Source organism: Rissa tridactyla, chromosome 8 (assembly GCF_028500815.1).
Source record: "Rissa tridactyla isolate bRisTri1 chromosome 8, bRisTri1.patW.cur.20221130, whole genome shotgun sequence".
NCBI classification, from domain to species: Eukaryota; Metazoa; Chordata; class Aves; order Charadriiformes; family Laridae; genus Rissa; species Rissa tridactyla.
Genome location: NC_071473.1, coordinates 19177453 through 19245679, shown reverse-complemented (window position 1 = coordinate 19245679; position 68227 = coordinate 19177453). Strand labels below are relative to the sequence as shown.

At 58.0% G+C, this 68227-nt stretch overlaps 2 protein-coding genes across 2 annotated transcripts; both read left to right on the top strand.

Moving 5' to 3' along the window:
• The first annotated feature begins 3903 nt into the window (after nt 1-3903).
• On the top strand, nt 3904-7146 carry LOC128913899 (noggin-2-like). The gene is given in 3 exon segments (XM_054212253.1): nt 3904-4482; nt 4484-4600; nt 4602-7146. Coding segments are annotated over 3 exon segments (642 nt in total). The 5' UTR covers nt 3904-4194; the 3' UTR covers nt 4839-7146.
• A 28833-nt stretch (nt 7147-35979) lies between these two features.
• On the top strand, nt 35980-62110 carry NTN3 (netrin 3). Its single transcript, XM_054212449.1, has 6 exons — nt 35980-36961; nt 44101-44289; nt 51861-52010; nt 52942-52995; nt 60468-60542; nt 60820-62110. The coding sequence occupies exons 1-6, from the start codon at nt 35995-35997 to the stop codon at nt 61146-61148; spliced, it is 1764 nt and encodes a 587-aa protein (XP_054068424.1). The 5' UTR covers nt 35980-35994; the 3' UTR covers nt 61149-62110.
• Nucleotides 62111-68227: the final 6117 nt, after the last annotated feature.

Sequence of the window (68227 nt, the reverse complement as noted above, 5' to 3'; positions counted from 1 at the left end):
GGTACAGCTGAAGGAGTAGGAATGACTTTGTAACAAAGATAATTTTGTTCTGTATCTTCATCTCTGGCTTTGAGTTAAGTTAGTGCTGCCCGAAATAAGCTAAAAGATAAAAAAAACGTGTCAGTTGAATAGCGGTGTTGCTAAGACAGTACCACTGATGTTTTTCTGCTACTAGGAATTTACTTGCTTGTGGAACCTTCCAGTGTAAACAGAGTAGACACCGCCTAAGTTTCAAATGTGAAATAGAAATGCCCTTTTTCTTTTGTCTCAATTTTTTTCAGATCTTCTTTAGATGGCAAAAGGTTTGCCAGATAAGGGAAAGAAGCAAAAGTAAGCAGTTTGCAAATGCTTCAGTGTTCAGAAGGTGCCTTTAACATCACGTCTTTCTTCTTACACAGAATTATTTTGATAAGGCTTTTCTGTATGTGATATGTACCCTTTCCAACTTTAAATCCTTTAATTAGGGCTAGATAGTGAGTTGGGCTGCGTGCCCACAGAGAGCAGTGAGAGGGAAGGTATATGAACACATAGTACTGTTCAGCCCCCTGTCCACGCATGCAGCCTTTAACAGGATTTTGCCCCAGTGCCTCTGGTCCCTAAAAGAAGAGAATGGGAAGGGGCTGGAGAAGGAGCCTTTGGCTGGTGGACCCAGTGGGCAGAATTAAGCCTTAAATTTCCTATACAGGGGCTTCTCTTTATTTCCGCCCTCCCACCACACACCTTGAAAAGTTCAGAAGAACGCCAAATTAAATGCTTCACGCTGGCTAGCACAAGAGCACGGCAGCTAGCCACTGCGGGCTGCCCACTAGGAAGGCTGTGAGAGTCTTCCAAGCCCCCTGCAGACCTTGGTGCCTTCCCCCTGCTCCCACCCTCTGGCCTCCGGGACATGCCAAGCACCGCTTTCCAGGGATCTGCCTCTGAAAGGGGAACCCTTCTGCAGCCCACCCTGGAGAACCTCTCCTCTCCCACGGAGGACCTGTCCAAGTGACGTGAGCATGCCCAGAGCAAAGCCATCTTCGCCTGGTGCGGGATGATTAAGAAGCATGTTTATAAAGTCCAGGAGACAGCTGAAGGAATTAAGTTACTTGAGTGCTTTGGGATCCTTCAGGATGAAAAATGCTGTATACATGTCGGATTTTATTATTACAATTACAGTCAGATGTTAATCCCCTCACCGGGATTTACTAAGGCAGCAGTGCCAACAGCAGTACATCTCGCTGAGTAATTGCCCCGTTCCTGACTCTTGGGTGTCTCTGCCCTGAGCTGCTTCTTGTTACTGTGTTTGCTTTAATTCTGACACCGCTGGGACACTCGCGTTTTTCCACCCAGCAGCGAGCAAAGGCAGAGAGCGCATCTGCCTCTGCATCCAGGCTGACTTCGGCTCAAGCATCACATGCATATTGGGGTCAGAAAATCGGTAATGAGAATATTGGGGGATAACGAGACGCATCTCTTGCAAATTGTTTGAGAGATAATGAGAAAAGAGCTGGGGAGCAGCATTGTTGCATGACTCTGATTGCAGAGGGTGTGTGAGCCAAAGGAGTGGAGGAAGGCTCAGAGTTCAGCAAACCAAGCGGGGATCATGACAGCAGAAATCCACAGCAAGGGAAGAAAGGCTGGATACGTTTAAACCGTGCACTTTAATCCTGCGCACTGTAAATAACCAGGACGCTCCGTGACCGGCTCCTGAGCCGGCACGCGGCAGCTTTGTTTCCCTGAAGAAGATGCTCTGACTTAATGCAGACTCAGTGCAGGATCTCTGACCTCTCTATTTTTGGGGGTGCGTGTTTTCTTTTCCTGTCTGAACCCAACATTTGGAATTTCTGGGATAATGAGGAGACAAAAAATGGGGGGAAATGTTCTACTAGTTAGTTTGCTGAGCGAACCCGGCTCTGCACACGCCCAGCATTCACCAGTGGGGTGCCTCTGGCTGCCCTGCCACTGCAGCCCCTTGCGTGGCTTGGTGGGTCAAAAGCACATCGCGGTGAGAAACTGGCCCCACGATCTGCCTCATTTCCTCCGCGCCCTGCCTTGGTCCCAGTGGGTAGCTGGTTATCTCATGCCTTTGGGAGGGAGTGACTGGCATGGGCAGGAATGTTCTTACACACTGTCAGCCTGGAGGAACCAGCTGTGTGTCCAATTTCTGGACATGGTTCAAGTGTGAGCTCAGCGCAGAGCAATGTGGAGGTAAAAGAGGTGAGAAGCGTCTGGGTTTTCGCTGTATTGACACACACCAGGCTCCCACCCTCTGTTCCTCAAAGGTTGTGGGTCCAGCTCTCACCAAAATACTGAGCCCCACACTCCTGAGAAAGGGGTGAAGAAACAGCACTGATTTATCCCGGCTTTCTATCATGCCATGTCACGCTGAGGGATGCAGGGACACTTTGAGCGAGAGTGATGCTCCTGGAAGGCTGTAGCCTCCTTTTGCTGAAGGTGCCGAGATGGTGATCCTGGAGTGCCACACTCCGGTGTGCTGCCTCAGGGTCCTGCCCGAAGAGGGGCTGTTGGGACATGGTGTCCTTCTCATCCTTTAGCTCTGTGGGAAGCTGGACGAGTGCTCCGAAGGTGGCGTGGGCTGCGATGGGGCAGCAGGGTGGCCGTGGAACGCAGAGGCAGAGCCAGGGATCGGCCGCCCGGGAGCTCTGCGCCGGTGCCCGGACCGCCCCGCCGCAGACAGAGGATGCCGAGGGCAGGCGAGGGCTCCTTCTGCCTCGTGGGCCAACACCACGAGCCCAGCGCTGGGCTGGTGGCCCCGGCGCCTCCCCGTGCGCGGCCCCCCCCGCCCCCGCGCCCCAGCCCGGGCCAGGGCCCCGCGGCTTCGTCCCGGCGCTGCGCGGCGCCGGCCGCTCCCGGCGGCGGCGGCAGGACCCGGCGGCGGCCGCGGTGGGGGTGGGGGGGGGAAACGGGACGGGGGGGACGGGGGGGACGGGGCTGTCACTCAGCGCGCGGCGAAAGTGACAGCGGGGGCGGGGCGGCCGCGCGCCGGGCGCGTATTTAACTTGGGCGGCGGGCGGCGGCGCGGCAGTGCGCGGCGGGCGGGCGGTGGGGGCGGCGGGCAGGGGTGTGCGGCCGCACCGCACCGCACCGCACCGGGCTGAACCGCGCCGAAGCGGGCCGGAGCGAGACCCGCCGGGTTGGGCTGCACCGCGCCGGGCCGGCGGCAGCAGCAGCAGCAGCAGCAGCAGCAGCAGCAGCAGCGGCAGGGCGCGGAGCGGGCGAGGCGCAGAGCCGCGGGCTGGATGCGCTGAGCGCGGCGGGGCCGAGCGGGCCCCCGGAGCAGCGGCAGCAGCGGCAGCAGCAGCGGCAGCAGCGGCAGCATGGGTCGCCGGGGTTGCTGAGAGGCGGCCAAGCCCGCCCCTGCCCGCCGCCGCCGCCGAGGAGCCGCACGGAGCGGCGGGCGACGCCAGGGACCGCGCCGGGAGCCGGTGCCGGGGACACCCCCCACACACCCCCACCACCTCCACGCCGAGGATGCCCCGGGGCGCCGCGGGCCGCCCCAGCCGCTCGCCATGAGGAGGAGCCCGGCCGGGCCGCGGGCGCTGCCGCCGCCGCCCGCCGCCGCCTGAGCCCCGCGCCCCCGGCGGTGGCCGCGCAGGGGCCGCCCGAGCGGGCCGCGCCGTGACCCTCCTCCCCGCCCCCCTCGCCCGGCTCGCCCGGCTATAAAGGAGGGTTTTATTCTCGGGCTCCGGTCTCACGCCAAACCCTGTCACACCGTCTAGACAAGCTGTCGTGGGGCTCGGCCCAGCTGTCACCATGGCGATGGAGACGAGTCCGCTGTGAATTTTGGGGGGGAGCAAGCGAGAGCGGCGGCAGAGGAGGAGGAGGAGGAGGAGGAGGAGGAGGAGGAGGAGGAGGAGGAGGAGGAGGAGGAGGAGGAGGAGGAAGGCTCGGCCGCCGCCGTGCCCTGCCCTGCCCCGCCGCCGCCCGCGGGGGAGGCACGGACCCCCCGGCGCTCTCGGCCGCGGCTGGAGCCGGCCCGGCGGGGAGTCCCGGGGAGCCAGCGGCCGCGGGCGCGGAGCGAGCCTCAGATGCGTCTGTCACACAACCCCGGCCGAGCTATTTAAAGTAACGGGCCTCGCCGGACTTTTGTCTCTGCCTATTTATGAGTCCCCGGGAGCTGGCAGGCGCCGCCGGGCAGCGCTAGGAGCCGAGCCCGCAGCGCCGAGCCGGGGCCGGCGGGGGCCCGCCCGGAGCATGACGGCGATCCGGGCGCTCCTGCTCTGCTCCTGCCTGGGGCTGCTGCTGCGCCCGGGGGGCGGGCAGCCCTTCCTGCGGCTGAGACCCTCGCCCAGCGACAACCTGCCCGTCAAAGACATCGTGGAGCACCCGGATCCCGAGTACGACCCCAAGGAGCAGGACCTGGACGAGAGGACTCTGAGGAAGAAGCTGGGCAGCCATTTCGACCCCGGTTTCATGGCCGTGGCCGTGCCGGTGCCGGCCAACGCCTCGGGCGCCGAGGCGGCGGCGGGGCGGGGGGCGGGCGGCGCTGCCCGCCGAGCTGCGGCGGCTGGAGCTGGGCCCCCCCCAGGGACCGCGCCTGAGGGTGGGCAAGAAGGCGCGGAGGAAGGTGCTGCAGTGGCTCTGGGCGTACACCTACTGCCCCCGTCCTCTACACCTGGAAGGACCTGGGCGTCCGCTTCTGGCCCCGCTACATCAAGGAGGGCAACTGCCTGGCCGAGAAGTCCTGCTCCCTGCCCGAGGGCATGTTCTGCAAGCCCGTCAAGTCGGTCACCAAGACCTTCCTGCGCTGGCACTGCCAGGGCTGGTCCAGCCAGAAGTACTGCACCTGGATCCCCGTGCAGTACCCGCTCATCTCCGAGTGCAAGTGCTCCTGCTAACGCCCCGGCCTTGCGCTGCGCCGCCGCCTCGCCCTTTGGAGCATTTTGGGGGGTTGGGGGTTATTTTTCCACGTCCCCACCCCCCCCCACCCCCCAGCGCGGGGTTTGGGGGGGGGGGGGGGAGGAACCGGGATTTATTTTTATCTTTTGTTTTGTTTTTTGTTTTTTGGTTTTTTTTTTTTTTGGACTTATTTTAATGTTATTTTATTTGAGAGGAGAAAAGCGAACCCAGGAACTGCAGGGCAGGCCAAAGGCACAGTAAAGCACTACAATCAGATGTCTATTTTTATACGTATATAGCCTTCTAACAAAAGGAAAATAAAAAACTAAAAAAGAAAAAAAAAAAGAAAAAAAAAAGAAAAAAATTACCAGCAGTGTAAATAGAGAGATTTTAAAGGAAAGGGGGGAAATTGCAGCTGTTTTTTATTATTATTATAATTATTATTGTTATTATTATTATTTTAAAGACATAGGACCACATTTTAAAACCATCCCCACAGAACCTGAGCACTTCCCTGCTGAAGTGAAGGGCAGAAATTTCCCGTAAAGATGATTTTATCAAAAGGAGAAGGGGAGGGGGGCGGGTAAAAAAAAAAAAAAAAAAAAAAGAAAGGAGAAGAAAGAACGGCAGCATCCCCGAAGATGGTTGTTTCTCTGTGCTGTATTTTTTTTTTGTCTTCTTCAGACCTTGTCACTGATGTTTGAACTAATTTGCCAAGCTCTCTAGGGGTTTGTTTTTTTTTTAAAGTGTATAACAATTAATTAAGGAGGAAATTTTAATGAAAAGTACAAATCTATGAAAGAGTGGAATCGTTTTGTTGTGTGGGAATACATATAGTCATGTAGAGATGTTAAAGGAAATTTTCTGTGTACAGTTTATTTATTTTTAACGTTTGTGTATAGGAAAAAAAGCTAGAGATTATGCCAGAAACTATTGGAAATGTTTACTTGAATATTCCTTTAAAAACATATCAATGTAAATATGAGCTATCACTGATCAAAACATTTTTAGCAATAAACTCTATCTTTGAAGAAAAACCCCGCGCTGCACCCCAGCTCCCTGGGAGACCAGCGGAGACTCGAATTCTTGCTCGGAGCAGGGTGATGAGTAAAGGGCTTTGGCTGGGCAACGCTGGTGTAAGTCGCGAGACGCCCCGAAGGTTGGTAGAGCTCCACCAGTTTACGCCTCTCCTGGATCCCGCTCTGGGTTTTCTTTGCGTATATAACTTGTTGGGGAGAAGAAAAAAAAAAATAAGACACGAGAGAATTGGCTCGTAATGCATGAAAGAGCTGCGATGTCCCGGACAAGGAGGTGTCATCTGAAGTCCTTGGGAGATTCCTGCTTCGTGTCGCCCGTCCCGGGCTCCCGCATGCTCTGTGGCTCTTGGATTCGGCTCTCCGCTGGCAGAGGAAGCGGTCGAGGTTACCGCCCCGGCCATCAAATCGCCTGACACAGCTTGGCAGCCTCGTGCGTGTCAGAACAAATGTTTTTCTTCTCGGCTGCCGCCACTAGCACAGGAGGGAAGGATGGAGACGAGCCCTGTGCCCAGCCCCATTGCCGTGATGGAGCCCCGGGGCTGGCACCTCTGCTGGGTGCGTGCTGGGGTCAGGAGGACACGCCAGTCCTGCAACAGTGCTGCGTGCCCTCAGCTTGCCGCCCGCCTGTGCCGGGGCCAGCAGCACCCACGGCTCTCCCCGCTGGAGTTCATGGAGCCAGGGCGAGGGAGAGACAGGATGGCTCTGCACGGGCAGGCTGCTGGCAGCCTGGCCCGCTGGGGAGGAGCCCGGCACTGGCGAGCGGGGGCACTGGCAGTGCAAGCCCGCTCCCGACGGAGATCTGTTTGTCTGTCTGTCTGTCTTGTCATAGGGCTTGGAGCGGGGCCCTGACAGGCTGCCAGGCCGTCCCCCTGCGTGCTCCGCGTGGGCTGACGGTGCTGGAGGGGAAGGTTTGGCCGTTCCCTCCGGTGTCTGAAACGCGCCCGGCATCCCCGAGGAACAAACTGCTGCCGAAGGCCCTTGCCAGCGAGGAGCCGAGCTCTGCCAAAACGTCTGCGGAGAGGCAGGGAGACCCCGTCCCCCTCCAGCTCGGCAGGCAGTGGAGGAGAGCAGCATGACACCGAGCCCGTGGGAAGGCGCTGGGACCCTCTGAGGGGTCTGGCTCGCATCCCTCCATCTTCCTCTGGGGGGACCGCGCTGCAGCAAGCCCCCATAGAGCAGGCTGGCAGAGCCCGGAGGTCATACACAGATTGAGGCCGAAACAGAGAGAGGGCTTTCCTAACGGGCGTGGTGGGGACAAGGCGAGAGGGACAGTGACATCCAGCAGAGCCCTGTGGCCATCCACTCAGCCCCGCACGAGGAAGCAGGTTGGCCTTTCCACGCATTCGTCAGCGAAGGACCGGGGAAGGGGGGGACGCGAAGGGCAGGGTGAAAAAGAGACCTCGGTGAAGGCAATGTGCAAAACATCAGGGGCATTTGGGAGAGGAAGGGGAAAGCTCATTTTGCAAGAGGAACAACATCTGTGGTGTGGGGGCCGAACATCTGTAGGAGGGAGCATGGGGGGAGGGCATTCTGGGAAAATATTTCTGACATAATCCCAACAGTATCTGGTGTGTTGGGATTTGGTTACAAATGGCCCTCTAACGTCTTTGTGCGTTTTGTTCTGCTGGTTCCAGGGGCACACAGAGACCCCTGCTTTGTGCTAACCTGGGAAATAAACCATTCGCTGGACTCAATGGCTGAGTTCAGTTGCGCGGGGAAGGAGGGGGGTGGGAATGGGGAAGGCGAGATTTGTGTGAACTCCAGCAAAAACCAGCCTAAAAGCCTCCGTGCCATGTGCTGGAGGGAGGAGGGGGGCTGCCTCCGTCTCTGGGGAGAACTCAGTGGTCCCGCTTGAGATGACGGCTTGTCTGGAGGCGAAAGCAAAAGGCCCGAGTGCCGAGGCATTCAGTGCTGGCAGAGGGCGGCCCCGCGGGGTGGGGGCCTCCACAACCTGCCGCAGCGCTGGCCCGCGGTCACCTCGTGCCAACGCGCGGTCGCCTCGTGCCGAGGCAGCCCCTGCTCGGCTGCCCCGGGAGGCGATGAGTCGGATGTGTGACGGCCAGGCCGTGGGCGTGATGGCTCGCCTCGTCTGCTGAGCCTCAAAGGAGCCAAAGACAAAGGGGAACAAGCCTGGTTCTTTGGTGCGGTTATTTCATTGTCTCCCCAAGCTGCTTGTGATTAAGGGACAAGCTTGGGGGGTGGGGGAGAAGGGGGCAGAACAGGCAGAACCGTCAGAACCCCGAGATGTGGTGGGTGCCAACTTCTGAAGATGTGGGTCTTTCCCCTTGTGCTCTGGGGTGATGGCCTCGGAGGTGGGCCTGGAGCACCGAGGAAGGGTGGCATCCTCTAGGTTGGGTCCCACTTGTCATCACATTGGCAAGAGACACGCACGGCCATGGCCAGACACTGACAGGCACGTGCACACCCGCTCCTGGGCACCCAGACAGTCCCTCCGTTCGCCCAGTATTTGCAAGGGGACCGTGTCCATGCCCTGCGAAGCTGCAGTGAGCCACACGCTATGCGGTCTCCCTTCTCTGCGCTGAAGCTCAGGGCTTAAGCAGAAGGTGGTCAGCAGGAGGATCAGTGCTTTAACCCCTTCTTCCTTCAGGCAGGGCGGAGCGCAGGTGGCAGAGGAGGCTCCATGGGACCTGTTGGCTGCCCCACATCCTGGGAGCATGCATCCACTGGCACAACGGGGGAAGCAAAGGCAGCTTTCCCCTCCACAGCCAGCGCTGGCCAGAGCTCGCCTGTTCCGACACCACATGCTGTGCTGGGGCAGCTCCCTTGGCTGGATCACATCCATGTCTCTTCCTTGTAGTCCCTACAAAGCCCGACTCGGAGCAGAAAGCCCCTCTCTTTGGTCCGCAGAAGTCTCCATCTCTTCCTTCTGCATGTCAAGGCCCTTCTATCACCTGGGGAATTGCTCTCCCATGGACGAACCCAGATTTAGACGATCTTGTTTGTTTTGGGAGAGCGCGAGCTCAGGACGGCTTCTGACATTTAACTGAGTGGTACTGAGGCCCTTTTCCATTCTTCTGTCACATCCGGGTTTGGCCTTGACACCAGCAGCAGGTTAACTCTTTTGTCTCCAATGCCAAAGGGTATTTCATCCCCGTTTTCCCGTGCTGCCTTGCCCCATTTAGCTCAGGTCCCCTCAGCTAAGGCTGGTCTCCAGGAATGCAGTTTCTGTCGGCGTGCCGGCTCTGCCAGGGTGACCCAGATTCACAGGGCCAGAGCTCGCAGATGTCTAATGCCAGCTCTTGAGATATCTGACTCAGGCCCGGGTGATGATCTAAGCCCATCACTCATCATTCCTAGAAAGGCAGACGAATGGTCTGAAGGCAGTGATTGGCCTCCTCAAACTTTCGAGCCCAGGTTAAACCGGGCCTTTTTCCAATGTGCAAAATTGTGCTTGTCTCCTCCCCTGGTGTGAACATTTGCTGTCACTCGCCTTCGCAGCCCAGCATGGCCACCGGGAGCTGTTGGGGAAAGCCAGTCCCCCTGCACGCCCTGCTTGGTCCACCAGCAGGTCCCTGGTGAGCCCGTCCTGCTGACCGCTGCTGGCCAAGAGCTCCAGCTCAGCTGGACCTGCTCCCTCCAGACACCCCCAGCTCCTCATTTGTTACCACGATTAAAAACGTGCAACAACGCTCAGGGTTAACAGCGTACAGGCCAGGGTGGACCATGCTGACAGCCAGCGTGCCCCATGGGGTAGGCAGAGGTGAGCTCTTTTCTCGCCATCTCCCCAGGGCTGCTGGGTGCGAGGGTGGGGGATCTGCTTCCTCTGTGCAAGCCCCACCTCAGGCTGCCTTTCTCTCCCTCCCCTCCTGTGCAGTTCTCCTTAGCTGCCTGTGTCTCCGTGTACAGTAAACCCAACCACATGCCCAGTCGCTGCTCGGCGGAGCTGGGCCCTGACCCCTCGGCAGCATGCATGTGAGGGGATGCAGGGAGTATCTAGGGCTTTACTCACTGTCACTCCAAAGATGTCAGACGGACTGCTGGTTCATCTGCAAAAAATGTGCATGAGCCTCCCTTCCCCCTCAGTGATTAAAAACAAACATTAACAGCAGCACCATCCAGGAGACATGATTGCTCTTCGATGTTAGCTGTTTGGTATTCTGCTCAAAAATGTCAGACACCCCGTCAAGGAGAAGGACCACATCATGTGGCGCCTAGGAGCCCAATCAGAGAGGCAGAGCCACGAAGAACAAATCACGACTAGCTGGGAGGCAGCACTTGCAAGCCGACCATTGGCTAAAATGGCTCTTTCAGGCGGACGGTGAATGAATCCATTCACAAAAAAAGCAGGGCTAGTTTGCAAACAGCCAAACAGTCTACATATTTTTTTTTTTTTTTTGCACTGGATGCATCTGCCAGGGAGACACCCAAGCCCTGAAGCAGATGTGTAGGACGTGGCTGGTGCAGTTGTGCCCAAGCCCAGCATAGGTGCAGTGAATTCAGGGGGACCAATTCTGCCTCTCTCTGTTTGCAGACCCTGCCATCCCTCCCGAGGATGTTCAATGCCCTGCTCAGAGAACCTCAGTCTCCTGCCAAACTCCCTGGAGCGGGGCACAGAGCACCAAGGGCCCACAGACCACCGTTGGGGTGTGGTAGGAGACCCTGCTCTCCAGCATCACACAGATGTCCTGGAAAGGGAGAGGAGCCCTCACAGCAGCCCACACTCCCAGAGCGACGACAGAGCGGACAATGGGAAAGGCTCCTTCCTTGGATCTGGAAGCTGGGGGTCAAGGGCATTACTTCGTGTAACTGCCAGATCTGGGGCATGGTTGCTCATCGAGAGCCTGACTAGGTCAGCCATGTCATGTGCCTTGTTACCTGGTCTTTAGAAACCAGTTATCTCCCCATACTGGAAAGCAGAGAGCAAGGTGACCAGCCAAGATCACTGGATGCCCCCATGAGTTAGGATCTGGACTTTTCCCCCTAGGCAAGTCTTACAAGCCACTACAAAAAGGCAGGGCTTTGGAGCCAATGCTGCAAGAGCTGTCTGGGGGTCCATGGTGACCACTGGAGCTCCCAGGATGGCAATTCCACCAGCTGAGCAGCAGCATGCCCAGTGCACACCATGTTGCAGCTCCTCTGTCTCAGTGGTGGCTGCTGTGGAGGCAGCCTTTGGGGAGGTAGCAGGAGGCAGAGCTGAGCAGCAGGAACGCTGAGAAGGGAAGTAAATGCTGCATCCCTGGGTGCCAGGGCAGGACAGCCTTTTGGAAGCAGGCTCAAGTCTGGGGTGGGAAAAGAGAACAACCGCGAGCTTGTCATGGACGCTAGCTCACTCCGGGGAATCACGTACAGGTGTTCAGGTCTATAGGCTTCTCGGAGGGTTGTGCAAGAGCCATCAGACCCCCTCTGAGGCTGGCTGTGTCCTCAAGCGTTGTCTGGTCTGCTTGCATCCCATTTACTGCCAAAAGACACTTTCTCTCCAGGAGATGGTACTAACAAAGGACTGGGCCTCCAGCCTTGGCTCAGTTTATCTACTTTATTGGGACAGGGACCATATTTCATGCTGGAGCTGAGATTAAGCACTGAGCTGGAGTTGGTGTTCCGCTCTTTGACCGTATTTTAGGAAAGAACCTACTTCTGCCTCCTCCCTTCCCACCAGGAACCACGGCCAACAATCCTCTTGGACACCTCTTTGAGCCGGAGAAGGCAGCGTGCGGGTCAACGCGTAGCCGTGAAGTTGGGACTTTGCCGCTAATAACGGAGGACGCCGGTGGAGACGGGTGTCGCGCTGTGGTACCAGCAGGAGGGAGTCCTCGGCCGAGCTGTACCAGGCCGTGCCCTCAGCCCCGGCTACCCACCGGCTGCCCTGCGGTCCCTCACCGGGAACACGGGGGCTCTCCCTCCTCCCAGGCATTGCCCTGCAGGTGTCCCCAGCGGGGGACAGGCGGCGGTGGACCCCGCCGGCCGTGGCCAGGCCCTCCCTGCCGGGCGCTGCCCCTGAGCCCGAGGCGGGGCGCTATCGCTGCCCCCCTCGCTGGGAGGCCGGGGGGGGACCCTGGGGAGCGGCCGCGGCCGCCCCGCGCTGCGGCAGAAGGGTTTGGGGCGCTGGCCTGCCCCGTCCCCGCGGCCGCCCGTTCCCCTGCCCCATCCCCGGGGCCGGGCCGGGCCGGGCCGACCCGGCGCCGCCGCCGCCGCCGCCGCCGCCGCGGGCGCCGTGACCCGGGAGGAGGGCGCCACCTGGCGGCCGCCGCGGGGCCGTGTCCGCCCCGTCCCGCCCGCGGGGTCGCTGCCGCCCGGACCCGCACAGCGGCCCTGCCCCGCCGCCGCCAAACGGGGCTCCGCAGCCTCCTCCTGGACGGCCGCCGCGCCGCGGGTTCCCCGGGCCTGTGGCTGTGCGCGGTGGCGGGCAGCGCCCTCCCGCCTGGGAGGGAGCGCGGCCGGCGGCCTGCCCTTGGGGCCTCACCGGCCTTCCCCCACCGGCGGCCGCGGGGGGCGACTGGCGGAGCCCCGGCACCCGCGGCAGGGCTCACAGGGAGCAGCCGGCCGTGGGCCCTGCGCTTTGGGCACACCGAAGCCTTTGCCGGGTGGCGCGGTGGCGGAGAGGAGCTGGTCCCGCCAAGGGAGCTGAGCTTCCCCGTGGAGCGGCCAGGGCTCCTGCGGGCCAGACCTTTGAGCCCAGGCTGGAGACGTGTGTTGGAGGCGCAGCAGCTCTCCAGGAAGTGCAGCTTCTCACCAGCCACCACCGACCCCAGGGGTCCCGTTGGGCCACCCCGGCGTTGCTGGAGCTGCCTTTTCCCCTGGCCGCTGCAGCAGTGGTGGCAGCCACTGGCCAGCAAACAGACCCAAGAAATCCAAAGCCCTCCACGACTTTCCTCTGGGCTGAAGTGAATTTGCTCTTTGTGAGGAGCTTTAGCATGCCTTGAATATAAAGGCTTCCTACGGGGACTGACTAAGCAGCCCTCCATCCTCCCGAAGGGAGTGGTGGAAGAGGCACAACCAAAGATACCCTGCGTAGAAGAAAGGAGATATCCTCCGTGAATGCTCTGAGTGAAGTGGGATTCATCTAGGCCCCGCCATCTCTTGTTGACTACACGCCGAGTGTCTGTACACAGTTGTTGTCCTGGTCCAGGTCCAGCCCTGTTGTCCAGCTCAGTTACTTCAATAAGCCTTCAAATTGCTTAACAAATACCACACAAATGTTTCAACCCTGAGAATTTGTACTCTGGGCTCAAAATGTGATTTATCTTCATCTATGCCTGCAAGATTTATCAGCCCCAATTTAGGGAATGGCTGCACTCTTTAAAGTGTGGTTCTAGTCAGAAAAACCAACTGGAGTCTCCTCTCAGTGAGTAGGACACATGGCCAAACCAGAAGGGAAAAATTGAGAAATGTTTTTCTAAAAAAATCCTTGTGTTTTTTGGTCAAAAATTTTGAAGCGTGGCTGAATTTAGAAATATTTGACCAACTCTGTAGCAAGCCAGGCGTCAGGAAAGGAATCGTGAAAATTCAGTCAGGTTTTTTCCTCTGTTCTTCATCAAAATTTCATATTCTGATGCCATTTTTCATCAAAAAGTGCTGGCAAGCACTACACGGCACATCTGCCTAAGAAAGGCCATCTGCAAACCTCCACCCCTTTGTAATGCGGATGGGGGATGTCTCCGTGGATGCGCACACACAAGAGAATAAGAGCACTTGTTCATGTGCTCTGGGCAAGCCTGCTGAAGCATGGGGTGTGAGGACTTAATCCTGGGCGCAGAGGCGTGCACTGGTAAATATGGCAGTAATTTCTACTAACGAACCCTGCAGACTTGCAGTTCCAGTCATCGCTACTGTGCTTCTTCCTTTCTTCTTGCCGTGACACTGAGCTCCCAAGGGAGGAGGCTGGCTCTGCTACTCCCTGAGAGCCATTGGAGAGAGGCCAGGAAATCCCAATGCCATGGACAGCTTTGGAGAACGTGGAGTCTGCTTTCCTCCCTTGAAAGCCCTTCAATTCCATCTCCAACGTGCAGGCCATGCTCAGAAGGACAGGTCCAAAAAAAAACCCCAACCTCCAACAGGGTAAAACCTCAAACCAGGAAGAGCAGATCAAGAAATACAAGAAGACAGGCCATTAAATAGTTGTCACTGAGATCTAGAGAGGCCAGCGTTGGAGCCAGATGACATTAAATGAGATCCATACTGTCAAATGCACCTTGTCTGGAGGTGCGAAGACCCGGAAGATGGGTGCAAAGACCCATGCCAGAAAGGAATAGCAACCAGAACTGGATTTGCTGTTGGCCGGAAACTTTTTCGGACCAAAGTTATCTTGAAACTCTATTATTTGTCTATCTGTGCGATTTCCCATCAAATTAAATTGTAGCAAAAGAAGTCATGATGGGGCATTCTAGAGGTTTCCTTCAGAGAGCATCAGAGCCTTTTGACCCCATTTGAACCCCCAGACTCTGCACATTCGGTTTATCATGCTGGCGTGGTTGCCGTGACACAAGGCAAAGAAGGAACCAAAAGGTCCTTTCAGGCTGGATGGTGGGTGTGATCCTTTCCCCATAAGTGCAAGGAGAATGGTTTATTCCTCATCAACTTGTCTGAGTCTGTAAGTATTTCTCCCCCAAAGAAAATCCTTTGCAATTGAGCCTTTTCTGTGCAGTATTTGATGGTGCATAAGAAAAAGGATTTTCCTGCCTGGAGTAGCGTGCTGTTAGATGTTTCTAGCTGTAGCTCTCAGGTTGGAGGTATGGAACAAAAATCTGACCTTTTATGCCCACCATCTTTGAAGCTGGGAGGATCCCGATTTCAATCTCAGCAACAAAGGGCACACGTAAGTCTTGATTTAAAAGGTCTGAAATGACTCTCATCATCTCCTCTGGCTGCCTGTCTCATCCAGCCAGTCTCACCTCATCCCGCCTCACCTGGAGTCAGGCACAGGCAGCTGGATCCCATCCACACCGCCGTCCCGGCCAGCCCGCAGGTGAGATCATCTGGGCCAGATGTCCTGAGGTGGGGGCTCAAGGGGCATTATCCCCCTGTTCGTACCCATGTCACATAGCACGGCCGTGCAGCTGTGCGGTCCCCCAGGCCTGACCCAGCCTGGTTGTCGTCCATCCCAGCCACGCGGGCAGCAATACAGGGGTGGGATGAAGTCCCGACTGACTTTCCCGAGGCTGAGCCAGACCCATGATGAGAGAGGAACCTCAGGAGATGCCCTCATTTCCCCTACCACCATCAGCGATACATTCTGCAGGTGAAGACCTGAGAGCAACCCCAGCCCACTCTCTGTGGTCCCCATGTCTCACCAGTGACGCCTGGTACCAGCCCTGCTTGTACTCATCCCCTTGGCTACCTCACAGAGGATGCTCAGCAGCTGCCATCCTGCTGTTTCTGTCTCGCGCACCGTTTGGCACCCAGACAGCAAGGGGCTGAGATGATGTGCAGTGACTAGCCTGTGGGGGTTAGCTTGTCATCACCTTTCTGAACAATTCTAACTAAAAAGAGACGATAAGCCACCCACTGGCAGGTGGCTGCCAGTGAGCAGAGTCCCTGCGCAGTACTTCTGTCACTTGGAGTGCAGCAGGCAATATGCTCTCCACCAAGGAGCATTAGCTGGCAGTGCGTGTGTTTTTTCCCCAGATGGGGGGGATGGGGGGGTGGATCACAAGTGCAAAAAGTGCTACGGATGCTGACAGCACCTCTGAGACACCAGGTTAAATAAAAGCAGGGTCATGGTATCTGTTATCTCAAGACCTCTCCTGTGCAGGCGGGCATGTCTGGTCAGATGTGAATGATTTAAATCACACCAACAAATGAGATTTCCCCCTTACAGGATGCATCAGCTTGGCCACTGCTCAATGTGCTCTGAGAATCGCAGTTCAGCATCATAGCCTTGTGCCTTCCGTCAGCAATCTAAGAACTGCAGCCAGGACCGCGCGGGCACCTCCCCGGGACTCCCTGGGCTTGCCATAGGGCTGTCCCTAGGGCGGCTCTTTGCCTTTGGCTTTGTTCAGCATCCCCAGGCCTTTCCTATGAGAGGAGCTGCTGGAAGTGTGAATTTCCATGCCTCCAGACTGCTAGCCGGAGCACACGCTCTTCAGTAACCACTGGAGAAAACCGCAAGGTCTCATCCCTTGCTGTAGCTGCGAAACCTGCCTCCTTCTCGTTGCTGAGTGTCCTGCTGTGGGTATCTGCAGCTCTCCCATGCCTCCTGGTTAGGAGTAGAGCTCTGGGACCGTGAGGACACTTTCACTTTCACCTGCACATGCATGGGCAGGTTTCGCTCCTATCTGTGCTAGTTCTGCTTTTGGACAAGCCAAGGGACCGTCTGATGAGTTGTTTGGGTGTTTGAGTCCAAAGCCTGGTCCCGGGCTACAACTCCTCCAGGTTTGAGCTGCTTTTGACACATCTGCCGCCCAGGGCTGAGAAGAGGTTCCCAGGCCTGCTCAGAAGAAAACCGTCGCTGCCTGCTTGGCACCAGAGCTTGGACGGGAATTCTCTTGTTTTTCATGAACAGGCTGAGCGGTCAGCACATACCACGAGCAACAGTCAGAGGAGCAATAAATAGCCTACCCAGACCAGAAGGAGACAACCTGTTCAGTCTGGACCGCTCATCCCCTGCGCTGGGCAGAATGACTATTGCTCTGCATCAAGGTCCCGTGCGTGCTGGGGAAAGAAAGCCTCCGGCCTGGCCCGGACTGCACCGAGTGCGTCCTCCAAGAAGAGCCATGGTTACTGCTTTGCTCTGCACGTCCCAAGGATGTGGTAGGCAGCCATCGGGGTTGTCTTTGCTCCAGTGGGACATTTCCCTCCTGCTCCCGAAGCTGTGCCAAGACACGGATGCCATCGCTGCAGGCTGACTGTGGACTGCTCCTCCAGGGCTGGTTCCCGTTTGGGATCACACCCAACCATAGTCCTGCATCCCAACGAAAGACCCAGCTTTGCTTGTTCTCCAGGAAAAGGAACACTTTGAAAATGTTAAGTGTCTGTAACTCATCCCAGGAAAACCCTGTTTTCCCAGATTTTGTTTCTTTGCGGTCTTACACCACTGTAAGGGAGCAGGAGAGGTCCCAAGCAGTCAAGCACAAGCCCGTCACTTAGTGTTTCCCTTTTTCCTCTTTAAGGTCCGCAACAGAAGCAGGCGTGAAGGGTGTTCCTACTGCCACGGGCCAACATTTCCTCCTAGTTACCTCATGCCAAGCATCAAATCTGGAATAACCAGGGGTTGTAAAGTGCTCTGAACCTGAAAAGTGCTAACTAAGAAAATAAAGCACAACACGAGTGTTATTAATAAATGCCAGCCGCTGTTATATAACTCCTAATCATGAGCCGCGTCTTTCGGCCCCCATTGTTCCATTGTCAGGCCCCATTATCTGGGAACTCTTACCCACCGACCACAAGAAATAGCCTGGGCTCTGCGGGTTTGCAAACTTTGTTGTTGGAAAGCTTTTCATGCAATTGTTTTTGCTTTGCGCTGTTGCCTTCCTTATTGTACAGATGTGGGTGTGTATCCCAGCCCACACCCTCTGTCTTTTGCCCTAGGATAACTTTGAAAATGAGCTGATCGTCTCAGTGAGTGTTTTTCCTAAGAAATCTCTTTAAAAACAACAACATTCAAACCAAAAAAACCCTTCATTTTCCTGAAGTGAAGCTTGTGCTGGGGAAGGATGCTGGCCTGTAATCCCAGCAGAATAAAGACTGCACTTTATCCTCAGAAGAGACTCCCCGCAGGACTGGCAGTGCCTTAGCCCAGGCCTGGAGGAAGAAGGGAGCGTTGGGGTAACCGGATCTCTGGGACTCGTTTAGAGCAGGGCATCTCTGTGGTTGCAGGGCTGGGCTATCAGTCCTCCCCCACTGGCCTACGAGCTTTCAGCAATGCCACTTCAGCACTTCTTGTCCTGTTTGCCACAGCCCACGTGAGGTTTCTACCTGGGAGTCAACATGAAGCTCACCTGGTACCAGCACAAGCTCATTACTGAGTCTCAGCTCTCCTTTACAAGCTAATCCAGATGCGTGCGAAAGTTTTCATGCCCCGATGAGGAGCATGTGGATCTTCGTGGCACCTTCGTGCTGGTCAGTGTGAGATACGCCAGCGTGGGCAGCTCTGCAGGCTGGATCACGGCTGCTGGGGTTGGTTGGGTCGTGGCCGCTCAGGTTAGAAGCACTGTTGCTTCCCAGGGCTCAGGCTAGAGCTGACCACACCGAAAAATGGCTTTCTGCTCAAAATGAAAAATTTTACTGAACTTTGTCTGGGTTTGGAAGAGAAATTATAAATCAAAACCAGAAAACGTTTGGCAAAAAGCTTTTGGTGTTCAGTTTCCGATGCCTGTATTTTCTCTACCAACAACATGTTTTAAAAATCAGTGCATTTTTTTTCTCCTTTCACTGGAAAACCTGAAATGACACAGGAAGCTAAAAATAGTAACAATACCCAACCAAGTCATTGGTGTTTTTCAATGAACTCCAATGCAAACTTCAGTGTTGGCTCGGGCAGGATTTGTTATTTTTCAGACCAGGGCCTGTATTAGGTTCCTGAATATATCCAACCAAAATGGTCTAGAAAAAGCCACCAACCCGTTCTTGAATGGTTTTCTCTGGAGCTCATCCAGCACCTCACACCTTCAGGCAGCAACAACCAGTAGAGCACAGTGATGTTCTTGGGATGAGGATGGAGGTGAGGAGCACCCATGGCAGCTCTGCAGCGTAACCGCAGCGTGGTCCCCAAGCCTGGGGCTCTGGGCTGGGGTCACCGTCCCTCGCCCTCAGGAGAGATGGGCTCTGGGACACTGTTCTCACAGGACCATCCTTGGTGCCTGCCTCTCCTCCCCAGGTGAGTCCCAGCTCTTCCAGGTGGCTGTCCTCTGGCTCGTCCTGTGTTTTGCAGCAAAGGATGGGTGCAGAACATGCATGGCCACCACCAGACATCTTCTTGCCTCCTTCTGCCTGACCAATGCTTTCTCTTTAAGAGGGAGTGAGACGCAAGGCACAGAGGTTGTGTGTGCTGTGCGGGGAGCTGGGGCAGCCCAGGAGATCACTCTCTCGGGACCTCTGCATGGCACAGAGACATCTACCTAACAATTGAGGGAATATTTTCCACCCAAAGAATCCATCTCGTGGTCCCCTCTTCATTTGTGACACAAGGGAAAATGTGAAGCAGCCAAGACGCGTGAATCACTGTCCCAAACAACATATAATGAACTCATAAAATCAAAGGCAGGGTTTGTTTCAACCCGTGCTGCCAGGGCTCCTTGGACATTGTCTGGAATGAATTTAAGTTGTTACAAAACTCTCTGTGTCTCTGTGTGTCTCTCTTCCCCCCAACCCCCCAACCCGTCTTTCTTCTCTTCCCCTTCATGCTCTGCTTTCCTATGAGCTCCTTCTCCCTCCTTTTCCTCCCACCTTTCCTCTCCCTCTCCTGCTTTCCTTCTCTCCCCATTCACCCTGGTCCCTCCTCCCCAGTCCTTTGCCCCAGCCCTTCCCCTCGGATCCCTGCTCCCTCCAGCCCTCCCTGTGCCTGGGGGCCAGGTACCCTCACCACTTTCCAGCCAGACTCATTTCCTGGACAGCTTCAGACAAAGACCTTTAGCTGATTCAACAGGACCCATAGCTCCTGCTCTATGGACATGGCCACGCCAAGGGATCCCCTGTGCTCTCCCCCAGCAGAAACTCAGCCCCGCCATCAGCAGAGGCTGGGTGGAGGGGTGACCTTCCCAAGCAGTACCTGGGGCTGGAGGAGCACGGCCATGGAGAAGCAGCGTGAACCCCATTGCGAGTGCTCCAGCTGTCTGTAGGCCCAGCAAGCGCCACGCTAGGGGCTGAGGGTGGGGGGCACGCTGGCCCATGCTGGGTGCCGCAATGAGGGGCTTTGGCAATATGGCAGCAGCCATGCTTGGAAAATGCCTGCACACCCCATTTGCACATGCTGGCTTCGGGAGAGCATCGTGCTCCATCCCGCCGCTGCTGGGAGCAGGGACGTGCTCCCCAGTCTCTGCTGGGCATGATGATAATGGCAGTGGCGCAGGCAGCTGGTCCTGGCGGCACATCAATCTGAGCAGGTGCTCACGCTCCTTCTGCTGCCTCCCAGGAACTGCCCTCATCCCTACAGACCTGACCATGTGCCAGCGCTCCGGAAGAGAGCAAGGAAGCAGGCGCTTAAATCCCACCACCTCTTCAAAAGAAACAAGGATTTGTTTACATCACGCAAGACGCTGCTGCTCACAAGTGAGCGCGCTCTGGAGCCTTGCAGAGCCTGCGGGGCACTGCCCGAGGCAGCCTTTGAGCAGAGTCAGTCCCTGCTGCTTTGGGAACCTGGGCTGGCATCTCTATGCTGCGACTCATGGTCCCACCAGCAGGCTGGGAGAAGAAGGGACCCTGCGCCGTGCCCGGCTGAGCGTCAGATGCATGGCCCGAGCTGCTGAGGCTTTCTGGAATCCCAGCCCAAATCTGCCCAAACACTAAAGGCTGAATTGGTTTGGAGCAAACAAGACGCAAGCCAAACCTCAACCCCAGCCATGCCAGAGCCAGCCTAGCGAGCTGCTCCCGGCTCACACAGGACAGCCTCCATCTGCCAGGCAGGTTTGTGGACCTCTTCCCTTGATGTCTCGCTGGGAACACCCCTGCAGCACCAGGAGCGGGCTGTGCTCCGATTGCAACATCAGCAGCTGCTTTCTGTGGTGAATGCCTGCTTCTCCAGTGCTGCAGACGAGGTTTTATCCACCAGCCGGCACAGCTCAGATTTCTCCAGTGCATGAGGACATCGCCCAGCTCCTCCAGATCCCAGGAGTAAGCCCAAGGTTGGTGAGCAGCTGGGAATTGAGAGCAGACAGGAGTAGGTTCCTCAGCACCTAAAGATGCTGAGGTACCCAATGAGACTTATTAAAAGAGCTCCTTGTCCTAAAGCCAAGGTTTGCTGTGGACTTCAGGCCTGTGCACAGCGTTTGTGTCCCTTAAAAGCAGCGCTCGGAGGTCAGATGAGGTGTTTCCAGCAGAAATCTTTGCTCTGCGTCCACATAACCCCACTCAGCAGAGATGCTGCTAGCAGACGGCTGTGCTTCCCTCGTGGACCTGGCCACGCGTGGAGTGTGGTGGTTCTCTGGTGGACCTGGCCACGCATGGATTGTGCCGCAGGCTCCCTCCATCACATGCGCAGGCGTGCAAGACACCGCACAGCACCCTCCCGCTGATGAAAACACAAGTTTAGCTGCAAGCGCCCCGGGGGATGGGTTTTTCATGAATCCAGCGTACCGAGACACCCGCTCCCAGGCTGCCGGAGCCTCTCCCCGCCCAAGCCCCGAAGAGCCGGGGATGCTCCGGGGCTGCGGGACCAGCGGCGGGGAAACGGCACCACCTCGCGGCTGCCCGGCCGGGGCCGCGCCGCCTCCGGGACGGATCAGGCCTTGCACCGAGCGGGGACACCTTTGGGGACGGTTCGGGACACGCGTGTCCCTGTGCCTGCTGTGGGGCAGGGACACGCCGGCTGCCGTAGCAGAGCAGGGGGTGACTAGAGAGACAGAATTGTAAGGGTGGGGTGGTGAAATTCTTGAGCCACCGGCACACACAGCCACAATGGTGATGTGGGAGTGGGAATAGTTAAAAAGGAACCGCAGCATGGCTGGAAAGGGCCAAGTTCAGGGCTTGCAGCTCAGAAAGCTGCCAAGAGAGGGAAGGAGGCACAAAATCAATTCCTGACCCCACTAACAGCTGCTGGTCTGGGGACCTGTGGTTAAGCAGGACACGCTCATGGCATTCAGCATTGCCCAGGGCATGTCTTCACTGTGGCAGCCAGCGTGAACAGGGACGTGCCTGTCCCTTCATTATGGGGCAAGGGCAGCTGCCAGGGGATAACATGGAGCTGGAGACATGCTGGAAGAGCAGAACCTGGGGTTCCTGCGGAGCTGCAGCTTGCTGGGAGCACAGAGGGTGTTTGGGGAGGTGTTGCACATCTTACCTGGCCTCTGCACCCTCCTTCCGCAGCATCCCCCCAGTCCACGGCTGGGAAGGGCGATGGCACCAGCACAGACTGTTGCGGGTCCAGCATCCCTCCAGCCTCCCCCCAGCTCCATCTTGCTGGGGAAGCTGCAGGGCAGGTTGGCCCTCGGTCTGCCCCAGCTTGGTCTTGTGCTATTAGCTAAAGCTCCAGCCCCGCGCCTGACCTGTGCGATGTTAATGTACAGCATTCTCTGAGTGGGGTGGGCAGGGTCGGGGCACGGACAAATCCATGTAATGTCACTCTGCAGTGACGTTATATGTTGGATGGTGCAGTGATGGTGCACCTTGTTTCTTTTTCCCAAGCCACATTCATTGCACACCTTTCAGCCAGCAGTCCCTGTCCTCACCAGTGTCTGCCTCTCATGTTGGCTTATGCTTGGAAACAGGTATTTATGTCAGTGGTGAAATGACTCATGTATAAATAAGACTCGAGCCCCAGATGCTCAGCTTTCCCCTGGCAGACTGCAAAGTCTCTGTCTGTCTGTGTTTTTCCCCATGGCAATGTCATGCCCATTTCACGCTGGCTCATAGGGGCATCCAGACTTGAAAAACTCATTGACCTTCCTGGGTGGCAGAGAAAAGTCATTATGGCACAGAGCAGTGCTGCCAGTGCCCAGGAAAGGCTCCTCTGGGCTGCCCCAGTACCCCCACGGTGCTCGGACCCCGGGCACTGCCTGCACCTGGACCCCAGGGTGGGCAGGCAGACGGGAGGTCTCAGTTCTCCAGCTGTGCAGAGGAAGGACCCAAATGCACCATGGTCGTGCTGCACCTGCAGGAAAGCTGGTGGTGAGTGGGAGGCTGAGGGCTGGAGGGGGCAGACCCCACAGGCTGCTGAGCCACAGGCGAGCCCCGAGCTGCTGGTGTGATGGAGCAGTGGCAGGATGGCTTGTGCAAAGCACACCCAATGGGGCAGCGCCTTTGTACCTCTCTGCATGTCCTGGGAAGAGCACGTTTCAGTTCCTGGGGACAGCTGGGGTGACCTGCACTCCAGAAGAAACTGGGTGTGGGGACAGGCTCTAGACACAGCGTGGGAAGGGAGATGTGTCTGTCAGGAGACTGGCAGCCTGGCAAAGGAAGCAGGGGAGGTGCCCTTTGAAGAGTAAATGGCACAGAAAGAAGGGAAACATGAGAATCATGGGATCACCCTGAAGACAACCCAGTGGCTAAAATGCACTGGAGCAGGGACCTGCTGGGACCAGCCAAAGGAAAAAGTCTTCCCTTCTGGTAGCAAACCTCTTCCTTCTCCAGTGAAGAGATTAAAGAAGGACTCAGGGAAGGTGGTAAATGGTGTTTTCCCCCACCAGCAAGGTGCAGGAGCCTGCCTGGGAACACAAATCATGGAATCATAGAATGGTTTGGGTTGGAAGGGACATTTAAAGGCCATCTAGTCCAACCCCCCTGCAATGGGCAGGGACACTTTCAACTCAAGCAGGCTGCTCAGAGCCCCGTCCAACCTGTCCTGGAATGTTTCCAGGGATGGGGCATCTACCACCTCTCTGGGCAACCTGGGCCAATATCTCACCACCCTCAGCATAAAATTTCTTCCTTATAGCCAGTCTAAATCTTCCCTCTTTTAGTTTAAAACCATTTCCCCCTCTCCTTTTGCTACAGGCCCTGCTAAAAAGTCTGTCCCCATCTTTCTTATAAGCGGAGCGGGTGCCGCTGGGGCGGGCGGTGCGGGGCCAGCCCGGCAGAGGGCAAGCGAGGGCCGCGCATCGCCCCGCCGCTGCCGGGCACCGGGGAAGCCCGAGGTGCCGCTGGTCCCGACCTCGCCGCCGGCAAAAAGCAAAGGCCAAGCAAGTCCCCTGCAGGAGGGGACCGGCCGTGAGTCCTCGTTGCGGGAGGGGATGTGAGATACCGGCTGCAGAGAAGGTGAGAGAGTTGGGATTGTTGAGCCTGGAGGAGAGAAGGCACCGTACTGCCGCTTTTCAATATATAAAGGGGGATATAACCAAGATGGAGTGAGACTTTTTACCCGTCTCCTGTAGCAACAGGACAAGGGGCAATGGTTTTAAACTGACAGAGAGTAAGATTGGACATAGAGGGTAGGTTTAGATTAGACATAAGGAAGAAATTATTTACTATGAGGGTGGTGAGACACTGGAACAGGTTGCCCAGAGAAGTTGTGAATGTCCCATCATTGGGAGTGTTCAAGGTCGGGTTGGATGGGGCTTTGAGCAACCTCATCTAGTGAAAGATGTCCCTGCAGAGGTGTTGGACTAGATGATCTTTTAAAAGTCCCTTCAACCCAAACCATTCTGTGATTCTATATCTGCCCCAGCTGACTCGGTGCTGGAGCCACACTTTTGCTCCAACAGCTCATGGATGTCTGTGTCCTTCCAGCAATCCATCGTTAAATGAGAAGCCTGGCTATTGCCAGACATCATGCCTTCATGTGGCACAAGGAGCAGGAATGAATGTGCACGCAGAACAGGAGCTTGCAGGGAGCAGTTTCCTGCAGCCACCAGGGTGACAGAAACCACACAGTGCATTCACCCTCTCCTCCTCCCAGCCCTCGTGAATTTGTCCAGGAATTAGTGCAATGTGGTGAGCATTGGGTAGCCAGTTCATGGTAATGTTGTAATGCCAAGGAACACCCAGCAGGGTCTCAGCAGTCTGATTCCTACTACAGTGAGTGTCCCATCCCTGCTGATGTCCTCAGCATGCCCCTGTTTGCCAAACCCAGATTCACATTTTTCTCTTGGGCTCTCCGTCCTGCAAAGAGGGAATGTGCAGGGAACAGTGGAGACAGTTTCTGCCCTTCTCACCTGGGCTTTCACTGATGTGAGGCTTGTGGACACCAGCCCCAGGACTTGACTGTATGGGTGGCCAACACCTTCAGTGTCACGCTAGGGTTCCCAGACAGGGGGTCTGACACCAACTTCTGAGTGTGAGAACAGCAGCCCCGAGGTGGTGGTGACACAGTTTCCCTGGATTAGCCAGGCCAGGGCAGCTCAGAACCATGGCTCATATCCATGGTAGTCCTTTTGCTTTCTGGTGAGGAAAACACCTTCAGGTCCATCCCTGGGACAACTCCTGCTTTGTGTCACCTCAGGATCGTGGAGCTGTATCCCCTTCTGCCCCCTTGCCTCGGTCATCCCAGCCTGTTCTCAGCCCCATGCACAGTCCTGCACTTTCCCAACCATCACTGCCCTCACTCTGCCCCACGCTCCCATCCAGCCCCAAGCAAGGCAAACACTGGCCCTGCACTTGCTTTCCCTCTGGGATCTGTATCTGCACTGCTGGCACTTTGTGGCTTGTGCCTCAGCCTCCTGGCTCTCCAAATGCACGAGTGTCCCTGAGAGAGACAGTGAGGCTGCAGGACACCCACAGCATTGGACGTAAAGAGCGTTGGGGTTCCCCTGTCCATGGCCTGGGTCTCCTCTGCCCTGTCACCTGGTGGTTTTGCCCTTGTTTATCCACGTCCCTGCTGCTGGAGTAGGGGGAAAACGCATTTTGTGCAACCAGCCTGAGAGCGGCAAACAGCATTTCCCCAGGGACTCGTGGCCAGCTGGGGTCTCCTCCTTCAGCAAGCATCTGCCAGCCGGCTGGGGAGAGCGCTTCTCCTGCAACCTGCTGCCCTGGAGCAACAGGATGTGGGTAACCAGGGGTCCTCCGGGATCGGGGCCATGTGTGGTGGGGCCCTTGGATGTACCCGGTGAGCACCGTGCCTGCACCTTGCCCTTCTCCACACGTCCGGTACCCTCCTCAGTCCTCACATCCATTGCAAGGACAGCTATGGGAAGGATGTTCCCCAGGCCAAGCTGGGAGATGTGGGGGCTGCAGTGCTGTGAACACAACCCGAATGAGCGAGGGGATCCAGGACCAGGTTTTCTGCTCTCCCCAGTTGCCTCACACAAACGCTCATTAAATTAGTTTCACCTTTTTTCCTGTCCCTCTCGCAGGTGGCCTGTGGATATTGGGGGGCAGACCCTCCCGGGGAAGCCCGCAGGCAGCCTCTCGCAGTGGAAATGCCCCTGTTTCTCTCTCCCCCCCGACCAAAAATCAGAGGCCAAGGCCGGCCCCGGTGCAGCAGCACGTGAAAAGCCCCCACATCACGGGATGGAGCAGAGACTCCAACCTCCTCCGTAAGAGGAGGCTGCTCCCCGCCTGGTAAATCCCTCATTTCTTCTGCTTTGGGAAGCAGGGGGAGGATTATCGTCTGCCTTCTTGCGGCACTGGCTGAGCCCTTGGCGTGCAGGGCTGCCGCTCCGCCGTGACGGACCGGGGTGACGGACACGCATTGGGCAATGCCAATCCCGGGGGTCGCGGTGGGTCTGGCCGGGCGGCAGGTGGGAGCCCGCCGCCACCGGGACCCCCGCGAAGTCCCCGACGGGGAGGGCTGCCGGCCGGTGGGGCGGCCCCTTCCTCCCCTCCCGGCCCGCTCGGCCGCCGGCCCCTTCCCGCTCGGCTGCCGGCGGGGCGGCCGCGGCGGCGGGAGGGCGGAGGCAGGGCTGGCAGCGCCGCGGCGGGCGGCGCACACACGCACACACACCTCCCTGCATGTGATTAAATGGCTCGAAATCTGCTTCTGATTTCCTCGGGGAGGTGACTTTTCCCTTCTTTTCAACCCGGGATTTATTGGAGCCTTTTTACTCCGCTTCCAGGCAGCGGTCGGGGCTCAGTTTCTCCACTTCTTGCTTTTCTTTTTTTTTTTTTAAATATAATTTTTTGCTTGTTTGTTTTTCCCTTTCCTCTCCTTTTTTCCCTTCCCTCCTTCCCTGTCGCCTCCCTTCCGCAGCCGGAGCAGCCGCGGGCGGTGCGGCGGAGCGGGCGGGAGCACGGCCGGCTGCGGGCACGGCGCTGGGGACCCGCCCGCACCGCCGGGAGCAGCACTCCCGCTTTGCACTATTTCCCCTTATTTTGCTTTCTCTTTTCCTCCCCGTTCTTCCCTGGCAATTTGTTATTATTGCTTTTTTGCTTTTTTTCCCTTTTTTTTTTTTTTCTTTTCTGTGTTGCGATCAGCCAAGGGAAGGGGGAGCTGCCCCCCCCACCCCCCCGCCCGCCCTGCTGCTGCTGCTGCTGCTGCTGCTGCGGCGGCGGCCCCGGCTCCTCTCGCCGCCGCCACCCCGGACCTGCCGCCCGGACCGACCCCGCTACCTGCCCGGCCGCGGTAAGCTGCTCCTCCAACTTCCCGGCGCTGCCGGCCCCGGCCGAGCGGCTCCCCGCTCTCCTCCCCACCGCTCCCTCCCGCCTTGCCTTTTATTCCTCCCTCTTCCCCCCCCCAAACCCTCCCTTTATTTCCCTTTCCATCCTTTCACCGCCGAAATCGGGACCTCCCCGCGGCGGGGCCGGGAGTGCCGCCCGCCCGCCCGCCCGCAGCCGGGCACGGCCGAGCTCCGCTCCCGGCCCCGCCGGCGGCTCCGCGCTTTGTCCCGGCCCGGATCGCTGCCACCGCCCCGCCGGAGCCGCCGGGGGGACGCGGGGGTGCTCGGCGCTGTGCGAAGCCTCGCGGTGTCGCACACCCCCCCTCCCCGTCCCGGCGGTACCGGAGCCCCCCGAGGCGCTGAGCCCCGGTGCGGGCAGCGGCGGGAGCCCTGCCAGGCTGCGGCCCGCGCTGCCAGCTCCGGCTCACCGGGCGCGGGGCACACACGTGCTTTCCCCTGCCCGCAGCTCCACCCGAGGCCTTTATCCCCTGGGATGGTCTCCACCAGCACAAAGCCACCGGGTGCCTTGGCAGGGTGGCTTCATCCTTGCCACCAACCAAGGTTTGGGGCCATCGTTGGTCCCTTCCCAGCACGGCCACCTCAGAGAGACCCTTCTGAGGGGCAACTCGGAGGGTGGGTTCCCTCTGGAAATCGCTTCCGTACAGTGCGCTCGGCTGCGTTGCAGCCCTGGGACCAGGCTGGGTGAGACCCCTCAGACCCCCAGCACCCTGCCCCAAGCCACGGCTGGGGTGGGAGTTGGTAGTTCTGGCTGGGGCATGTGCGAGCAGGCTGTGGCACAGGGAGAAGGGAAGCTGGGCTGTGTTTGGTGGGTTTGCTTTTCCTTTTCTCTCTCAGAGCTCCTGAATCCTCATTTCTTCAAAACGCTGTCCCTCCCCCAGCTTCCCTGGCCCGCTGGAGAGTGGGTGGATGGAAATACCTTTCTTAGAATAAGGAATAACTGGCGTGATGGGAGACGTGGTGCTCAGCAGTCTGCTGCCTCGCTTGGCTCTCGCCAAGCAGGGTGGGTGAGGAAGGCCCCATGGGCAGGAGCAGGAGCTCCTCTGGCAGCGCGATGATCGTGCCGCCTGCCCACTCAGCCAGGCAGTGCCGGTGCAGGGACTCTCCTCTCTTGGGTGAGCTCACCCTGAGAACGTATGGGATGTAAGCCAGGCTGAGCATCCTCACGTCCGTCTGTGCCGTTGGTAGTCAGGCTGAGATGACACTGAGTGTAGACCTGGATGAGCAAACCCCAGACGGCTGGAAGTGACACAGATCCTTCTTCTCTGGCTGAGCTCCCTGTTGCCTGCTCTCCAAGGCCTTCTCGTGGAGAAGCTGGAGCTCCCTGTAACTGGTGCAGCAGGGATGTGGCTTGAGCCGTGCTCCAAAAACATCCTCCATATGGATGGATGGAGGGCACCTTTTTTTTTTCTTTTTTTTTTTTTTTCTGCAATATTCCATTTATAAAATAGAGGGAGCTGCTGTGCTTTTCTGGCCACCTGGTTGGAGCGAGCTGGTGTAGGGACAGGAGGTCCAGCAGTCCAAGCGCAGGGTGGGCTGCGGGGAGTCCCAACATCCCTTCCTCCTTCATCTGCGCGTGGAAGGAGGAAGGCGAGTCAGGTCCATGCAGAGAAGGTGGCTTTAATGCCGGGTTGGGAAGGAGCCGAGGTGAGTCTGCAGCCTGGGGAAGAAGGAAGCCAGGCCCAGGGATGCAGCTGATGGCACTGTGGCCTGAAGTGAGGAGCCCACCGGGAGTGTAAGCTGCTGAGAGCCTGGGCTGAGGGACTTTGCTGCTGCTCCCTGGGCTCCAGAACCTGGTGTCTTCAGCCTGGGCTGGCTGGAGCAGATGTCCCACCTTGGGTGGCAGCTAGTGGAGGTGCGGGTCTGAGCAGGCTTTCCCAGCCCCGAAGGAGGTAAGCATCGGCACAGACCTTGGGGCATGTACTGAGATGGCTTTGTCTTCCATCAGCAGGGAAGCAACCCGCCGTGCCGAGGGTGTCCGCGGCACCTCTACCTCCTGTTCCCCCACCCTGTTAGTCAGGCCCTGCTCCATAAGGAAGCAATTATTTTGTGCCCCCACGAGCCCCTCCCTGAGCCTGCGCAGGACACTTGCGCTCGGTATGGAAACGCGACAGATTTTCCATATTCCGCTTTGCCCCGTGATGTTTAAAAACGTACGTGACGGCCTCTTCCAAATGCTGCAGACTTGGCTGGCACTCAAGCAATAACAGGCTGTGTGACACCAGGGGCATGAAATACCGTACCAATAGCCAGAGAGGAGGGGGGAAAAAAATGAGATGTCAAAGTGCAGCGTGTTTCCGGCCCCGTTGTCGTGAGCCATCCTCTACCCTATGTGAGAGATCTTTCAAAGCTGGCCAAATGTTGTCATCTCTGAATACCATTTTAAATATTCATCCAGACTATTTTCAACATCTGTGCCCGGCATGTTGTGAAAAGGCAACAAGGGACGTTATGGAAACCAGATCACTTTATTCCCATATGGAGTGGAAAGGGGTTGAAGCAACGAAGACTTCTGGGCCAGGACCACGCGAGTCCCGTGCAGCCACTGGGAGCAGCAGGAGGAAAACCCTTTGCATCCTGCGGGATGCTCCCGGGAGCAGTCGACGGAGCCCAGCGGTGTGGCAGGAGTGTGCCAAGGGGTTCGGGGAGCTGGGGTGGGATTAGAGTTGGGTAAAGCAACAAGTCAAGCAGTAGTAGAGATTAATAAATAGGGTAGCATTGAGGCAGACATGCTTTCTGCTCCTGCAAGGCCAGGGGCTCCAGATGCCTCCTTGACTTGGGAGCACGAGGAGGAGATCTCCAGCTTGCGCTGGCCACGGGATGCAACAGAGTGTTGGTGCAGCAAAATGGATGGAGCCCCGCAGTGCGGAGGTGATACCGTGCTTAAATCTCCCCTCCCGGGAGCGGGACCAGCTCTACCCAGGGCTGCTGGGGAGCAGAGTGGGCACGGGGGACCCAGCACAGCAGGATGCCCCTATGGGACGTCGATCCCTCTTTCTTCCCGTGGGCAACGTGGCTCATGGATTACCGAAATGGGTGAGTGGGGATGCATCAGAGCATCCAGCCTTTGACAGCTCCGTGCACATGGTTGAGTCGCCTGGGGACTGTTTGCTTCACGGTGGATTTCTTTTTTTTTTTTTTTTGGGTTGTTTTCGATAACCTAGGGAATCTGGGCTCCGTTTCTGCCTTTTGTGACGTCAGGCTGCAACTAATTCAAGCCAGGCCAGATTCTGACCACAGGTATGCCAGTGTAAATTTGAATGGAGTCACTTACGTCTTGGTTTGGCCCGATCTGAATGGAGTTACTTCTGGCTGATGCCAAAGGGGCTGAGGTCAGAATCTGGCCCATCCTTTCCTGCGCGCAGTGTAATTTGTATGCGTCTCCTGGCACCGCTGGGGTATCGTATGGCTTGTGTAATGCTGGCTCTGGCCTGCCAGAGTGCATTGCAATATCTATCGCCGGGAGTGCTTGCTGCAGGAAGAAGCTGCCCTGTAATTGCCCGCATGAGCTGCGCGTACTTCGGGGAGCAGGGGCTGAAAGCCCGAGGGGCTGCGCAGAGCAGTCGGCTCCATGGATGTGGGTCTGTACGCTCTTGGAAGCTTCTGATATTTAAATATCAGAAGAGAGGAGGGAGCTCATAAAGAAAAGCGAGGCATCTCCTTGGTGCCATTAGCTGCATCCCAAGTGGGCACTGGTTGCTCCATTAGCAGCTGGGAAGGTGATTACCGCTGCCCACCCGCCGCATCCCTCCGGCCTCTCCCCACCACGTACGCTCCCTCCCACTGGAAAGTCGAGCCCAGTCCCAGCGCCTTGGCTGCGTGGGGTTTTTCCTTTCATTTTAAATACTTCTTGGTTGTGTTTTTTTGTCCCAGCGACACATGGAATGATTTATCCACGGACGGAGCACGGTTTGGTCCTGATGCATTCTGCTTGTTGGGCGGAGGGAGGAAAGCATCCCCCAGCTGGCATCGGTGCGGTGGGCGAGGGACCGGTGCCCGCCGAGGGGAGGGACGTTGTGGGGACCGCGGCAGCTCCCCATTCATGGGGCTGGGGCAGATCTGCAGTGGGTCGCCCCCACAGCACATGTGGCAAGGGAGTGGGGATGCTGTCATTAGAAAGGGCCCATAACAAGGTGGGAACGTGTGTGGTCCAGTAACAGATGCATCCCGGTTAAGGGACTCGCTCTCATCATCTGCTCTGAGCTTTGGGTCCCCTCCTGTCCCACCAGTGCCCTCCTGCTTGGAGGGCACCTGAGCTACTGGTGGGCTTTACTGGGGATGGCACAGCTCAGGGATGAGCAGTCCTCATGGATCGGCCCTATCTGAGCACTTTGGATCCAGTTGCTGGATGCCCTCAAGTTCTCGGGTCCTTTGGTCCTTCCTGGGCTTTTCTGCCCCCTGCTACATGGCTGTGCCATGCCATGAGGAGCCTTTTGATGCCCTATGAGGGTGGGTGGCTCCATCCCTGTCCTGTGCTGGCACGCAGGCCCTCATCCCCATGCACAGCGTGATGCAGCACCTCGTGGGGCCCAGGCATCCCCATCCTAACAGGTTCTAAGTAAGGCCATGGGCTGTCCCTGGGGGATGTGAGCACCCCACATACCATGCTGCCCTGGCCCGGAGGAGAAACCCAGCCCACTGCGCCATGCCAACGGCATTGGAGAGGACCCAGGGGAGCAGCACACATCCCTGGCAAGGAGGGAAGCACCATTTCCCTGCCATCCCTCGGGGCTTTCCCCTTCCCCTCCCCAGCAGTGCCGGCTGCTTGGCTTTAGCTGTGGCCTGCCCTCAAAACCCACGGTTTTCAGTGGCCGGGCTGCGATGGAGCACTGCTCGGGCGGCTCACACCTTCCCCCTCTGCTTTAATTAGAGAAGGCTGATCCCGCGCCGCAAAGGTCCCGGGATCAAATCTGGCTAATAACCCCCTCCCCTCCCGCCCTGTGTTGTTCCACTTAATCCTGTAATTACCTCTGCAAAGCTGCCACTGCCCCGGTCTGCTGGGTGGTGACCCTGGGCCTGCTGTCGGCACCAGCATCCGTATTTGGGGAAGTTTGCTCTCTTTGCCCTGGCTCATGTGCTGCACCTGCCTTGTGTGTTCAATTCTGGGGACCAAGCACTCACCCGATGGCTTGGCATCGGGAGACCCAGAGCTCTGGGCAAGTAGCTGTGCCCAGCATCGCTCTCGGCAGCGACGTCTCCCAGGAAGGAGAACCCACAGCGGGCTGGAGCATCGCCCCAACAAGCCTCCCGCAAGGCGGGGAAACGCCACTGGTCGCCTTGGGAAGCGTGTTGCTGTAGGGAGAAGGGGTGTGGAGGCGTTGGATGCAGTAGCTAATTTTTTTAAAGCACTTCTGAAGCGCTACGTCGGCGTGACTTCCTTCCAAACCGCACGGCTGTTAGCATTCCCCGAGCGGAGGAGTGAGGAAATCGCCCACCTCAAAAATGCAGCCGCTTCTGGGGAGGAGCCAGGAGGGCGGCCGCTTCCTCGGGAAGGGTGAGCCCTGCCACCGTGTCCCCCCAGCCCCGCCAGAGATGGTGGTGGCCAGGAGCTGCTGGCCACCCGAGAGCCTCTCTGGGGACACCTTCAGGATGCCATCCCTGGGAGATGCACCCCGTTGCTTATGTCCCTCCAGGCGGGTGCTGGTCTGGATTCGGCGCTGAGAGGCTCGTCCCATCGCTCCCTGCTTAGTCAGCAGCGTCTCCATTTGATCTGAACCGGGGGCAGCGAAGATGGAAGTGGAAAGGGGGGGCAGATGGGGGCCGGGGAGGGAAATACCCACTCCCGGGCCTCTCTGGCAGCTTGCCGGCAGTCCCGGGGTCACACTGAATATGCATAAAAGGGAGCAGATTGCAGCTTGCCCTCCTCTCCGATATGGAGGTGAGGCCCGCGGAGACCACCAGTCCCGGCTCTCTTTCAGCAGGATAATGGGGTGAGCCGAGCGCGGAGCGTGCGTGCCTGTGTGTGGTCTGGTGGATGATAATGATTTCCATTCATGCCCTGCCTCCGCAGCGCCGATGTGCCGCTGGGCGAGCGTTGGCTCCCCGGCAGGAGCAGAGCCCCCAAAAGTCGGGCACCGAATCTCTGGGCTTGTGCGTTGGCATGGCTGGTGGGAGGGACGGAGTTTCCCATCAGGGCAGGGAGGATGGGCAGGAGATGCTCGTTCCCCGTGTGTCCCAAAAGCAGCAGTAACTCCAGCCCTGGTCCCAGCCCTGCTGCCCCAGCGCTGCCCATAACACCTTCGCCTCTGGGCTCTCCCCTTGCTGCTGTTGGGTGTTGCTGCTGTCTCTCTCCCCTGGGCAGGGACCTCCCAACACCTTGGGGTCTTACCAAATGGGAAATTAAAAGGCCTTTGCAGGTGGCACGCCTGAGCACGTCCCTACTCCTGTCCCTTTACTGCCATGTGGCAGGAAGTGGTGGGTGGAGGAGACTTCTCTTTGGCAGGGTTCAGCCTTGTCGGATGCGCCCTGAGTCACCCCTGGGTGGATGGATGCAGCTGCTGAGGCATCCCCAGGACTTTCTCCTCTCTCCTCCCAGTGTAGAGGTCTTCCCACAGGGTTGTCCCCATGCTACGTGCTGCCCCGGGGCTGGTGGGATGGGAGGTGACGGTGGCTGCACCCAGCTGGGTCCCTCTCTGTGGGGTGTGCGGTGGGACGGGGATGACGGTGGGGCTGGCAGCATCACTGGATTGGAGGAGCTGTGCTGAGTGTCCGCAGGTATGCGCGTGGCCAGGGCTCACCAGGCATTGCAGCCTGTCAGCATTTCACAGCCCGCAGTGCCGGGTGGGAGTACAGGAGTGGGGCTCTGCCTGTGGGCTGGCAGGGGCTCTGCTTCACTGCCTGCTGCTTGTCACCAGGCAGTGGTGACACTGGGGATGGTTCCATCGGGATTGCGTTGGGGGGGTTAACCAGCCACTGCCTTTGCTCAACGATGGTTCCATCGGGATTGCGTTGGGGGGGTTAACCAGCCACTGCCTTTGCTCAACAGCTCCCGGATAGGCAGACTCAGGGGAGCTCGCCCAGGAGGCAGCTGCCTGCAATGGGGCCGGGGCTCCCCAGGGGTTGCTCTTCACAGCTTGGTGCTTGTGGCATGGTGCTTCCTCTGCTGCGGTGGCTGCTGCGTTCCTGCATGCCATACTCCTCGAGTAGGGACTTCCCGGTGCTTTGGGTGCTCCAGGGACAACATCCCTTGTCTTGCTGCCTGCCCAGGCATCGAGCCATAGGCTGACATGTCCCCGAAAAGCTCTGCAGCACTGCCGGGTAGCGGGGGTGCAGAGACCACCAAGGGAGCCACCAATTTTTCAGCAGTGAACATCTCCTTTTCCATCAGCAGAGGATTAAGCAGTGAGGAAACAGCACAGAGGTGGCAGGGCCAGGATTTGTTCTGGGGGAGTTGTCCAGGGATGGGCTGAGACCCCTGTCCCAGCTCCCCCCTCGGTGGGCACGGGTTCTGGTGCTGGCTGCCCGGCTGAGCGTGGCTGGGAAGGGAGGAGCTTCCCCCCATTAGTGGTTTGGCAGCCTGGAAAGAGGCAGCTTTCTTCCACAGCCACGGCCGCGTTTTTTTGGCAAAAGGGGAAAAAAAAAACCCAACAACAAAAAAATCCTGGATTATTTGAAACAGGCTTTCCCCTGCCAGCCTCCTTTGGCCGGAGTGGGCAGTTGGACAGGCAGGAGCGGGGTTGGGAGCTGTAGATGGGCAGCATCTGCTGGGTCATGCTGCCAGCACCGGGCTTTGTTCCTCAGAGCGAAGTGCAAAACCCAAGTCATCCCGCAAGGGTTTTCTAGTGGGAGAGGGGATGATGGGGGGGATCCCCTCTGCCTGCCCTGGCTGTGGCACAGGCTGGTAGAGGCCGGAGAACCTGGCTTGTTGGCTGGGACGGGCAGCAGCTCGTGGGATGGCAGGGCTGATGCCATCCTCCCAGCCGGGCAGCTCAGGGGTCTACGGCCAGCTGGAGCACCCGGGGCCCTTCTCCAGTGAACGGGTGAGCTGGAGTGGCTGGCGCGATGCTCAGGATGGGGCGTGGCTGATCTGCAGCTTGCGGGGGGTGCTCCTGCTGCAGCCAGAGCTGGCAGGAGGGGACGTGACCTCCAGTCCCTCTTCCACCCTCCAAGCCAGAAGTGCAGGAGATGGGCCGTGTCCCCTGGGAGGCACCCAGCGTCCCCTGGCGCTGTGCTGTGGCTGCCAGGAGAGAGGCCCAGCCAAGCCCTGCATTTGGTCCTTTCTTTTGCCTCCATTAACAGACAGGCCAGACCTAGACCTGGGTTTCTTGGAGGTGAGACTACAATAACCTCCTTTTGCCAGTGGAGGTGGCATGGCGGTGGGACGTGGAGGGGATCCAACCCCTGGCTTCGAGAAGCCACCGTGCCCATGGCCAGCAGGATGCTGCTGGGGCTGTGGCACAGCAGGGAAAGTGGTGCCAGCCCCAGCTGTGCACTGGGACTTCATCCTGGCGGGTTCCTGCCTGTTGTAAAATGTCCCCACAAGGTGTTTTCGCTGCTGCCCCTTTCTCCTCTGCTGCTGGGGGCTGTCTCAGGCTGCAGTTGGATAACTTGGGGGTTGCAGCCACTGTGGCAGCTGAAAGGTCTCCCCAGCTCTTCCCCGCCACCTCTCCTTGGCAGCTGTGTGGTGACAGGGGTCTCCGAGCTGTGTGTGACAGCCGGGGCTGCTGGCAGGCGTGAGCATTCGTGTACCTCCTGAGACAGTTTGTGAGAGGCCAAGGAAGGGCTGGACTCTCATTTCAACCTGCTCCTCCCAAACCTCAGCTCCTTCTGCCATTTCCCACAGTATTTTTGCTCCTGCTGATGAGGAGCAAGGGGTTGCTGTGGATAAGGCACCACAACGTAATCTCCTCCCTGCCCTGCTCCCAGGATGCTGCACCAGTAGATGTGGGGTGGGAAGGTGGGCACGGGTTAAGGGCCGGACATGGGGTGTTCCCCATCCCGTGTTCCCCATCCCCGGGGGGCTGCCAGCGCCATTCACTCTTTCTCTCGCCTCAGGGAGGAGCCGCTTCCCTCGCCCCGGGAGGATGGAGGTCCTGCAGCTCCTGCGCCTGCTCCTCACTGCCGCCATGCTGGGCCTCTCCCAGACAGTGAACCCCTTCGTAGCCCAGCAGAACCCCCCAGACCCTTGCTACGACGAGAGCGGCGCTCCTCGCCGCTGCATCCCTGAATTCGTCAATGCTGCTTTCGGGAAGGAGGTTCAAGCCTCCAGCACGTGCGGGAAGCCCCCCACGCGGCACTGCAATGCCTCGGACCCCCGCCGAGCCCACCCGCCCGCCTACCTGACCGACCTCAACACCGCCTCCAACATGACGTGTTGGCGGTCAGAGACCTTCCACCACTCGCCCCAGAACGTCACCCTCACCCTCTCCCTCGGCAAGAAGTTTGAGGTGGTCTACGTCAGCCTCCAGTTCTGCTCGCCCCGGCCCGAGTCCACCGCCATCCTCAAGTCCATGGACTACGGCAAGACCTGGGTGCCCTACCAGTACTACTCCTCCCAGTGCCGTAAGATCTACGGCAAGCCCAGCAAAGCCACCGTCACCAAGCAGAATGAGCAGGAGGCCCTTTGCACTGATGGCCTCACTGACCTCTACCCCCTCACCGGTGGGCTCATCGCCTTCAGCACCCTCGATGGGCGACCCTCCGCCCAGGACTTCGACAGCAGCCCCGTGCTCCAGGACTGGGTGACGGCCACCGACATCCGCGTGGTCTTCAGCCGCCCGCATCTCTTCCGTGACCTGGGCAGCCGGGATGCCGGCGAGGAGGAGGGGGGCACCAGCTCGACCCCCTATTACTACGCAGTGGGGGAGTTGCAGGTGGGCGGGCGCTGCAAATGCAACGGGCACGCAGCGCGCTGCGTGAAGGACAAGGAGCAGAAGCTGGTGTGCGACTGCAAGCACAACACAGAGGGTCCCGAGTGCGACCGCTGCAAGCCTTTCCACTATGATCGCCCCTGGCAGCGGGCCAGCGCTCGCGAGGCCAATGAGTGTCTGGGTGAGTGATTTTTTTTTTTTTTTTATTATCATTTTATTTTTTTCTGGGGCTGAAACCACAAAACAAGTCACTGGGGGAGGAAATGGTGGGTGGTGAGCCGAAGCAATGGAGCATGCTTGTCCGGAGATGCTGGGAAGCATTCTCCTCGCTGGAGGGCTGAGAAAGGCTCAAGCATCTGCCCTGCCTCTCTTATGGGTGCCCCCCCTGGAGGTGTGGTGGTTTTGACCATGAGCCAAAGCGCCAAATCCCTCTGAAAAATCACTGGTGTCTTCCAGCTGGTCGGCAAACCTCGCCGTGGGATGTGGGATGCCCGGCTGGATGTGTTTCCCTTGGGCAGCAAAAGAGCTGTCCCTGGGCTGGGAGGGGGAATCGTGGCGGTGCCCTGCGAGATGTGCTTTGGGGCAGGGAACAGGTGGCAAAACCTGGAAGAGACTAAGGAAACACTTGAGATACCCCAGTTCCACACTTTATCATTCACGTTCGGTGTGACACGGAGCTTTGTGTGGTGGTTTTAGATTGTCTGTCCTTGCAAAGGTTTCCACGAGTTAAAAATACTGTCAATGAAATGAAACATTTCCAAAACATCAAACTGGTGTTGCTTGGCTGTCCTGCTCTTGCATCTTTGTGGGATTTTGGTGGAGGTTTTTGCCTTTTGTCCTGATTTGGGATGGGGCTGGGGGATGCCGGAGCCCTGTGAAGGTCTGGGAGAGGGAGGAACAGCCTCTCTCTCCTCCTGGACCAGAGCCCGGGTCCCAGGGGGTGGCGGGAGGATGGATACAAGGGAAAGCTGTACCATTAATCAGACCCTGAAAGGCTCAGTGGATGTGCCAGAGGTCAGAGGGACTTGTTAGTATTTGTGATCGATGTCTTGTTGAGATCCCAGCTGTCAGCTTAAATATATATATGTTACAGTGAATTTCTTCTAAGAACGGCTAAAAAGGCAGCAGATTCAAAGCAAGTGCCAGAGCCGATGCTTTAAAGCACCTCATGCCCTGTGGGAATGTGTCAGTCCTTGCGTTTTCCCACTTGTCTCAGAAAGATGAGTTTTTGAAACAAAGCTCAGAAAAAAATCCACCCTCAAACTCCACACCCTGCCCACGACTGCTGCCTCCAGCGGCCCGCAGGTCGGGCAGGGGAGGCTCCGGCTGGTGTGTCAACCCGTGGAACCGCCCTGGGACAAAGGGATGACCCCGACCCGATGGCTGCCTCTCCTGTGGCACCCCACATCGCATCCTCCTCACCGCCAAATCCTCCAGTAAAGCAGCGTGATAGCAGCAGAGGTGGCTCTGCCGGCACAAAAGGGATTAAAACAGAGGAAGCTCATTTTGGGGGAACGTCTGCAGATCTCCTGTCCGTCTGTCCGTCCACCTCAAAGCAAGGCTCCCGCTCCGCAGGGCCGTGCTCCCAAGCATCCCTGCCCCCAGCGGCATCTCCCTTTTGGCAGATGGGGCTGAGAAGATAAACGAGGGAGAGGAGAGGAGGAGGGGGCCCGGCGCGGTCCCTTCAAGCTCCCCCCTGACAAGCCCCGCGCACAAAGACCCTTCCCCGAGCTGCGTGTGAAAGTAGTTTTTCCTGTTGATTCGCTCGCCTTCTTTCTCCCATTCCCCTCTCGGGCTTTGTGCCTTCTCTGAAGGGACCTGAAAGAGCTTCTCCATCACCCGCCTCCGAAGGGCTTAGCGGCTGAAAGCTGGATTAGCTCCCCGAGCCTTCCCCTCTGTGCCTTTCAACAATGACATCTCCCCAGCCAGCACGAACAGACGCAGCAATTAGCACCAATTAAAAGGAGAGGCCGCCCGGGAAGTTCCCTTTGCTCAGTCCGGAGGCTGCGGGGTTTCGGACTGCGGTCCTGTGGCCAGGCATCGGTGATGCCAGCTCGTGGTGGTGGATGGTCGCGCATGGCCGGGGAGGTGTGAGGAGGAGGAGGGTGGATGGATGCAGGAGCTTGGCAGCCCAGGGCCAGCTGAGGGGCAGGGGGCTGCAGCAACCCAAAAGTGGATCCGGATGGAGCCATGGGGCTGGTACGGCCTCAGGTCATGCTGGGGTGTCACCTCTTGGCTCCGTGCTGCCCAGCGCCGGGCATGGGGGTTTGTCCCCTTCCAGCACATGGGAGTCTCTGCCTGCTCCAGCATGGGGACAAATTAATGTCCTGCACCATGTCACACTGCTGGGACATCCATCCATGCAGCTGGGAGTGAGGACAACCTTTTCTTATTTCACAAGAAGTTCTGCCTCTGGCTGGTGCAGGGAAATGCAGGGGTGAAACAGCCCAGTGGTGCCTGAGGTCTGAGCATCAGTGCAGGGTGTCACCCCTCCACAGCTGCCGGAGGGCGGCTATGGCGTTTGCGGGGACACCGCCGTGCTGCGGTGTTACGGGTTTCAGCGTGACTTTGGCAAGCAGGCACGTTTGGGGATGTCGCAGCCAGGAGGGCGACAGTGGATTGGCCACGCTGCTGGCTTGGCAAGAGGGCAAGGTGCCAGCTCCGTGCTGCAGGGTGCATGGCCCCATGCCTGGTGGTTACAGAGCGATGCCATTGGTCCACAGGCACAGGGGGCTCTCCCGACACTCCAAAAGGGCTGCGTGTCCCTCAGGCAGCTTGCCCTGCCAATATTGGGATGCTCTGTGTGTGCCCTGCGTGAAACAGGGGACTGAGAAGGGCAGGAAAGAGAGAGCCGTGTCCCCTTCCATGTGTCCCCCCAGCTTTTACCCCAGGTCAGGCTCAGCAAAGGATAATCCTGTCAGAGCGACCGGTGGGAGCGTGATCACCAAAATCCCGAGCCCCTCTATGCGGTGCATCAGCTTTATTCCTGCAGATTCGTGCCATCTCCTTCCCACCACCGCTGCCAGCCCCTGCCTGCACAGGCAGAGCTGCTGGGGACAGCTCGGTCACCCCCTCGGCAGGCTGTCCCCGAAACACCCGCCCTGGGGAAGGGGGGGAAGCGGATTAGCACAAGGCAGCCACTGGAAGTAATTGATGCACTCGCTGGTAATGCGGGAGCTCTTGTTCCCTTTGTGGCCGCCGCGGCGGGAGCGCTCCCCGGAGCACCGGGATAATGCACGGGGCTCGCTTTGATCTGGGCGGCTCGTCAGGGAAGGGGCTGCGCGCTCCTGGGAAGCCTTCGCTGGCTGCTGCTCCCTCAAGCGGGGCTGTGGCGATCGATCCGGGATGCCGGTGCCTGGAAACACCAATCTCCAGAGCGGTGATGGGATTTAGAGGATGCCATGTGCTTCCCCGGTGTCCTCTGCCCCTTCCTGTAGATGTTTGCTTTCTTTTTCTGTCTCAGTGCTTCCCATGCAATAATCCTCTCGGGAATCCCACAGTGAGCTAGCCTGGGCTGCTTTGCCCCGTGGAGCAGGATCTGTGCTGTTTGTTGGCAGCCGCATCTGCGGCCCCTTCCCTTGCCGCATCCCCCGCAGCGGGGTGCTCCCTGCCCTCTCGCCAGCAGATGTCCTGGAAACCAGCGGGTTCCCAGCAGCTCCGGCCACGGTACTTCCCCAGGGAGAGCCAGGGAAGGGGTTCGTGGTAGGTGATGGCTTTCAGAGGTGGGTAAGCGGGCAGCATCCCCCTGCCACCCCTGCCCAGGCACCTGCTCCCCATGGGGTGCAGCATCCCAGCAGATCTGGGGTGCAGGGGGGAGGTAGCCACCGTGGTGGAGGGGATTAACTCTTGTCTGGCCATCCTGAGTCCTGTTCCTGCCGGGATGGGGCTGGAGTGGCTCAGCCTTGTCTCTCGCAGCCCCTCGGGGAGGGCTCCCCGCTTCTACTTCCCCTCCTGCTTCTTGGTGGCAGCAGTGCGAGCCCCAGCCCCTGTCTCCGAACACCCTCCCCGTGACGGAGGGGCAGCATGGACGGGAGGGAAGGGGCTTTTCTGGTCTCCGTTCCGGTGCCTGGGGCGGAGGTGCAGCCCATCCTGCCCCGCCGCCCGGCCGGGCTCTCCTCCAGCCAAAGCAGGGGCGTAGCTGAGTCTGCTGCGGGTTGGCAGCAGCAGCTGGTCTAGGGTTTCGCTGAGCCGGCTGCCTTGGCTAATTATTCCCAGGGAACTTGTAGGGGCGGTGAGCCCCTCTCCCACCCTGCGGGCTCCATCGCCTGCCACGCGTGTGTCCCGGTGCACGGCGCTGCCCATCCCCTGCCCGGACCCCTAAACCCCCCCCATGCCCCCAGCCCGGGTGCCTCCATCCGCAGCGACCCAGGGCAGGTTGTGGGGCGGCCAGGGCCTGGGCAAGGGTTCAAACACCACCAAAAGGGGGACAGAAGGTTGCTCCGCTGCAAGGTGTCGCCGTTTAATTAGTCTATTATTGCAAATTATTAGATCTTGTGATTGTTTAATTGATCATATGATTGTTTAATTGGGCATACTGTACAAGGGCGGAAGCGAGCTACCACGTAATTAGCCCCAAACTGTGCAATTAAATTCTTATTAATACCCCAAACAGCAGGGAACATTCAAGCCTTTAATTAGTGATTAACGGGAGACAGACAGAGCTTGCAACTGAGTCAGCGCTGAGGAACAGTGCAAGTATTTAGCCGGGTAAGAGAGGGGACCAGTCTGCCCCGATTAGCGCCGGGTCGCTGCGCCGGGGGGGGGGGTGTGAGGGGACAGTCACGTGTGCTGGTGCGACCCTGTCCCCGAGCAGGGGACAGCCACCCATCCCAGCCTGGCCAAGCCCGGGCAGGTCTCCCGTGTTGGCTGGCCGGAATTGTGCCCAAATCCTGCCTCAGCTCGCACTAAGGTGGGGGGAGTTTGTTGACATCCAGCCCTGGCTGGGAGCAACAGCCTGGAGCGGGCGGCATCGCTGCCTGCAGGCAGAGTGGGACGGTGCCAGGCAGCAAGAGATGGTTTCTCCCCAAAAGCCAGCTCCTGGGAGGTTTTGCGACAGGTTCCCAGGAAAAGGTGGCCCCAGGGCTGATGGGGACGTGCCAGCCGGGAGGGCCCCCAGCCCGCAGCAGAGTCAGTGGGGCCGTGAAAAGTCCCCTGCCAGTTACTCTCTCACCAATTAAACTGGAGGCAGAGAGGGACCCGCGCCGGGGGCGGCGAATCATTTACCTGACCTTTCTCCTCCACTGCCCGTCGCTTCCCCTCTGGGCTGCCGTCCCCTCTTCTTCCCCAGAGGATGCCAGGGGCTCACGGGGGTGGCCCTGAGCACTCCCAACGGGATGGCAAAGCTGCCTTGTGGGGTGACCCAACTGGCCTTTCACTGATGCAAGGAAATACCCCCCAAAAAAAACCAGCTCCTTTGCCGCAGTTACATGAGGCTGCCTCTGCTCAGCGGCACGAACCACCCTGGCTCGTCCCTGTCCCGTTATTTGGTGAGAGCAAGAGCAGCCTGGATGTCGGGGTACTTCACCGCATGGTTCCTGGCCCTGGCAAAGCCTGGCCGGCCATCGGCATTCCTGGCACAGAAGCATCCCCAACACAGCAGCATCCCCAACACAGCAGCATCGTAGGCTGCCTGGGACCATGGGCAATATTTGCTGCTCTCCCTCCAGGTGCTGCATCCCATTGCCTAGTCCCGTGTCAGAATTTGCCTCAAAAGTCCCTTTTTTTCGCTGTCACCTCAGAAGAAAAATGAGCTCAAAAGGCACAAGTCCCCAAAGGCACCTACCGCCACGCCAGGCTGTTATTTTGATGCCTGCCACGTGATTTTTACACTAATCTCATAACTCGGGAGAGCTCCAGGGGGAGCTGAGGTTTGAGCACACGGTGCCGGCAGCACCGAGGCCGGCAACAACCTCTCGCTCAACTTCTTTAAGCCTCCAAAAAGGCTCTTTTTTAGGGCTGGGGTTTGCTCCAGCTTTTTTCCCCCAGCATCTCCGAGGCCAGAGCGAGGAGGTGAACGTTTGATCTGCGCAGGCTGAAGCTCCCACCGGCGCTGCCGGCCGGGGGGGAGGCAACTTCACACGACCGCCAAGCCAGGCCTCAGCAGTTAAATCTGGGCTGACACGTTAATGAATTTCACAGTACGCCTGGAAAAACTCTCACCCAACCTCAATTTACCGGCGTGGGGAGGGGGCCGGGGCTGGGGGAGGAGGGTGCCGCATTTTGCCGAAGGAAATCTTGTTCCCATTATCTTTTTGTGAGGGTGTTAAGCAGGAACGGGCAGTGCTTTGCCTTTTTATCTCGCACACGTGGAATCGGGCCGGGGGGGGGGTGGCTGCATGGTTCCTGTGGCTAATGACAAAATAGCGTGCGTGTGTGCGCGCACGTGCAGGCTTCTGTGCACGCATACTCGTGTGTGTGTATGCATGCACACATGTGAGCACACCTATGAACGTGCACGCGCGCACGTGTGAGCACGCATGTTTGTGTGCAGGTTTGCGTGCACATGTGTGTTGTGGCTGCCCCATCCTTGGAGGTATTCCAGGCCAGGCTGGATGAGGCTTGGAGCAACCTGGTCCAGTGAGAGGTGTCCCTGCTCAGGGCAGGGGGGTGGAATGAGATGATCTTTAAGGTCCCTTCCAACCCGAACCATTCTGTGATTCTGTGTAACAGTGTGTGGATATTTGTGTGCACATCTGTGTGCAGTCATGTTCACGTGTCCACATTTGTGCGCACATGAGTTGTGTATGTGCTTGTGCACATTTGTGTGTGCGCACACGGGTCCCTGTGTGAGCTTCTTTGTGCGTGTGCACATGCACACAGGCTAGAGCCTTAAATATAAGGAATTTGGGGGCTCCATTGCTGACGCCAAGCCGGCAACTAGTGAGGCTGCAGAGGCAATGCCGTCGCAACCCCTGGCACAAGGCGAGTGGTCCTGCCAAAAGCCGGCCAGGCTCTGTCGCCAGAGCTGGCTGCCAGGGAAGGGGCAGGGGGAAACGGGGCTGCAGGTGGCAGGCTGTCGCGGCCAGACTCCCCGGCTGCACCCCTCCATCCCGCACGCATCTGCCTTCAGCCGTGTGTTGCCCCGTCCCTACACATGCCCTTTCTCCTCCGCCCTGACCTCCCGGCACCAGCCCCATGGGGCGGCGGATGCCGCACATCTGGACAGCACGTTGGGGCCAGCTGTGCCGTGCCCGTCCCGCTCTGCCGGCGCAGGCAGCCCCGGCCCCCAGCAGCAATGGGGGACACCAGGGCAGCTCCAGCCCACCCACGGGGGCTCCCAGGTTTCGCCTCCAGCCCTCACCCTCTCCCCTTCCCTCGCAGCCTGCAACTGCAACCTGCACGCCCGGCGCTGCCGCTTCAACATGGAGCTCTACAAGCTCTCGGGCAGGAAGAGCGGCGGCGTCTGCCTCAACTGCCGGCACAACACCGCGGGGCGGCATTGCCACTACTGCAAGGAGGGCTTCTACCGGGACCTCAGCAAGTCCATCACAGACCGCAAGGCCTGCAAAGGTAAGCCAGAAGTTCTTCACGTGGGTAGCACCAGTGATATAATCTCTGTTGTTCTCCTTGCTCTTCCTTCCCATCCTTGGGACATCCCTCTGCTCTGCTTGGTGTCTGGCAGATCCCTCCAGCAGCTGCAGGTCACCTCTAGCATCTGTCACCCTGGTCATCTCTGCCGGGACTTCACTTGGAAGCCAGCATCTCCCCAAGGGATGGGGGAAAGACAGGCAGGGAGTGAGCAGGCTCCAGGAGCCCTGTCCTTCCCGGGAGGGTCCTGGTGTGGCCGCAGTCAGTGTTTGGAGAGATGCTGGGAAGGTGTCAGAGAAGGCGCATGACTAAATGTGCTGGAAACCTGCCTCTGACACTGGCATCGTCTGGGCCATAGACACGCTTAGAAGCGTTCAAGCTGCTTCACAAAATGCCCCATGGTGGCTTCCATGCCTTGGAGGGCTGGGGATACCGAGGGAGGTTTCCATCTCCCTGCTGGGCTGCGGTGCAGGACCCCACCGTGTGCTTTTCAGCGATGGGGTGGCTCTTGGGACCTGTTTTGGGGAGGTGCTGAGCCCCATGGCTCCCGGTGCCTGCGAGCAGGGTGGCTTGTCCCAGAGCTGGTCAGGAGCCGCGCTGGCTGCAAGCCATCAAGCTGCAGCTCGACCTCGCAAGGTCCCCTGCCTGTGCCAAATATCATGGGATCTGCACCTCTCCTCTCCCTCCTCTACCTCCTGGCCAAACCCATCTGCTTTCTCTTATCTCTGCCCGCTCAGCCCGCTCTGTGGAGCCTTTTTACTCTGTGAAGCCTCACAACAATAGTTGTGTTAGAGATAGGAAAACACAGTGCCGGTCCCCAACAATTGGTGGGATCCAGGCTGAAATGCTGGAGCAGGCAGGAGGTTGGCCATGGCAGCTCTGAGGCCAGGAATTCATTCCTGATCCCCTTTTTTCCAGCTTAGATCGCAAGTACCTCCCAGAAGGGAGTGCGATGTCCCCTCCGGTGCACAATGCAGCCACATGGGCTCCGGGCACCTTCACTGCTGTGAGGACGTGATGTTAGCGTGTTTATGTAGAGCCTACAGCAACTGCTGAAGCTGGTTTCGGACCATTAACCTTGTGGCCACGGACCTGAATCGAAGGATTTGGCTTTTGGGGCTCTACTCTCATCTGCCTTATTGTTTGTAGGTATGGCTCGTTTGGGTCCAGGATGTTATAGGTAAAATCCCACCATTGCCCATGCTGTGTGAGCCGCCTCTGCCCATCCCTGTTCCCACGGGAGCAGCGGAGAGGACGGAGCAAAGGGAGAAACTTCCCACATTTGACTGACGTGGTGGTGGCAGTGGGAGCACGGCTGAGCGGGTGCTCTCAGGGGGAGCCCTGCCTGCAGCCAGCTCATTAGCAAACAGCGAGCTAATCATTTTTAATAACCCAGGCAGCTGACTTGGCCAGTCCTACCTCATCAGCCCATGTCCCCAGGGGACCACGCGCTGCGTCCCAGCCCCATGGACTTGGCCAAGCCACGTCACAACTATGGCTATGGGCACAGCAGCCCCCCGGCTGCAGCAGGGGTTTCCCATTGATGGGGCTTGTGCCAGGTGGCAACCAGGTCCCAAAGCCGTGTCAGGTGCCCAGCATCCTTGGGGTGACACTGGGAGGCACTGGGAGAGAGGAAGAGGAGGAGGCAGGACAAGGCATGCATCCCCAGGGTCAATAGCACAGCATCCCAGGTCGCATCCCATTCCTGGGAGGGGTCCTGGCTCTGACTGAGGCCGGGGAGGGGTGGCAGCAGCCCCTGGCTCCTGCTGCAGCACCACCAGACTGGGGCAGCTGCAGCAAAATTCCCTTTTCCGTGAGGATTTTCTTCAAGCGCCTGGGGGCTTGCGGGCAGCCCCGGCTCACCCCCACTGGCGCCGGGGCTCATGGCATGCAGGGGTGGCTGTGCCACCCCTACCTCACCTCGCGTCCTCTGCGAGCAGCACCCCAACTTCACCACTCCTCCCTGAACAAGGGGTTTCTGCTCCCCGTTGGTCCACCAGCTCCTTCTACTTTTGCTACCAAAATTACATGATAAAGTCCCAATAAAAGCGGAAGCCTTGCAGGCATGAACTCCCTGCGGGACCCAGGGTCCCCAGTGCTGCCTCTGTGCTGGGCATTGAGGTCTCTGTTTCTGCTCCAGCCAGGGAAGAGAGCACTCACCAAAAAAAATAATAGTAAATAAAACTATTTGGGTTGGGACAGTCCTCCTATCAGTACAGGCTGGGGGATGATGTGATAGAGAGTAGCCCTGCGAAAAAGGACTGGGGGTCCTGGTGGATGAAAAGCTGGACATGAGCCAACAATGTGCACTTGCAGCCCAGAAGGCCAATGGCATCCTGGGCAGCATCAAACAAAGCGCAGCCAGCAGATCCAGAGAGGGGATTCTCCCCCTCTACTGTGCTCTGGTGAGACCCCACCTGGAGTACTGTGTCCAGCTCTGGAGCCCTCAGCACAAGAAGGACACGGACCTGTTGGAGCAGGGCCAGAGGAGGCCACGAAGATGATCAAAGGGCTGGAGCCCCTCTGCTGTGAGGACAGGCTGAGAGAGCTGGGGTTGTTCAGCCTGGAGAAGAGGAGGCTCCAGGAAGACCTTTGAGCCCCTTCCAGTCCATGAAGGGGCCCCAGGAAAGCTGGGGAGGGGCTGTTGTCAAGGGCATGTAGTGATAGGACGAGGGGCAATGGTTTGAACTAGAGCAGGGCAGGCTCAGATGAGACATTAGGAAGAAGTTCTTTACACTGAGGGTGGTGAGACACTGGCCCAGGTTGCCCAGAGAGGTGGTGGAGGCCCCACCCTGGAGACATTCAAGGCCAGGCTGGATGAGGCTCTGAGCAACCTGGTCTAGTTGAAGTTGTCCCTGCTCACTGCAGGGGGGTTGGACTAGATGGCCTTTAGAGGTCCCTTCCAACCCAACACATTCTGTTCCGTTCCATTCCATTCCATTCCATTCCATTCCATTCCATTCCATTCCATTCTATTCTATTCTATTCTATTCTATTCTATTCTATTCTATTCTAAACCAAGCAGGATTTGGCTGGTGCTGGAAGCAGGGTTGGGGGGGTAACTGAATACAGCCCAGCTCAATGTGGGGGTACAGGTTTGTGGGACTGGGGACGCTGCGGGTGCAGCAATTCCTACCAGGGCTGTGGCTCAGGTCCCTCCGTTTTGAGGGCTGAGGATGGAGGACGCGGAGGGGCCGGAGCCGCCTCCCTTTGCCTGCGCCTGCCTAATGCAGGCAGCAGCCTGCAGTCTGCCAGGGCAGGGCAGCAGGGCAGCAGTCGTGGAGCATTGAGGTGATGGAAAACGTTTCAGATTCAAGGTGGGGCTCCTCCAGAGGGGACAGGGTGGCGGAGCATCCCAGGGTGCTCAGGAGCTGGTGGGACGGGGCGAGGGCTGGTGCCGCTGCGCAGGAGAAACGCCAGCAAGCGATGCCCAGGCTGCGGAGGAGCGGGGGGCTGCGGCAGGTCCCCCCCGGCAGACAAACCTCCCTCCCCTGCCCCTCCCTGTGCCAAGCCACCGGCAGGTCTCTGCCAGCCCGGCCCGGTGGGTGCCGCTTCCGGAGGGCTGGCAAGGTTTGCCCACAGCTTGGAAATGCCGCACAGGTTCAGCCCAGCCAGATGAACATGTGCACAAGGGTCGGCCCCCGCCATGGTGCATATGTTGAGGAGGATCTGGCAGTAAAGGCAGTACCCTGGGTGTTGGGAGCCAGTTCCTGGCTCTGCCTCAGGGAACTGAGTTAATAATGAAATCCCTGATGCTGCTGCTTCTTTGGCTGCCCCTCCTTCAGCAAAGCAGAGAGTGTTTCCACCCCTTTCTTGTACTTAGCCAGTGGTGGATTCGTTGGGATTGGGAGCTCCTTGGAGCAGGACCCAGGAGCCTGCCCGGTGCCATGAATGGGAACTGGTGCTGCCAGAGAGATACATAAATACACGGAGATATGACGAGAGAGTTTGGGCTTGGTTTTTCCAAAGATGTGTCCTGTACCTACAGCTCAGATACCTACACTCCTGCAAGAAAAAAAAAAAAAAGGAAAGAAAAGGCAAAGCAAGGCTCCTGACAGCAGATCTTAAAAGCAGGCGTGGGGCAAGCTGCTGTGAGCAGACATCTGCAGCTTTGAACGAGGGTACTTTGTGCTCACCGCAGTGTTGGTCCAGGGTGGAAGGTGAGCATCCCAGCAAAGGCAGATTTTGCAGGTGCTAAGGAACGAAGCTCGGTTTATATTCAGGACGCAAAACGCTAGCCAGGAGGCCAGGAACTATTACATTTTATTTAAACAAACCCCCAAGTATGTTACTAAATAACCATCCAACCATGGTTCGTCTCTGCTGGGATGCAACGCCTTTGAAATAAATATCCAAAAATACTAAAATATTGACTGCAGATTGCACAAGCCTGCATCTCCTGCCGGCAACCGAGCTGAGCCCTCGGCCGCCAGTCGGCGAGCAGGGAGGCAAGCTCTTCCCTCCAGCCGCCGGCCCGCCAGCAGCCGGCGTCACCGCTGGACGCTGCGAGACGGAAAAGCTGGGAGGATGGAAAAGGCAGAACAACCTACAGGATTAATTCAATGGTGGTAATTGAAAAGTCAAATAAAGAATGGCTGTGCATTAATCCCTGTAATTTAAACAAAACTGTAAACCGTGAGCGTTCTCCAATGAAAACTGGTGAAGCAGTAGCAGCTAAGCCTTAAGACGCAAAAATACCCTCAATATTAGGTGCAAGACATGCTTTCTGGCAAGCGCAGCTCGATGAGTTAAGCTCCGAGCTAGTGACTTAATCCACCATTCAAGCACTGCGGGCCAGATCCTGGCAACTGGCGGGGCTGCGAGCCGCAGGGCTCGGTGTGTGGGCAGCGGGCAAGGAGCTGTGCTGTGCTGGCCCTGCCTTCCCACTGGCGGCATGGGGCCCCGGCCGGCCCCCCTCGGTGGGTCACGGCAGGACCAGGAGTGGTGGAGATGCTCCAGCTGGAGTGGTGGGATGCGGCCATGCTGGGATGTGGGACTGATCGGGGTAAGCGCTGAGTGCTGCCTGGGATGCTCTTCCCATCGGAGCGGGAAGGAGCAAGGGGTTTTTGTGGGACTGCAGGAAATCCCACCATGGCGGGGTGAGGGGCCAGAGGGTGGTCTGGCAGAGACCAAGCTCATCTCCCAAAGACATCCATCTCTTGCGGACATAAGATGAGCAAAACTGCCTTCGTTGCTGATCCAGGTAAAACACGAGCAGTCATTGAAAGCCGCCTTCTACTACATGAAGAGGGATGTGCTTAGATGAGTTGGATCTTGATTGTGCTGAGATTTATGTCCATCCTTAGACTTTACACCAGGAATACACCGCTGGGGCCCAAGAGATTATCCACAACGTGTGAAGCTAAGCGCTTGTATAAATCTTTGCTGGAAGCCTGCCTTTGGCCATAAATTTTTTAGGGCAGGGACTGTCTGTCGCTGTGCGTGCAGAGCAGGAGTGATGGCTGCAGGCACCTCCGAGCTCTCCCTGCGTGGTTACATCTCTTGGACGAGCGAGTGTTTGGCAGGGCTTGTGCCCAGCTGCTCTGAGGTGGGCTGGACTTCGCCAGCTGGAGATGGGCGCTGTGGCCCTGGGAGGAGTCCGAGCACCAGTGGTGGGGTGAGAGCCCCCTGTTCAGAGCAGCACCGGTGTGATGCTGGTGGCACCGGGCTGCCCTTTCCAGCAGGGGTGTGATGAGGATGGGTCATGCTTCATGCCTAGGCCCACTAACAGAAACCCAAGCCTTTGCTAGTGGAAAAGAGACAAAGCAATGGATGGTTTCCAAGAGGTGTACCTGCCAGCTCGTCAAAGGCACCTGCTTCCTCCAAGTGGCTCAGGATCCAGCCAAGCCCACGCAGAAGAGCCCTGAGGAGTAGCCATAGGGAGACCATCCAGGTCCATCTGAAGCCGATGAAATGTCCCAGAGCACGGTGGTTCAAGAAAAGGCGATTAGCGCAATGTTCTCCTCCAGGCGAAGCAGCAGTGCTGTTCCCATGGGTCATCCAAGCTGGCCCAGCACTGGACTGTCACTGACAGCTTTGCTTCTTGCAGTCCAGGGCAGGACCATGGCTTGATCCCAGGACCTTTGGGGGTCCCCAATGACCTGGTGATGGGTGTTTGCAGGAGAGCCAGGAGAGCCAGCCGCCCTGGCAGGAGACAAGCCTGTTGTGGCTGAAGAAAGATCCCATGTTTCCGACAGCCCCGTGTCATGCCAAGACTCCCTTGCTCACTGCCATTTGTTATCACAGCTGAGCCCCCAAAATATCCTTGTCAGAAAGACGTCCGTTTCCAGTCCCAGCCAAGATCTGATAAGGATGAAGCATCTGGTCCCCATTAGAGGCTGCTCGCTCTGGTTTCTGGCCATGCGGGAGGGGTCTGAGGAGCAGCGCCGTGGTGCTCCCACCAGTCCCATCTGGTGAAAATTAGGGAAACGATAACATCGGGGGGCTGCGGGGGCAGGCAGGGGGGGATGTTTTTGTTTTGCTTTGGAATCACGTTCAACTCTTACACTGATGGAGTCCGAGATAACCTCCTCCAGCACATAGCCAGTCCAGCCCCATGCAGGCAGATGGGACGATCCTCTCCTGAGTGAGCATCTCCTTCCTCATAGGCAACCCCTGGTGGGTCCCGTCATCCAGTGTTGTGTGATGGAGAGTCACTTCAGGTCTGTCCTGAGGCTGGAGACCCAACTTTCACCCTCCTCAGGTGTGGCTTTTTCCCTGGGAAGGCTGTGGTGGAAAGCCATGGGCATGTCTTTTGGCTGAGGTCTCCAGGAGGCAGGATGGGCATTGAGGCTCATGAGCTTGGGAAAGATAAAAAAAACTTTTCAGACCATCCTAAAACCAAAACAAGGCTGAAGTTTGTGTAAAAGCTCAGTGTTCGTTCAGTTCCTTGGACTGGAAAGCTCAGAGGTGGGGGAGCAAGCAGTGAAAATGCATTTCACTGCTGTGACAGGAGCATTGCCTCGGGTTTGAGGTGGGGGAAGAGCAGACCTGGGCAAGTATCTCTCCGCTCCCTGTCCTGCTGTGCCCTCGCTCCCACGCTGGCCATGAACAAGGGTTTGCGTGGACCCATGTGAGCCCCGCTCCCTTTGCTTGCACAGGACAGGGCTGGCAGCTGGCATGGAGCTGCCCGTGGAAATCCCTCCTCCCGCCTGCACCCATGCCGGGCTGTCCCTGGAGCAGCTGCCTGCAACGTGGGCAGGAAGAAACTCTGCTACTGGTGTCCAGGCCTTAAATGCCAGCTGGCAGCTGCAGGTGCCTGTGTGAGCAGTGGGGTCTCCAGGGGCTCCTCCTGAACATCCCCATCAGCAGAGGCTGTGCTTTGGCCAAGACCTTCATCCACACGCCCTCCTGCCCCTGCTGCTCACAGCACACGTGGGGCCACGGTCTGGACCCACGGGTCTCAGCTGTGCCGGCCACTGTGGCTGCTTTCCACCAGTGTGCTGGTAGGACTCACCACCCCCTCACCTCCCCAGGGGTGGCACCTTGGGTCCGGTTTGGGATTTGCATTGCGCATCACCTCTCACGTAGCCTTTTCTCTCTCTCCCACCCAGCCTGCGACTGCCACCCCGTCGGCGCGGCCGGCAAGACCTGCAACCAGACAACGGGGCAGTGCCCGTGCAAGGATGGCGTGACCGGCCTCACCTGCAACCGCTGTGCCAAGGGTTACCAGCAGAGCCGCTCGCCAGTGGCCCCCTGCATCAGTGAGTGCCACCATGCCTTGCCCTGCGCTCGGGGACCCTCACCGGCGCTGGGAGATGCTCTTCTTGGGCTGGCTTGCGGTGGGTGGGAGGCTGAGCCGAGAGTCCACCTATCCAGCTGGTTGTGCTCGATGGTCAAGGCAGGATGGTTGGGTCACCTTCTGGAGGCACTCAGGCTTTGTTCCCCCAGCCCAGGAGGCTCTGAAAGACCTTTTGGGTTAGTGGTTCCAGCCACCTCTGCTGGGACATGTCTTCAGCTGCAGCAAGGTACCTTCCTCATCCAGCTGAGTCCTGAGTGTGGGCAGGTCTGGGGCAAGGCCAGATCCTGTGGTCAGTGTAAAACTGTGTTTATTGTCGCAGTGGGTCTGAATTTGACCCAAACGGTAGAGGAACAATTTCCCACCTGCAGCATCTGCCGGCACTGCTGGAGCGGTGGCAGCCCAGAGGAGCTGACAGGGCTGGCTCCTCTCCCTCTGCTCTTCCCCAGTTTTGGAGACAGAATTAGGACAGAATTTCCCCCAGGTTTTGTTGCCAGGAGTCCCAAGAAAATGTTGTCTTTGCCCGCACTTGTCCCTGCACTGTGCAGCCTGGAGCGTGCTCAGATCAGCCGAGCATCAGCCAATGCCCCAGCTGAGTTCAGACGAGCTGAGCACCCAGGGAGCATCCGTGCCTGGAACACGTCCTGCACAGCAGTGACTTGGACGTTGCAGCATCTCAGCCTGTCCCAATTTACTGAGCTCAGTTTGGGCATCTCTGGGTCTATTTAACGGCCTGTGATATTCAGGTCAGACTCATCTCACCCCTCTTTCTTAGCAATCTGCTGGAGGTGACCCACCATCCCCTCTGTACCCCACTTGCAGAGGGCTTTTGTCCAGGTGTCACCCCCAGGGTTGGGGACCCCTTTCCTTAAGATGTCTCTCCTTTTCTTTTCCAGAGATCCCTGCCATCAACCCCACCTCCCTGGTCACCAGCACGGAGGCACCTGCAGGTAAGTGCTCCGCGTCCTGGGCTGAGCTCACAGCCCCAGCCCTGCCCGGAGACATCCCATCCCACTGCCCCTCTCCCCATCCCACCAGGGAGAAGGACTGAGCCCTGCCAAACTCTTTGGCAAAAAGATTAATGGTGAAAAATTTTGGCAAACAATTTTGGCGAAAAAAATGACTGAGATTTGAAAAGCTATGTATTTCTGGAAAGTGACCGGTACAGCTTGACGGGGCTTTCTCGGGGAAAGGGTTTCTCCATCCCCTCCGAGGAGAAAAGCAGGGTTGCAGCCTGCCAGGGCCTCGCCGCCCCACAGCAGGTTATGGCAGGGGTTGTGGCATACGGCACCTATGTCTCAGCGGGTGCCTGGTGGCTGGCTTTGTATAATCTCCTTTTATAGGTGCCAGTGTGAGGGAGGTTTCTCTTCGGTGCCTTTTCCCTCCGCAGGGCCATGGCTCTCTGAGCAGCACTGGGGCGGTGGAGTCTGGCTGTGTTGGGGCACGGGCTGCCAGGTGTCCCTGAGACACGGGTGACATGAGCCTTGACCCATCCCTGTCCAGAGGAGTGACGTGTCTGGGTCTGAGCTGCTTGTCCCTGCTCTGCGGGATGATGGGATCATGGGAAGATTGATGTCACCGCTGCTGGCACCCAGTGGGAGAGGGGGGCAGCGCCAGTGGCAGGCTGCAGGCTTTGCAGGGGCAAGGCAGGCATTTCTGCCGCTGTCCTTAGAGCTCCTCAAGGGCCGCCCTGGCATCCCTAGGCTGGAGCAACAAGTCTCACGTCTCCACACACGCTGCAAGTTTGCTCACACTCCTGCAGAGGCTCAGCTGGGGCTGGGCACTGGTGAGTGCATGGATGCTGCACACACCGGTGGGCTAGGGTCCCTCTACCAGCCCCACCACTGCTGCCAAGGCCCCACCGAGGTGCCCTCAGCTCTCACCCTGACACAACACATGCCGATAGCACCACACAGTGGCGCACCGACCTCCAGACCCTGTGCCACCCACCGCCACGCTCAGCCCTCCCCGGCACTGCAGGACGTGGCCCCGCAGATGCCATGGCGGAGAGGTAAAGCAGCCGCTTTGCACCTCCTCCCCGGCCCCCCCTCTTCTGTCAGCCACCCCCTGCCATCTCGTCCATCTGCCTGGCACCTCCGTGCCCTGCGCAGGGGTCGCAGTGGTGGGAGTGGATGGGCTGTGCTGACGGTGGGCCAGCTCTTCAGAGGCAGGTGTGGCCACGTGTCAGAGGGGGCCGTAGCAGGGCTTTTCTCTTCCCCCTCTCCTTCCTAGCCATCCCAATGTCTATCCCTCTGCAGGGCTCCCAAGTCACGTTGAAGGGGACCTTCTTTCCCTAGCTTGGGAAAGAAGCAGCCCTTTTCCTCCTCAGGCCACCCTTCAACCTGCAGTCCCCAAGGCTTTGTCTTCTCCCGCATGCCAGCGGGGTGAATAGATGTCCCTGCACCATCCTCCGCTCCATCCCATGGCACGTGGTCCTTGGAACAGAGCAGGGGCACCTCCAGCTCCCCATGCCCATATTTAATGAGGAGCTTCCCCAGGCCCTGTTCAGGGTAGGTCGATCCCAGGAGAGCCAGTGTGCTCCTTGGAGACCTGATGCCCTGCCTGCATCCTTCTCCCTAGCTCTCCCTCCCACAGCCACCCCGCCTTGGGGGTGGAAACTGCCAACAGCCCCTTCCCAGGCTGGCACACGCCGGTGATGTGCTCCTCAGCCTTTTGGGAACATCTTCCCTTATGGACCATAAGAGCTGAGCTGTCTACGATGGTGACACTGCAGGGGAGGCTGTGTGGAACTTGGGGCAGACCACCACCACGTCTGCCCCTGCTCTCCCTGCCCGCCCTGCCTGCTGCAAGGGAGGGAGCTGGGAACACCAGGCTGTGTGGAAAGGGAAAAAAGGGGAGGGGAAAGCGGGATTTGGACAGGTTTATTGCAAACAGAGAGTGACACACGGAGCAGAGTTAATCAAGGTGACTCCCCTCCAGTGCTTTATAAATAGAAACAGTCTTAGAGTGGTGTCTGATATTTTCAGCTGCGTAAAAATAAATGGCACTGGCTGGGTGTTTGCTTTGTTTTAGCAGAGCAGGTCTGCTTTAAACTGCTCCTAGTTTTATCTGTGGGTTTGTTGTTTTAAGATTTCTGGCTTCTAGCTCGAATATCTTTAATGCAAAGTAGCTTGCCTCTGCCCAGAGTCCGCGTCGGGGGGAGCAGGGGACCTGCTGGGGTCCTGCTGCCCCCTTTGCTGGGGGAGATCAGAGATGGGGCAGGTGATGCTGCCCTGCCCGGCTCTGCCGGGGACACCCTGCCTCCAGCCTGCTTGTGCTGTGGGCAGGGCTGGCCACAGCGGTGTGCCCTGCCTGCTGCCTGCCCCCTGCCTGCTGCCTGCACCCTGCCCTGCTGCCTGCAGCCTGCTCCGCTGCCTGCCCCCTGCCTGCAGCGTGCACCCTGCCCCGCTGCCTGCACTCTGCCTGCTGCCTGCACCCTGCCCCACTGCCTGCTGCCTGCCCCCTGCCTGCACCCCACTCCCCTAGGAACCTCCAGGCTGTTCCAGAAGCAAAGCACACCCAAGGGGGCTCTCAGCCCCCCAGCGCCCCACAGTCCTCCCCCACAAGGCAGCCTCCAAGCCCCTTCTCCCCCCATTTCCCCACCTCCCTCCCTGCCTCTGGCAGCAGGTGCCAGGCTGTGGGAACAGGGGGACATTGTTCGGGGCTGCCGTGATCAGGTGCTGGGCTTCCCCCCTCTTCCCATCCTCCTCCCTGCTGGCGTCCTGTCCCCGGGCGCGTCCGGGCTTTTCGCTGACGTTGCCATCCTCTGCATCGCTCTTCCCAGCTCTCTTCTGCCTTTCCGACCCTCCGGAGCCTTTGAGGTCCGGCTTTGATCTCTCTGCCCAAGCAGCCAACTGGCTCAGCAATGAAACGTCCTGGGTCCACTTCTCGTAATTTTTATTATTATTATTTTAAAATATTTTCCACTTAGTGGGGAAAAAAAAAAATCCTTGTTCCCCGTTAGCAGAATTAACAAAACTTGTGGAGCGCAAAACAGGGCTTTAAAGGAATTCAAAGTCAGCAGTAAAAGATTTGCAGCCATAACACCTAATTAAGTTACATCTCTCTTAAAACAAAATATTCCGTCTTTTTTTCAAGGCGAGGAGAAGTAAACCAGATGTGCAAACTTGCCGCCTCTCACACATGCTCTCCCCATGGAGATGGGGGATGCCCGCACTGGGCTCGCCGGGCACTATCCGCCTCCTCCTGTGTCCCTGCCAGTGCTTGCCCCGCTCCGTCCACCCGTCCTGGGTGCCGGCTGCCCACCACCGACAGCCAAGACATTGCCAGTACCTGGGGTTCTGCTGCCTGCACCGTGGGCTGGTGCCAGACCAGCATCAGCAGGCGGCAGTTGGGTGGGCACACGCCTGTGGCGGTCATTGCCCCCAGTGTCCATGGAGGGTCCCATGGGGTGAAGGGGCTGAGAGTTGCCCTGGGACACAAACGGGACCGAGCTGTGGCACAGGGCGGGAGCTCCCATTTGGAGCCCCCTTTGCATAACAAGAAAGGACAGAGCAGTGTGTCCGGGATGGGGCTGTAGTGTATCCCAGGGATGCAGCAGTGTCCGGGAATGGGGCTGTAGCGTATCCCAGGGGATGCAGTGGTGTCCGGGAATGGGGCTGTAGCGTATCCCAGGGGATGCAGTGGTGTCCGGGATGACGCTGTAGCACATCCTAGGGGATGCAGTGTGTCCAGGATGGGGCTATTGCCTATGCCAGGGATGCAGCATTGTCTGGGATGGGGCTTTAGTGTATCCCAGGGATGCAGCATTGTCTGGGATGGGGCTGTAGTGTATCCCAGGGGATGCAGTGTGTCCGGAATGGGGCTGTAGTGTATCCCAGGGATGCAGCGGTGTCCGGGATGGGGCTGTAGCATACGCCAGGGGGATGCAGCAGCATCTCAGGGTTTGTGGGTGCACTTTCACAGCGTCAGACTGTAGCAGGTCTCTGCCATCCCCCAGCCCTTCCAACAGGGCTCAACAGCCCCGTCAGGCTGCACAGACATGGCAGGAGGGGTGGGCAGGAGGACGACTACAGGCGGAGGCTAAACTTGATCTTCTTTCCGCTACCCTGCAGCACGTGTAGCACCACGAAGTTTAAAGGGGAGCTGGGAAGGTGGGGGATGCTCTGGGAGCCACCGGGGGAGAGGGACTCCTCAAACGGCTTCTCTGATGGCCATCCAGCTTCTCCTGGTGGTTTTGTGGGGTGGACAGAGAACGTGCTGCCCAGCTGGGCTGGCAGGGCACGCAGAGCCACGGCCAGGCTCCCCAGCCTGTGGGAAGAGCCACCACCCAGCACCCGGCATCCTGGCAGGCGTGGGAGGATGGAGCCATGGTCCATAGCTGTGTCCTGGCGAGGAGTGGGGGGCTGAGACCCTCAGTAGAGCCCTGCTGCGGGGGGGACCCTGTGGGGATGGGACAGGGTGCCCAGGGAGAGGTGGTTTGTGAGGGCAGGACCCAGCCACCACCCAGGTGGGGACTGAGCTGCAGGGCAGCCCCGGCACCCCTGGCCTGGCCACTTCCCTGGGCGCAGCACCCATCCCGGCCCCAGGCACGGCGATGGAGGCCACGAGCACAAAGGCAAGGAAGGGAAGAAATTCGAGTTACTTGGTCTTTTTTTTTTATTTTCTTTCCATGTTTCTTACCTAAATTGAGCAGGAATTGATTTTATATTTGAGGAATGTTTCTCAGCACAAAGCTGAGGTTAAAAAAAAATCCCCAAACTAATCCCAAATTGTTATTTCCCAACACTGTTTTCTGGCTCTTTGGAATCACAGTTTTATTATGTTAATCATGAGCAGGAGCCCAGGGCAGTTACTGGTTTTCTTTCTGCTTTTCTTACTTTTCTTTCTTCCCCAGGGCTGAGCGAGGTGGGTGGCAGGTTGGCTGAGGCTGTCCCGCAGCTCGGTCCCACCACCCATCACCCTGCCGCCCACGGGCTCAGCACCAGTGTGGCCTTGGCTCTGGGAGGTGGCCACCCTGGCCATCCTCCTGCTGGACACCCCAGTTGGTGCCACCCTCCTCGGCCACGGCACCCAGTGCCCACGGGCAGCCCCATGGCAGAGCCACAACAGATGCTGGCTGCAGGATGGTTTCCGTGCCCCTCAGCCAGCTGGCGCTGCATGGCATGGTGCTGGCAAACTGCTGCAGCGGCACAGCTCCCAGCTCCCCTCCAGCACTGGCGGTGCAGCAAACCTATATGATCCTGCATCTTCGCCAAAGGCTCGCACGGGGCCGGGGCCCGGGCTGGACCCCGCAGCGGGCACGGGGGGTCACACCCTGCACCCAGCCCCAAAAAGTGCCTGATAGCCCCCCCCATGCCAGGCCGGTTGCTTGGGCATATGGACAGGCTCCTCCACTCTGCTCGGGGATGAAAAGGACACCCGTCCTGCCAGGCGCTCCCCAAAATAAGGGGGGGACGCCCTTTTGGAGTGCCCTTCAGGTAGCAAGAAAAAATGGATCAGTGTGTCGGGGATGGGCCTGTAACATGTCCCAGGGGTGCAGCGGTGTACGAGATGGGGCTGTAGCGTATCCTAGGGGCTCAGCAGTGCCTGGGATGGGGCTGTAGCACAGCCCAGGGATGCAGCAGTGTCCAGGATGGGGCTGTAGCCTATCCCAGGGGCTCAGCAGTGTCTGGGACAGGGCTGTAGCACATCCCAGGGGTGCAGTGGTGTCCGGGATGGGGCTGTAGCACAGCCCAGGGATGCAGCAGTGTCTGGGATGGGGCTGTAGCACATCCCAGGGATGCAGCAGTGTCTGCGACAGGGCTGTAGCACATCCCAGGGATGCAGTGGATGGGGGCACCATCAGCATTGCTGCCAAGTGCTTCAGTGCACTCGGTAGTCACCCTCCACGGGGGACCCTGCACCCTCTCTGCAGCCACCACAGCTGTCCCGGGGGTGCAGCGGGGCTGGGGCAGCGCTGCCAGCCCGTGCAGAGGGGCAGCGTGCCGGCACGGGGGGAGGCTGAGCCGAGCATCAGGGATCACACCCCTCTGCCAAGAATTAGCTTCATGCCGCGCTGCTTCTATCGATGACAAATTTGCAACAGGCGGCACAAAGTCCCCATTAAAAAGGAGCTGGGCAGAAAGGAGAGCAGCAGAGCCCAGGGCAAGTTTGTGCTCCTGGGCTTCTTTCTTTCCTCTTTTTTCCTCCTCCCCTTGGCACAGGGCGCTGTTATTCCCCGTCTTCCCCCAGACCCTTGCCTCCATCCCCAGCGATTGCTGTGGCAACCCACAAACAAAGACAACTTCAGGGACTGCTGGCTCTGTCCCGACATGCAGGGCCAAGCTGGAGAGAGAACCTGCAAGAGGGAGAGAAGAAAGATGGGCTTAGAAAAAACATGCCATTTGGAAAGAGACAAATTGAGATGTTCAAAGGAAGATGGCAGGGGGAAAGAAAGGAATAGAACTGGGCTGCTTCAGGCAATTGTTGGGATCAAAGCCTTTGAGGAGAAGGAAAGAGGCATTCCCTGCCCTCCCTCTGCTTGAGATGCAAATCTGGGGTCTTTAGAAATGCGCAGAAAAAAAGCCTCCTTGAGGACATGAGTGTCCCAAGAGCTGGGGGACAGCAGGGAGGGATGCTGCGTGGGGTGGAGGACAGGCTGTTGGCCTCCCCAGCCATGCTGGAGCAGCCTGAGCAGGGGATGCTCAGGCAGCAGGAGTGACCTGGCAGAAAAGAGCTGCTTCCCCCGGCCACCTGCTTCCCCCGGCCTGAGTCCCCTTCCCTACTTTTGGGACACCAGCAGGTCTCTGGTGGGGCTGCCCCATGAGGTTGCTTCCCACCACCCTGGCCCCTGAGGGCTGAGTCACCTCTGAGGCTCACAGCCCCCTCGGCCTGGGGTCAGACCTTGCTTTGGGTCCCTTCCCTGCAGGGCCGATGGTGGAGTTGTGCTGGGTCCTCTCTTCCCCTCATCGCCCAGGTTTGCAGGGCCACAGCTGTCCTGGTTGACCCTCTTTGGCCATGGCCCCTGCCTGCTCTCCATGGTGGCCACCATCACCTCACCTCCATTTCTCCCATCCATCCCCTTCTGCGCCCAGAAGGAGGTTCCTCACACTGCCTCCACCACCCCTGTGCTGCTTTATTCTGCTGGACACCATCACCTTCAGCACAGGAGGTGACATGGTCTGCTCTGTGTGACCAAAGCCACTTGATTTCTCTCCCAGCTGATGTCGTGTCAGTGTTCATGCTGAGATATGAGCCCCCAGGAGGCAGCTGGACTTGCTGGACCCCCATCCCCAGCAACAGCCCAGGCCCTGGCTCAGGAGCCTTCTGGAGGGAGCTGGGATGTGGAGTACCCACCATTCTCTGCCAGACTGGGTCTTGCTGCTGTCCCCTCCACCCTGTTCCCTCTTTCCTAGTGGTGGGACGGGACCCCACATGCTTCAAGCCCCTCAGTGCTCAACTCTCTGTTTTTCCTCCGCAGACTGTGACTCTTACTGCAAGCCAGCCAAGGGCAACTACAAGATCAACATGAAAAAGTACTGCAAGAAGGACTATGGTAAGGACCTCCTCCTTCCCTGGGCCACACTGGGCTTTGCCACAGAGGCAGCCCAGGGCCAGCTGCAGGATGGCCATGGGTGGGGGAGATGCAGGTGTCCCAGGGGATGGGGAGCATACAGCATGGAGAGGGGTCCCCAAATCAACCCTCCCAAAGGTTGGCACAATGGATGAGGCAGGTGGGGCTGCTGAGGACAAGCAGTTCCCATCACCAAAGCTTCCTTGGGGAGCAAGGCAAAGCATCCCCCGTCACCATGCCTCCCCCTCTTTTCCCTCAGTGGTCCAGGTGAACATCCTGGAAATGGAAACAGTGGCCAATTGGGCCAAGTTCACCATCAACATCCTCTCTGTCTACAAGTGCCGCGATGAGCGGGTCAAGCGCGGCGACAACTTCTTGTGGATCCACCTGAAAGACCTGTCCTGCAAGTGCCCCAAGATCCAGATCAGCAAGAAGTACTTAGTCATGGGGATCAGCGAAAACTCCACGGACCGGCCGGGACTGATGGCCGACAAGAACAGCCTGGTCATCCAGTGGCGGGACGCCTGGACACGCCGCCTTCGGAAACTGCAGCGGCGGGAGAAGAAGGGGAAGTGCGTGAAGCCCTGAGGGGTTTCCACCCCTCCCGTCCCACCCCGCGCTCAGCCCCAGCCCGGCTGTGTGCTGCCAGACTGCGCCCAGAAACTCTGTACATATATATAGTGTGAACGGACTCTTCTGTCTATAGTGTATATTTTGGCAATGGTTTCCCTTTGTGTGTGCGTGTGCACACGTGGGTGTGCGTGTGGGTCTTTTTTTTCTAAGTATGTATTAAAAATAACACAGTAATGACAAACCTTTAATGAGGAGCAAAGTGGAGCAAGATCCTGTGGGTGCCTGAAGGAGCTTGAAGGGGATTGTTGTCCTGCTCCGGGCATGCTGTTTGTAGCACTCATTTTCTAGGCTTTTCTTTTCCTTTTAACAAAGTCTTCTGCCTGGTGTTGACATCTGAGTTTACAGCTCTCCCTTCTCCAGCATCTGGGGCCTGCCTCTTGCTCGCTCTCTGAGAACATGCTGCTGTCAGACCTCTCTCTGCCCTGTAGGAACAGAAGGTCAGAGTCTTCTGTCCTTCATCCCAATGTGCAAACGGGGCAGGCTGAGTGGAAACCGTCCAATGCTGCAGAGGGACCAGCCTCAGGAGCTCCACCAGGAAGAGCGAATGAACTTTTGCAAGGCCTGATTCCCTGGTGACCTCGGGTTTACACAGACCAGCACCGCCACCTGGGGCAGGACCCATGGGATGTTGCAGTGCCATGGGGAGGAGTGAGACCCTGACAGTGCATTGGTGTCCACCAGGGAGAAAGGGACAGACTTTGTAACTCCCTGGCCATTGTCTTATCCTGGTCCATAGTCCCAGACCCAGTGGGAAAGACCTGGAGAAACCCATTTTCTCCTCCCGTGTCCACCAGGGCCTGCCCTGCCTGCAGGACCTGGGGTGGAGTGGTCAGGCTGACCAGAGCCATCAAGTACCGTCGTCCACCCTCCCAGGTCTATGTCCTTATATTCTCACAGCTGATGCCAACTGACGTAATTGCACCTATTTTTGTTGAGCTGACACCAAGTGACCATCTGCCTTGGTGTGCATCCTTCAGAGCTGGCCTAACTGCATGCTCTCCTGGGAAGTATTGCTGTGGCCGAGGTTGTCCGAGGAGATGCACAAGGCAGAGGTGGCAGGAAGAGAGAAGAGCTTTCATTGACCCACCTCTAGTCTTTTATATCTTCTTCACCGTGTATTAGTCTCCGGTTCAAACAGACATCAGTATCTTCCCACGTTGAGATTGTAGAGGTCTTGGCATAATAAATATGAGTAGAAATACTAGGTGCTCTGACAACAGATATTCCTTTCCCTACAAACCTTGCCTTGCTTATTGAATGGCTCAGTGAGGTATTGTAGCCTGTATCGCAGCCTTTCAGTGCCTTAGGAAGATGCTTTGCCCTTTTGAGCTCATGGCAGCTTGTGTGGACTCCCCATCCCATGGGTGGCCTGGTGCTTCTGAGCAACAGCATCCCAGCACGGTGCTGGAGCCTGGAGCTGAAGAGACTGGTGGAGCACTGTTGGGGTTCAGGACAGGGGAGTTTGGGGACCGAGGATCTAGGCACAGGGGGATATCTGTGTGGACATGCAAGTGCCCTAGTTGGGGAGCCCTGTGCATTGGTGAAGCTGCTGGAGATGCTGAAGGTGGCTTTTCAGAGACGCGGAGGGCCTGCAGTGCCATCTTTCAGGTCCCGTGTATGCTGGGGTGCCTACACAGTGTATGGGCAGAGCTGGGGGGAGGCCAGAAGCTGAGGGGAAAAGGGCATGTGGGACCACCTAGGCTCAGATGAGCTGGTCCTATGCCACAACCCTGACATAGACCTCCCCTTCCCTCCTCCAACTGAGCTGAGGGCACCCTCCTAACCCTGGTTCCTCTTGTTCTGGTTGTCACAGGCTGTTGGCCTCTGCCATGAGATGGCCCTTGAAGTACTTGGGCCACCCAGCCCTCCTCTTCCTCCCAGGGCTGTTTGCACCCAGGAGCCCAGGAAGCAGAGCTGCTGCCCTTGCCCCAGGCCACTCCGACCCCATGCACCCAACAGTCCTCACCCATGAGTCAGTGGTGGAAAACCCTTTGGTTGTGCTTGGCCGTGACTCCCCACAGCCCCAGGGGCTGCTCGATATCACCTCACAGGGTGCAGGGGCTCACTGGCCCCTCTTCTCAGCAGCTGCAGCCCACAAAAGAGCAGGGGGGCACCACTGCTCTGTGAGCATGGGTGATCATCAGGGCAGGTCTGCAGAAGCATGTGCTTTCTCCAAGCAAGGACAGCTTTCAGGTGAGGCATGATGTGTCTGTGCTCCCAAAAAAGCTCTCTGCACAGCCTGCTGGGGCAGGAGGCTCCAGGGTTTCCTCTGGCATCTGATTTCTCCTCCCTTGAAGCAGGGCATCTAAAATTCTTTGAGGACTTTGATGTTGGTGGTTGAAGTTCTCCATTTATCCTCCCAGATGGCTCTTCCCTCTTGTTTCATCTCTGCCATCCAAGACTGCTGAAAAGGAGGGATGGCTCCCAGCTGATGTCCCAGTACATAAGGGTGTCCTGCTGGGGCAGGACATGGGGGCAGGACCACTACATACCCCGTGGAATGCTGCTGAGGAGAGGAACTCTCCCTCTTTGGCTGGGGGATGTCCTAAAATCCTGGCTGGGGGATGTCCTAAAATCTTGGCTGGAGGACTGGAGCAGGCCACTCTTCACCCTTCACTAAGGCTGCTGCCTGGAAGACGTTTTCCTGACTTCCCCTGCTTGTGTGTCCCCCAAAGTCCGAAGCAAGAATTCATCTTTCTTCTTCCTCTCCCTCTGCCTGGTATGGCCAGCTGGAAACTCCTGCACGCTGGTTTGGCTGTCGTGGGACATCGGGGCTGGGTCACCCGGAGCTGTTGCTGGCATGCCAAGCGTGGTGGCGGAGGTGCCGCAGGGTTGCACAGAGATGCTGCTTGTCCTGCCCCACAGCTCGGGGCAGGGTTTGGGGCGGACACTACCGCAGGCACCGTTTGGGGGAGGCTGCGAAACCAACCGGGGGCTGCAGTGCCATGTTCACAGGGATGCTGCGGAGTTGGCTCTGATGGCTGTCCCTTTCCATGCCCTGCTTGCCACACGAGCAGGTCGCTGGGGAAACGGGGCCTTTTGCAGAGAGGGCTGGAGACACCGCCTCCAGCCTGCGTGCCAGCCCTGCACGGACCCTGCATGCCCACTGTGACTCTTCTGGCCACATTTAATCAAAGGCGAGTACCAAACACAGACGGATGCGTCCCCAGGGGCAAGGGGCAGCACCCCACCCGGGGAACCCAGCCTGCCCAGCCGTGCCCAACTCCCTCTGCAGCAGGTTTTTTGGGAGAAGTGATGCTGCCCAGGGGATTTAGACACGGAGCTGCTCCCAGATGCATATTTAAATCCCCATACATGTCCGCGTGCCTTTTTATCTTCTTTTTCTGTTTCTTTTATAATTTAAATGTATGACTGGACAGGGCAGATACAGGATGCTGGTGGGGTCAGTCCTTTGCAAGTCACCCCATGCAGATTTGGGGGTGGGCTCTGCTGTGCTTCTTGGGGTACCCTGGCCCTGGCTGCTGGGACATGCGTGGTGTAAATACCATCCCCAGGGTGCCCGTGCAGGGGGATCCCGGCCCTGCAACATGGTGGCATCTGTGAAATACGTAAAAAGAAAAGCCAGTGAATGTTATGGACCGTAGTATAAGATATATGGTATGTGCGTTTGGGGAGTTTATTGTTATTTTGTTATTATTATTTCTAATAACATGAGTCTAATAAGTACTGACCACTTAATTCAGTGTCTTCTTTGCGTGCGCAGGCAGTTTGTGCATGGGCTGTGGGGTGGGGGGGCTTTGCCAAAGGGTTTCTCTCTCCCATCACCCCCATCTCTGCAGGTCGGGGCTGTGCTGACCCACAGGGTTTCATGAGCACTGCAGGAACTTCCCCACAGCTTTGTATCTGGACACGAGTGGGCTCGGGACGTGCCATGGGCCCGCTCCATACATCCCCAGATGCACCAGGGACCGATGACTAATGGCCCATCAGTGGCCCACAGGACCCCATCTACCTCTCTGGGTACAACAGGGACAGCAGACCCCAGAGAGCTCTTCCACCTCACCAAGATGGGGTCACCTCTTTACAAAAGCCTCCAGCTGGCTTCTTTTTATTCATTGGACTCATCAGGCAAGTGGGGGGCTCTCCCCAACCTCCCACCCACCTCCGCTTCTCCGGCAGCTCAAGCACCTGGAGTTACCCAAACCTGGAGGGCTTCACACCCACGGAGGTTAAATAGCTGGAAAAACTCTTCCATCTTCCCATCACGACTCTCCAAGAGCTGCAACTGAAAAAAAAAAGGAAGATTAATGATATTAGTTGCTGTTTATTTTATTTAGGTATTGTTTTTATATACTCATTAATGGCTTATGTAATTATTTCATTGCTGTTCATAACACTAGCATTTAAACAAAGCCACAGTTAAAAGAAAGAGTAATCAAGCGAAATTTCCAGTAGGGTTAACTGCTTTTAAAGCTAATTTAAGGGGGAAAAGAAGGGATAATTAGCAGTCAAGCAAGGAATTGCCTTCCTGCCTGCGCTGATGCAACGGGAGGCTGGTTGGCGCGAGCTCTGTCAGGCTGGAGCTGTGCTGGGGCATTCCCGGGCAGGGCTGTGGGGTGCGCACTGAGGCCACCCCCTTGGTGGCAGGGAGGGTTTGTCACCGCAGGGTGCTGCCAGAGCCCGCGGGTGACGCCGGGGCGGGGGGACTTGGGTGCCAGCAGGGGATGCCACGCGGTCCTGGTGGCCACGGCCAGCAGCCGTAGGATTTGCAAGGGCAAGAGATGCTGCAGAGCAAACCCGCCTTGCCAGAATGAAGGCATAGGTTTTCCAAAACAGCTTTTCAGGGAAAAAAACAAAAAATTAATTCAGCAAAGGATCTGAAAAGACTTCGGCACGCTGCGGTGCACTCCCGTTTCCTAGAGCACAGCCACCTTGTCCCCAAGCGGCAATGGCCAAAGTGACCACGCACATTTTGCATCAGTGGTTTTGTTTTTTTTTTAACAGACCTTTTCCTGGTATTCAGCTGGGGCAAAACATTTGAGATTCAAAAGCAGCGGAAAGAGAGGCCAAGTTTGCAACTTCCACCCTGCTTTGGGACTGAATTTTGCAGCTGGTTGAAATTTTTCTCATTTCAAAATGCCGATGGACATTTTTCATGGAAAACCGGAATTTGGCCAAGGAGAGAAGCAAAATGTGAGAATACTACAGAAAACTCAACGTTCTTTTTCTGTATCGTCCAGCCAGCTCCACTCATGAGGTATCACAGGAGCTCAGACAGCAGAACCCCTACCTTAGTGGACAGGCAGACGGGTGGATGGATAGACATGGATGGATGGATGCATATGCAGATTATTTCCCACCATTTCGCTATTGGTAACCAAAGTCCATGTAAATAAAATTAGACCTGAATCCCACAGGAAAACACCTCCCTTGGGTGTGGCCCAGTCAAGCAAAGAGCATTTTGCTGGGCCTACAGGGCACAGCGCAGTGCTGGGCTCTGGGAACACGCTGCCTGGTGAGGAGCTGTGTCTCTAACTATGTGCAAGACCTGCTTCCTTGGTCCCTTGTCATGGCCTGATGTGGTATCCTTGTTCTTCTTGCTCCCTTGATGCTCTCTGGTACACAGAGCAACTTTTCTCCATCCTGTGATGCAAATCCACATAGGTCTTAGTAGTGTCTCCAGCTGTCGGAGGGCAGGGATGGTGGCCCTGCCAGCCCGTCCTTTCCATGCTTCTGTGGTTAATAACACAAAAAGTGGTACTTTGTCTCTTGTGGATGTGGTGTACTAGGGACCGGTGCCCTGCTGCCATCCCTCAGGTGGGGTGACCTGTCCAACTGCCCCTACTCAGTGCTGCATCCTCCATCCTGGCCCTGCCATGCCCTTGGTTCCACAGCACTCCGTCTGCCATCCCTTACCCGAGCATGGCTTTACAACCCTCACAAGCCTCATTAACCTCCCAAATTTGCTTCCTAAGCAAACCTCGACCTCTACATTTCCCAGCCCTCCTCCTGCCCTCCCAACCAAGGCTCTTCCATCCACCCAGGCTCCTGCCAGAGGAGCTGTAGCACCTGGGCAGGGTGAGCTTTTCCCACTCATGACCATGTCGGCCAAGTGTGCAGGGGGGTTAGCTGCTCCAGCCACTCTTGTCCTTGCAAAATGATGAGAAATGTGCTATTCTTCAAAATGCCACATGTATTTTTACAAGCCTTGGGGGCCTTGATTACATCAGAGTTAATCACCGCGCCGTTCATTTGTTTGTCCATTTATTCCTTCATCCAGTCTATCTGTCTCCCCGTTCATCCTTATTAGGGCACAATTCACTGGATAAACACGCGCTCCCCGTCTGCGCAGGGTACCCGGCACCCGCATGGGGCACGGGGAGGCAGGGGCTCAGCTCAGCAGAGCCTGGGCAGCAGGGAGGCAGCTTCCCATGTCAGCTGCACGGGGGGAACATGAGGAAACCATTAATCGATGGGCTGGCCCGCGCCGTGTTTTCCTAAGGAAGAGCCGAAGACGGGGAACGGCTGAGGTCAGAGGGGCACCATCTGGAGAAACCCGTTGACTCCCTCCTGCCGGGGTTTTCCCACCTCAGTGGCGATGGAGAGGATGAGGCAAAAGAGAAGATCAGTGCCCACCAGTGCCCTGGGAATGGGGGGACCCTGCTACACCCCACGACCTGCATCTGCACTGCGGTGGCCCTAAGGCATCCCTGTGATGTTGTGCCACAACATTTGCCAGTGGCACAGAAAGACCATCCCACCCAGGGATGCTGCTGCCCCGGCAGAGCCGTGCTGATCCCCCTGTGACGCGGGCACGGCATCGCTGTGCATCCTTCCAGGCTTTCACCCCTCACCTGCTGCCATAACCTCATCCCCCCCGTGTCATCCTCTGCCATTCGTGTCCCCAGCCCGTGAGGCACAGGACCCGGGTGGCGTGGCTTGTTCAAGGGGGATGGTGTATCTCCGTTAAGTCAATGACAGGCTGGGTGCCTCCACACAGGGCAGGATCAGGCTCTCACTGCCAAGCCGCCAGCCGGCATCCATTGAAGCAAGTCGTCTATTTACACAGCCAC

Coding starts and splice junctions, on each gene's coding strand:
- NTN3 (XM_054212449.1), top strand. CDS start 35,995: ATGGAGGTCCTGCAGCTCCTGCGCCTGCTCCTCACTGCCGCCATGCTG. Junction 52,011..52,941: donor GCCAGTGGCCCCCTGCATCA/GTGAGTGCCACC, acceptor TTTCTTTTCCAG/AGATCCCTGCCATCAACCCC. Junction 60,543..60,819: donor GTACTGCAAGAAGGACTATG/GTAAGGACCTCC, acceptor CTTTTCCCTCAG/TGGTCCAGGTGAACATCCTG.